General features: G+C 36.1%; 2 protein-coding genes and 1 pseudogene across 2 annotated transcripts in view; all 3 read left to right on the top strand.

Moving 5' to 3' along the window:
* The window catches only part of LOC113261876 (olfactory receptor 2AK2-like), a 921-nt gene extending 714 nt beyond the window's left edge, over positions 1-207 (top strand). The window contains exon 1 of the mRNA XM_026508192.1: positions 1-207. This exon is cut by the window's left edge and continues 714 nt beyond it. Within this exon, the coding sequence (XP_026363977.1) occupies positions 1-207 (207 nt within the window).
* A 36,939-nt stretch (positions 208-37,146) lies between these two features.
* On the top strand, positions 37,147-38,088 carry LOC113261875 (olfactory receptor 2T33-like). The gene has a single exon (XM_026508191.2). The coding sequence runs from the start codon at positions 37,147-37,149 to the stop codon at positions 38,086-38,088; it is 942 nt and encodes a 313-aa protein (XP_026363976.1).
* Positions 38,089-49,948: 11,860 nt separating this feature from the next.
* On the top strand, positions 49,949-50,898 carry LOC113261874 (olfactory receptor 2AK2-like; annotated as a pseudogene).
* The last annotated feature ends 21,191 nt before the right edge of the window (positions 50,899-72,089 follow it).

Genomic DNA, 72,089 nt, shown 5'->3' with positions numbered 1-72,089 from the left:
TCCACTTGCTCCTCTCACCTGATTGTGGCAAGCCTATTCTATGTGACTGGTCTCTCCACCTACACAAGGCCACACTCCTTGCATTCTCTAGAGCAAGATAAGGCAGTGGCAGTGTTTTACACCATCATCACACCTCTTCTGAACCCATTTATCTACAGCCTGAGGAATAAGGAGGTTATGGGGGCCTTGAGAAGACTGTTAGCATAATGGATATTTGTTTATGAAATGTCATTTTGGGAACCCCTTATTGATTGAGATTGAATGACATAGATCACTTTGCTTAGAATACTGTTCTGGAACATGTAAACCCTGAGAAATATTTACAAAATAATAAATTGATAAATATGTTGATTCCTGCTAGCTTCAGAATGGCTTAATCATATGTATTGAAACTGGATGGATTTCCAATCTGAAAACTGGAAAAATGATCTTATTGTTAACATTGTCTATTTTCTGAAAACATAGATTTCATCCTTGTCAACGCAACGTTTGCATCTCAGAGAAAATATTTTGCAATGTCCTCCATAATATCTGAAATGCAATGAAAAGTAAATACAACCTATTCAAACATATACATTAAAATGATCTTTGCAAAAAGAAAAAAAATTATATATATATATATATATATATATAAAATCTTCTGTAGATCAGAGTACTTAATTCACTCATTCATGTGTACACAGAACAACTGATTTATTGCCCTAACTATGTGTGCGTAACTGTTACAGGAATTGGTAGTATGGAAGTAAAGAAAGTAAGAACCAACAGAAATCTTTGAACTCATCAAGTTTGCATTTCAATACAGAAAAATATATAAAATTAATACAATATACATGAATAATTTAGATTATGTCAAATATAGTAATTAATAGAAAAAATGCTGGGTATGGGAAAGGTTAAACCAGAGAGTTTTGTAATTTTAAATAAAATATTCCAATAGGGGCAACTATGAGAGTGATACTTGGTAAAAATTTAACTGAGATAAAAAAATAATTCAAATGGATATGTCAGAAAGAATGTTCTTGACATAGGAAAGAGTAAATGAAAAACTTTTGAAGAGGAAACATGACTGACAAGACAAAGAAAATAAAGGACGGAATTGGTGGGCTCTAGGAAATGAGTAGTAATAGAGCGTACATTTTAAATGTGAGGTTGACCATTGTAAGGCGTTTGGTTTTTAATCCAAGAAAACTGGCAATCATTGCTATGCTTGCAAAGACAATTGAAATGTGCAATTAGGAGACCATTGCAGTAGTGCAGTTTTTACAAGATACTGCCTTGGAGAAAAGTGCTAATGGTAGAGAAGAAAGAAGTGTTCAATCTCTGGAGATTAATTGAAAGCATACATTTATTTGAGGCTTGTGGACAGATATGATGGGAAATGTGAGGTAATCAAAAAAGAAGGAATCAGACTAAGATCTTGCAGTAAAAACTGGAAGTAAGAAATCATCATTGTTACTTTTGAGGAAAATCATAGAATGAGCATTCCGTCATCCAATTCCTTTGTGCCCCTTCACTATTTGTACCTCCTCTCTACAACAGTCATTATTCTGACTCCCATCAACATTGAGTGGAAACTCATATTAACAGAATCCAACAAACAATCCTGTTGTGCATCTGGCTTCTTTTTCTCAATGTTTATGAGTTTCAACCTTAATAATGCAAGCAATAATGCTATTGTTTTTATTGCTGACTAGCATTCCACTGTATAATGAAATTAATATTCCATTGGATTGTTTGATATTTTCAGCTATTGTGAATAAAAATGCTATAACCTTCCCTATACAAAAGTTTTCTTGTGGGCATATGCACTCATTATTTTTTTCAGTATACACTAAGGAAAATATGGTTTAGTCATAGATAAGGTGCATACTTAACTTTAATAAAGCAATTAAGTTTGGGTATTAATATCAAATATTCCAAAGAGGGATACTTAAAAACCTAATGTTTGTGTAAATACCTCACAGTGCAATGGCTGGCTAATGGGGAAGTTCTATGTTTAACTTTTTGAGGAACCACCATACTGTTCTCGAGTGGTTGCACCAGTTTTCATTCCCACCAACAGTGTAAAAGTGTTCCCCTTTCTCTATGTCCTCACCAACACCTATCGTTTCTTGTGTTGGCAATTTTAGCCATTTTGACTGGTGTGAGGTGATTGTAGCAATTTGAAAATAGAAGTTTCAATAACTTCTTGTTAACTCATTGATTTGTATTGCTCTGATAATGAGTGATGTTCAGTATATTTTCATGTGTCTGTTAGCCCTTTGTATGTCTTCTTTGGAAACATGTCTAGTAATATCTTCTGCCCCATTTTTAACTGGATTATTCATATTCCATGTGTTGGTTTTTATATGCTATGTGTGTAGTTTGAATATTAACCCATTATTGGGTGTGTCATTTGAAACTATCTTCTCCCATTGTGTAGTTTGCCTTTTAATATTGTTCATTGTTTCCTTCACTTAAAAAAGCTGTTCATTTTCATGAAATCCCCATGGTTTATTTTGCTTTCACTTCCCTTGCCTCTAGAGATAAATCTAGCAAGAAGTTGCTTTGACCAATGTCAAAGAAGTTACTGCCTGTGTTCTTCTCTAGGACTTTTATGGTTTCTTGTCTCACATTTAGGTCTCATCTATTTTAAATTTATTTTTATGTATTGTATAAGAGGTGGTCCCTTTTCATTCTTGTGCATGTTGCTGTCCATTTCTCCTGACATCATTTTTGAAGAGACTGTATTTTTTCCATTAGATATTCTTCCCGCTTTGTCGAAGATCAGTTCACCAAATACTTGTGGCTCCATTTCTGGGATTTCTATTCTGTACCATTCATCTATGTGTCTGTTTTTGCCAGTACCCTACTGCCTTGATGATTACAGCTTTATAATATAACTTGAAGTCTGGAACCGTTATGCCTCCAGCTTTGCTTTTCTTCCTCAATGTTGCTTTGCCTATTCAAGGTCTTTGTGGTTCCATACCAATTTCAGGATTGTGTGTTCTAGTTCTGTGAAAAATGCTGGTGATATTTTGATGGGGACTGCATTACATATGTAGATTGTTTTAAGTAGTATATACATGTTAACCATATTTTTTATTCCAATCCATGGAAGCATGAAATATTTTGAGTCATCTTCAGTTACTTTCATCAGTGTTTTATAATTTTCAGAGTGCTGATCTTTTACTTCTTCGGTGATGTTTATTCCTAGGTGTCTTATGGTATTTGGTGACATTGTAAATGGGATTTATTCCTAGATCTATCTCTCTCTCTCAACTACTTCATTGTTGGTGTATCGGAATACACTGATTTTGTAACCTGAAACTTTACTGAACCTGTTTATCAGTTCTAGAATTTTTTTGGTGGAGCCTTTTGGATTTTCCACATAGTGTCATGTCATTTGCAAATACTGAACATTAGATTTCTTCCTTACCAATTTGGATGTATTTTATTTGTTTTTGTTGTGTGATTGCTGAGGCCAGGCCTTCCAGTACTATGTTAAATAACAGTGTTGATGGTGGACATCCATGTCTTGCTCCTGATCAGAGAGGAAAACCTCTCAGTTTTTCCCCATTGAAGATGATATCAGCTGTGGGCTTTTCATATATAGCCTTTATTATGTTGAAGTACGATCCTTGGAGACCTGCTTTGTTGAGGGTTTTTATCATGAATGAATATTGCACTTTTTCAAATGCTTCTTCTGCATCTATTGGGATGATCATATGATTCTTATCTTTTTTTTAAAATTAATGTGGTGTATCTCATTGACTGAATTGTGAATATTGAATCACCCTGTGACAAACAAACTAATCCCACATGATCAGGATAAACAATTCTTTAATGTACTGTCAGATTCAATTTGCTAGAATTTTCTGAGAATTTTTGCATCCATATTTGTCAAGGATGTTGGCCTGTAGTTCTCTTTGGTGGAATCGTCCTCTGATTTTGGAATCATAGTAATTCTGGCCTTGAAGAAAGAGCTTGGAATTTTTTCCTTCCATTTCTATTTTTTGGAAAAGTGTGAGAATAATATATATTATCTCTTCTTAAAATGTTTGGTAGAATTTCCCTGGGAAGGCATCTCACCATGGAGTTTTGTTTGCAGGGAATTTTTTTTTTTTATTACTGATTCAATTTCATTGCATTACAGACCAAATACATTTCTAGGAATTTATCCATTTGTTCCATTTATCTACGTATGTTGGCATAATCTTTTTTACAATATTCTCCTATAATTGTTTGTATTTCTATGGTGTTCGTTGTTATTTCTTGCGTCTCATTTGTGATTTTATGTATTTGGGTCTTTCTCTTTTTGACAAGTCAGGTGGGGATTTATTCATTTTCTTAATTTTTTCAAAGAACAACCTCCTGGTTTCATTTATCTGTTCTATTGTGTTTGTTTTTGTTTTGTTTTTTAGTTTCTATACCATTATTTTTTTTATTATGCTATATTAGTCGCCATACAGTACATCATTATTTTTCGATGTAGTGTTCCATGATTCATTGTTTGCGTATAACACCCAGTGCTCCATGCAACATGTGCCCTCCTTAATACCCATCACCGGCCTATCCAATCCCCTACCCCCCTCCCCTCTGAAGCCCTCAGTTTGTTTCCCAGAGTCCATAGTATACCATTCTTTTTTTGTTCTAGTCATTAGTATTTCCCTTTTTATGCTGGCTTTAGGCTTCGTTTGTTGTTCTTTTCTAGTTTCTTTAGATGCAAGGTTAGGTTATTTGAGATCTTTCTTGCTTCCTGGGGTAGAGTTGTATTGTTATATACTTCCCTCTTTGGACCACTTTTGATACATTCCAATGGTTTTTGACTATCATTTTTTCATTTTTATTTTTTCCATGTGCTTTTTAGTTTCTTTTTTAATTTCCTGGTTGACCCATTCATTTTTAGTAAGATGTTCATTAACCCCTATGTATTGTGGCCTTTCTATTTTTTCCTTGTGTATGACTTCAAATTTCATAGAGTTGTGGTAAATATATATACATGGTATGATCACAATCTCTTTGTACCTGTTAAGACCTGATTTGTGACCTAGTATGTGATCTTTTCTGGAGAATGTCCCATGTGCACTTGAAAAGAATGTGTATTCTGCTGTTGTGGAATGAAAGTTTCTGAATATATCTGTTACATCTATCTGGCCTAGTTTGTCATCCAAAGCCATTATTTCCTTGTTGATTTTCTGCTTAGATCTATCCATTGATATTAGTGGGGTAAGCAAGTCCCATACTATTATTTTATTAATGTCAATGATTTCCTTTATGTCTGTTAATTGTTTTATATATTTGTGTGCTCCCAAGCTGAGGGCATAAATATTTATAATTGTAGGATCTTGTTAGATAGTCTGCTTTATTATGATATAGTGCCCTTCTTCAGCTCTTGTTACAGTCTTTGTTTTAATATCTAGTTTGTCTGATGTAAGTATTGATATTCAGTCTTTTTTTTTTTTAATGTCCATTTGCATGACAGTTCTCTCCCCTGCCATACTTCCATTCCGAAGTTGATTTTAGGTCCAAAATGAGTCCCTTGTAGGCTAAATATAGGTGCATCTCATTTTGTTGTTGTTGTTGTTGTTGTTGTTGTGTTGTGTTTTTGTTTTTTGTTTTTTTTTTAATCCATTCTGAAATCCTGTGTGTTTTGATTGGAGTGCTTAGTCATTTTAAATTCAGAGTAATTTTTGATAGATATATATTTCATATTATTTTACTACTTGTTTTGTTTTTGTTTCTGGAGATTTTCTCTGTTACTTTCTAGTCTTTGCCACTTTTGGTCTTTCCTTCCCACTCAAAGTTTCTTCCCCTTTAGTATTTCTTGCAGGGCTGGTTTAGTGGTCACAAACTCTTAGTTTTTGGTCCTCAGGGAATCTCTATCTCTCCTATTCTGACTGATAGCTTTAGTGGCGAGAATATTCCTGGCTGCAGATTTTTTTCTCATACAGCACATTAAATGGATTAAGCCAGTCTCTTCTGGCCTGTTAAGTTTCTGTAGAAAAATCTGCAACTATCCTGATTGGTGTTCCCTTGTAAGTTAGGAACTTCTGTCTTCTTTCTTTTAGGATTTTTTCTTTAAATCTATATTTTTCAAATTTAACTACAATGTGTCTTAATGTTGGCCTGCTTTTACTGATTTTGTTGGGAGTTCTCTGTGCTCCTGGATTTGGGTGTATCTTTCCTTCACCAGATTAAGGAAGTTTTCAACTATTAGTTCCTCAAGTACTCCTGCCCTCTTTTCTCTTCCTCTGGGATGCCTATGATACAAATGTTGTTATGCTTTATGGAATCACTGAGTTCCCTCAGTCTACCCTCATGATTCTTCATTCTCTTTCATTCATTTTCATTATTTTCCATAATCCTATCTACTTTTTTTTATTATATTATGTTAGTCACCATGCAGTACATCCCTAGTTTTTTATGTAAAGTTCCATGATTCATTACTTGCGTATAACACCCAGTGCACCTTGCATAACGTGCCCTCCTTAATACCCATCACCAGCCTATCCCATCACCCCCCCAAAGCCCTCAGTTTGTTTCCCAGAGTACATAGTTTCTCGTGGTTCATTCCCCCTTCCGTTTACCCCTCCCTTTATTCTTCCCTTTCTTCTCCTACCAATCTTCCTACTTCTTCTGTTCCATAAATGAGTAAAACCATATGATAATTCTGTTTCTCTGTTTGACATATTTCACTTAGCATTATCTCCTCCAGTTCCGTCCATGTTGCAGCAAGTGTTGAGAAATCATTCTTTTGATAGATGTGTAATATTCTATTATATATATGGACCACATCTTCTTAATCCAGTCATCTGTTGAAGGGCATCTTGGTTCCTTCCACCATTTAGCTATTGTGGACAATGCTGCTATGAACATTGGGGTGCATAAGGCCTTTCTCTTCACTACGTCTGTATCTTTGAGGTAAATACCCAGTACTGCAGTTGCTGGATCACAGAGTAGCTCAAATTTTAACTTTTTAAGGGACCTCCACACTGTTTTCCAAAGTGGCTATACCAACTTGCATTCCCAAGAACAATGTAAGAGGGATCCCCTTTCTCCACATCCTCTCCTAAAATTGTTGTTTCTTTCCTTGTCAATTTTTGCCATTATAACTGGCATAATGTGGTATCTCAGTGTGGTTTTGATTTGAATTTCCCTGATGACTAATGATTTTGAACATTTTTTCATGTGTCTGTTAGCCATTTGTATGTCTTCATTGGAAAAGTGTCTGTTCATATCTTCTGCCCATTTTTTGATTTGTTTATTTGTTTCTCGTGTATTGAGTTTGAGAAGTTCTTTGTAGATCTTGGATACCATTCTTTTTTCTGTAGTATCATTTGCAAATATATTCTCCAATTCCATGGGCTGCCTCTTAGTTTTTTTGACTGTTTCCTTGGCTGTGCAGAAGCTTTTATTTTGATGAACTCCCACAAGTTTATTTTTTCTTTTGTATCTCTTGCCTTTGGATATGTGTCACATCGAGGTCTTTCATCCATAGAGTTTATCTTTGTGAGTGGTGTGAGAGAGTGATCAAGTTTCATTCTTTTGCATGTAGCTGTCCAATTTCCCCGGCCCCATTTATTGAAGAGACTGTCTTTTCCACTAGTTGTTTTTTCCTGTTTTGCGAAAGATTAGTTGCCCAAAGAGCCGAAGGTCCATTTCTGGGTTCTCTATTCTGTTTCATTGGTCTAAGTGTCTGTTTCTGTGCCAGTACCATGCTGTCTTTGTGATCACAGCTTTGTAGTATAGCTTGAAATCTGGCAACGTGATGCCCACAGCTTTGTTTTTCCTTTTCAACAATTCCTTGGCAATTCAGGGCCTTTTCTAGTTCCACTCAAATTGAAGGGCTGTTTGTTCCAGTTCTTTAAAAAATCTCATTGATATTTTGCTCGGGAATGCATTGAAAGTGTAGATTCCTCTGGGTAGCATGGACATTTTAACTATGGTAATTCTTCCAATCGATGAACATGGAATATTTTTCCATCTTTTTGTGTCTTCTTCAATGTCTTTCAAGAGTGATTTCTGGTTTCTAGAATATAAATCCTTTACATTTCTGGTTAAGTTAATTCCAAGGTAATGTATGATTTTTGCTGCTATTGTAAATGGAATGGGTTCCCTGATTTCTCTTTCTTCAGTCTCTTTGTTCATGTATAGAAATGCAACTGATTTCTTAGCATTGATTTTGTATCCCGCCACATTACTGAATTGCTCTATAACCTCTAGTAGTTTGGGGGTGGATTCTTTTGGATTTTCCATATAGAGTATCATGTCATCTGCGAAGAGAGATAGTTTGACTTCTTCTTTGCCGATTTGGATACATTTTATCCCTTTTTGTTGTCTGATTGCTGTTGCAAGGACTTCTAGTACTATGTTGAATAATAATGGCAAGAGTGGGCATCCTTGTCGTGTTCCTGATCTTAAGGGAAAGGCTTTCAGCCTTTCCCCATTGAGAATGATATTCACTACAAGCTTTTCATAGATGGTTTTTATGAAATTGAGGAATGTGCCCTCTATCACTATACTCTGAAGTGTTTTAGTCAGGACAGGATACTGTATTGTGTCAAATGCTTTCTCTGCATCAGTTGAGATGAATATATGGTTCTTGACTCTTTTCTTGTTGATATGATGTATCATACTGATCGATTTGCAAATGTTGAACCACTCTTTCATCGGAGGGATGAATCCCACTTGGTCAAGATGGATAATCCTTTTAATGTACTGTTGGATCCTATTAGCTAGGTTTTTGTTGAGAATTTTGGCATCCATATTCATCAGGGAAAGGGGTCTGTAATTCTCCTTTTTGATGGGGTCTTTGCCTGGTTTAGTGGTCAAGGTAATAGTGGCCTCATAGAATGAGTTTGTTAGTTTCCTTCTGTGTCTATTTTTTTAAAGAGCTTCAGGAGAATAGGTATTATTTTTTCTTTGAATGTTTGGTAGAATTTCCGAGGGAATCCATTAGGCCCTGGAATCTTGTTTTTCAGGAGGATTTTGATCACTACTTCAATCTCTTCATAATTAATCAGTCTGTTTAAAAATCAATTTCTTCCTGTTTCAGTCTTGGTAGTTTATAGGTTTCCAGGAAGACATCTATTACTTCCAGGTTGTTTAATTTATTGGCATAAAGCTGTTGATAAAAGTTTCTAATGATCCTTCCTATTTCATTATTGTTGGTTGTGACCTCTACCTTTTCATTCATAATTTTCTTAATTTGGGTCGTTTCTCTCTTCTTTTGAATTAGGCTTGCCAGTGGCTTATCAATCTTATTTATTCTTTTAATGAGCCAGCTTCTAGTTCTGTTGATCTGCTCTACTGTGCTCCTGGTTTCTAATTCATTGATCTCTGCTTTAATCTTGATCAATTGCTTTCTCATGCATGTATTAGGCTTATTCTTCTGTTTCTGTCCCATCTTCTTGAGGTGAGAATATAAAAACTGCATCTTAGATTTTTCTATTCTTTTGAGTGAGGCTTGGATGGCTATGTATTTTCCCCTTAGGACTGCCTTTGCAGTGTCCCATAGGTTTTGGATGATTGTGTTTTCATTCTCATTGGTCTCCACAAATTGTTTTAATTGATTTTTGATTTCCTGGTTTATTGAATCTTTCTTGAGAAGGATGGTTCTTAGTCTCCAAGTGTTCGAGTTTCTTCCAAATTTTTCCTTGTGATTGAGATCCAATTTAAAAGCATTGTGGTCTGAGAATATGCAGGGAATAATTTCAATGTTTGGTATCAGTTCAGACCTGTTTTGTGACCCAGCATATAGTCTATTCTGGAGAACATTCCATGTGCATTCGAAAATAATGAGTATTCTGTTGTTCGGGGGTGTAGTGTTCTATAGCGTTCTTTTGAGGTCCATTGGCATAAAAAATGGTTTTCCATCCCTTCACTTTCAGTTTGGATGTATCTTTACATTCAGAATGAGTCTCTTTTAGACAGCAAATGGATGGGTCATGTCTTTTTATACAATCTGCAAACCTGTGGTGTTTTATGGGAGCATTTAGGCCATTCCCATTGAGAGTGATTATTGAGAGATATGATTTTAATGATGTCATGTTACCTGTAAAGTCTTTGTTTCTATAGATTGTAACTTTCTGTTCTGTAACACTCTTGGGGCCTTTTGACTTTTATAGAACCCCCCTTAATATTTCCTGTAGGGCTGGTTTCATGGTTATGAAATTGGTTAGTGACTGGCGATTCTGGAAGGTCCTTATCTCTCCATCAATTCAGAATGACAGCCTTGCTGGATAAAGGATTCTTGGATGCATGTTGTTCTCTGAAAGAGCTTTAAAAATGCCCCCCAACCCTTTCTCTCATTCCAGGTCTGTGTAGACAGGTCTGACGTAATCCTGATAATTTTGCCTTGGTATGGGAGAAATTTTTTTGCCCTGGCCGCTTTCAATACTGTATCCTTGGATCTAATATTTGCGAATTGCACTATGACGTGACATGGCGTAGGTTTGTCATGGTGAATTTAGGAGGGGTCCTCTCTGCCTCTTGGACACGGATGCTTGTTTCCTTTACTAGATTAGGGAAGTTTTCAGCTACACTTTGTTCAAATATCTCCTCTAGACGTCTTTCTTTCTCCACCCCCTCGGGGATGCCAATGATTCTGACAGTAGAATATTTCATTCAGTCATTAATCTCCCGTAACCTACATTCTTGAGATTGGATTTTTTTTTTTTGAGCCAATTTTCGGTTTTAGCTTTCTTGTTTACCATCCCATCCTCCAATTTGCTGATTCGTTCTTTTGCCTCATTTACCCTGGCCGTCAGAGCATCTTATTTTGACTGCATTTGATTCATAGCATTTTTAATCTGTGCCAGATTCACTCTCATTTCTGCCCTTAGAGATTCTATATTCTTGTTAATATTTTCGTTAATATTTTTCAAGTCTACACATCATCTTGACCATTGTTACTCTGAACTCCATTTCTGATAATTTGGTTATATCCATATCCATCAGTTCTGTGGCAGAGGCCACAGACTCATTGTCTTTTCTTTGCTGGGGGGGGGGATTTCTCCTTCTCGTCATTCTGATGAAGAGAGTTTGCGGGGTTGTTCAGAGCCCAAATTATTGACCAGGACCCAGGCAGTGTGCTCTTGATTTATAGGGACTTTAGGGATGTGGGCTTCTTGATTTTTCAGCCTGCCTTCTGGGGGAGGGGCCTGCCACGCTGATACTCAGGCCACACTGTTTTGGTAGAGTCTCCCTGTCCCCTGCGAGGGAGGATGATATTGGCACAATGTGAGGAGGTGTGTCTGGGCTTTTGTTCTCTGGCGGCTTTCCCTGGTGGTTTGCTGTGTCTCTTCTGAGATTCTGAGCAGCAGTGGCCAAATCCTAGCCTCTGTCTCAGAACAGAGAGATTGCAGTCTGCTCTCCACTGAGCTCTCTTGGCCACTTTAACTCTGTTTCTGTCAGTGCTGCTAAAAACCCTTCAGCATCCTGGGATGTGTGACTCACAGCCAGTGTCCCAGCCCTCACTTCCAGGGCTGGCACGTCTCTGTCCTTTGTGCTTCTAACACCGCCAGCCACCCCCAGTTCTCTTGCATGCTCCCGAGTTTGTTGTTTCAGTATAGTTCGCCTTCGTTCTGGAGGGCTGCGCGCTCCGGACCTCACGGTTTCAGTCTAGTTTGAGTGAGCGCTCCAGAGCTTGGGTTTTCAGTCTGGACACATGCGCGTTCCCGGGCTCACAGTCTCAGTCTGCTTGCTCTCTTGCAGGTGCTGGTCTGCGAGTCTGGTGTGCTTCCCAGTGCAAGTGGCCACCGCTTCCCAGTGCAAGTGGCCACCACCTCCCTGCGCCTGTGTGTTGGCTCCCTCCCCCTTCCGTTTATCTTCCAATACCTGTGCGCGGATTCACGGCTCCCCATTTCATACCTCAATATTCAGCACTGGAGATGTTTTTTTTTTTGTAGAGATCCAGATGTATCTTCCTATGTCTCAGGCTGATTCCGTGGATTTTCAGGATGGTCTGGTAGATATCCAGCTTGACTCAGGACCAGCTGAGAAAGAGTCTCCTACTCCTCCGCCATCCTTTCTCCTCCTTGCAGAAAGTGGTCGCTTTTCTGTTCATAGAGTTTCTTTTACTCTTTTCTTCATTCTCCAGTTGTGTTCATAGGTATTCAGAATGGTTTGGTAGATCTCTAGCAGAATTCCTGGGACCAGATGAACTTTAGGTCTCCTGCTCCTCTGCCATCTTGGCACGCCCTCCAAATACATATCATTAAAAGGACATATGTAACTATATACTGTAATGTGGACCAGAATACATAATTCACTCACACATGCATTTATTCAACAACAGATTTGATATTTTAACTATGTGTGATACTGCTACATGCTTTGGAGATATAAGGGCAAATAATGATAAGGATTAAAAGAAATCTCTGAACATATTACATTTGCATTTCAATGTGGGGAGATATAAAATTAATAAAATAAATATTATAAAACAATATTTAAATAGGAATAATTAATGGGAAAATAGTTGGAGTTTGGGATAGGGAAGCCAGACAATTTTGTAATTTTACATAAAACGTTCCATGAAGGGACAACTGTGAGAGGAATATTTGGTCAAAAATTTAACTGAGATCAGTAAATAATTCAAATGGATGTCATAAACAATGTTCTGGGCATAGGAAGAAGTAAATGTAACTTTCTTGAAAATGGAATATAGCAGGTCAAAGAAAATCGAGGAGTAAACTGGTGGATTGTAGGTAATGAGTGGAGTTAATGGAGCCAGAATTTGAAATGTAAGGTTCACTGTTGTAACAAGGTTTGTTTTTAATCCAAGAAAACTAGTAACCATTGCTGTGCTCGCAGAGAGGATTGAAATGGACAATTAGGAGAGCATTGCATTGGTGCAGTTGTTACAAGTTACCACCTTGGAGAAAAGTAGTAATGGTGGAGAATCATGAAGTGACCAGTATCCAGAGATTTGTGGAGAGCACATTTTTGTAGCTGCTGTTTTGATATGGTATAAAATGTGAGGAAATCATGAAAAACAGAGAATTGATTTAAGATCTTGGGAAAAAAGCTTCAAGTAAGAATCATCATTATTACTGTTGAGGAAAACCATAGAGCATTATTTCTATTATTCAATTTCTTTGTGCCCCTTTATTATTAGCACTCAACTCTATTATGGTCATCATTCTGACTTCCATCACCACTGAGAGGAAGCTCTTACTAATAGAATAAAAAAGTTCTTTTTGTGTATCTGATTAATTTTGCTTAATGTTTATAGATGCAACCTCAATAATACAAGCAATGATATTATTATTTTTATAGATGCCTAGCATTGCATTGTATGCATATATCACTATTGCTTTCATTGGACGTTTTCATACTTTCAGCTATTAAAAATAAAAATGCTATAACCTTCTCTATATAAAACTTTTCTTATGGGCATATGCACTGAATTCTCTTAGTATATAACTAAGAATACAATTGTTTGGTCATACATAAAGTACATGCTTAACTTTAATAAGACAATTAAATTATGGTATTGTTATCAAACATTCCAATCAGGAATGTATTAAAACATCCTAGTGTTTATCCGTTGGTGTATTTAATGTAATGGATTGGTGCTACATTTAAAATCTATTTGTGATGACCACTGTGTGTTGCATGGAAGTGTTTAATCACTACATTGTACACCTGAAATTAATATTACACTGTATGTTATCTGACTGGATTTTTTAAAAAAGATTTTATTTATTTATTTGAAAGAAAGAGAGAGCAGGAGTTGGAAGAGGGGGATGAGGGAGAGGGAGAAGCAGACTTCCAGCTTTTCAGGGAGCCTGATGCTGGGCTCCATTCCAAGACCCTGAGATCATGACCTGAGCTGAAGGCAGACATTTAACCAACTGAGCCACCCAGGTGCCCCACCTAACTGGAATTTAAATACAAACTTAAGAAAATATACAAAAGGAAATATACCAAAATATATATTTTTTCATATATGTTATAGACCTACTGATATTGATGTGTCCATTTCCCATGATTTTCATAACAATTTTTTTTTTGTCTTAGGGGCACTCATTCTTAATTCAAAATAAGTTTCATTATTTGGTCCATGTGTATCTTTCTTTATTTAGCTTACTTGTTTTTAATATTTAGTGCATCTGTAAGCCTACCAACAAACCAAGAATTAAAACAGTAGAATTGTTAGAGCTCTTCAGAGCTTCTATCCTTTTCTCATGCCTCCTCAATTGTTCTGAATTTCTAGACTATCATTGCCTTGCTATATTATTGCATTGCCAAAATATATTTGTGGAAAATAATATAATGCTATATAAAATTATAGAACCAACAATATTTTGAATATTAAAAAAATGTCCTATGCTATAGGTCATTTGTTTTAGAACGTTTATTCTCTTGACATTATTTCACTATGTTATTATAGCTGAATGTAACTTTTGGACATATATTTTACTGTTAGATAAAATTCTCTTTTGTAAACTTTTTCAAATACCTGTTTCTATTTTTTTGATGGATGATAAGCAATTTTCAATTTTATGTATTATTTATGTTTCCTTTATTAATATTAATGTATATGTCCCTGTTTCCCATGGTCAAAACCTTTTATTAGGTATGTATATATGACAGGAATTGCTGGATAATGGGATATGAAAATGGTTGTTGTTTTGGAATTATGTCAAGTGGTTTCTAAAATTGTAGAAATAAATTACATTTGTAAGAGAAATGTAAATTATCCTGATAATCAACATCTCAACCATTCTGATTGATTGATTAAGACATTTTAATTTTCAACAGTTGAATGAATCTAAATACTAATTTTGAATGGTTTCCTTGTTTGAAATTGTAAACATGTGAACTATGTGTGTATTATATAAAATGGTTATTGACATTACTTGCACATCTAAATTACACTCAGTGTAAAGCAGAAAAAATAAATAAATTTGTGTAGGGGAAGATAAATATATTCTTTCACTCTTCTAAATTATCAGCTGAGGTCCGTGTAACAAAAAACAGATTGACAAAAGAAAACATATACAAATATTTGATAAACATTTTACAGAGCACAGGAGCTGTCATAAAAAATGAAGAAGTATAGATGCAGTTAAACATCAATGATTTTATATTAGGAGTGGTGAAGTGTGAAGACTCATGGGAAATGTGATATAAGACAAAAACGTGTATGAACTTCATTTAGAAAACTGGGGGGAGGGGGGCACCTGGGTGGCGCAGCCGTTAAGCATCTGCCTTCGGCTCAGGGCGTGATCTCAGCGTTATGGGATCGAGCCCCACATCAGGCTCTTCTGCTGGGAGCCTGCTTCTTCCTCTCCCACTCCCCCTGCTTGTGTTCCCTTTCTCGCTGGCTGTCTCTCTCTGTCAAATAAATAAATAAAATCTTAAAAAAAAAAAAAAAAAAGAAAAAAAAAGAAAACTGGGGGGAAACCAGCAGGTTTAGATTGCTCTCAATGTCCTTCAGTCTTGAGTATCTTTTGATCATTGCTTTAAATTCCCTATTAAGCTGGAGAATAGACACATGAAAAGGTGCTCAATCACTCATCTTCAGGGAAATACAAATCAGAACTACAATGACATATTACCTCGCACCAGTCAGAATGGTTAAAATCAACAACACAGGAAATAGCAGATGTTGGTTTGGATGCAGAAAGAAGGAACCCTCTTACACTGTTGGTTGGAATGCAAACTGGTGCAATCACTCTAGAAAACAGTATTTAGGTTCCTCAAAAATTAAAAAAAATAGAATTAACCTACAATCCAGCAATACTATGTATTTATAATATGCCAATGTCAATTCAAATTTCCTGTGGAATTTTACCTAAATCAGGGCACTGACTATGGATATTGGAGGAAGAGGAGGAGGATGGTTGGTAGGGAATTTCTTAACTTTTTGGAGAAACAAGATTGAAGATGTCTTTTGAGTGGTTCTAAAATAAACACTCACTTTTGCACTTTTCCTTCATCTATCAAGTAAAATAATGTTATTTATGTACTTAAAATGCATCATAGGTGACATAGTCTAAAATGAGTACTTTAACTTTATGGAAAAGTTTAAACAGCATTTAATGTAAGTGATACTTACATTACAATAGCAGAGTATTATCTTTTGGAATCAGAGGAAAGAGAAAAACTGATTAGATAGCTTTGTATATGTTAAACAAAAGTCCTAAGAATTATGTCTTTACTGAAAAGAAAAATATATATTACTTATACATGTAATAACATTTATTTGTATTTATATAATAAATATGTATAAATTTATATAAATACATATGTATACGTTATATATACATATACATATATATTTATACATACACTAATATTCTACATTATATACTACATATATAGTATATGCTATTTTGATGGAAATTTAAACTATATTTAATACTGCAGGATTTCATGGGCAATCAAGTGTGGGTGATATGTCTGATGATCAAAGACAAGTGAGAGCTAAAGGAAGGCAAATGGCTCGATAACCACACTCTCCCTGAAAGTTGTATTGTATGTATAGGTTCAGATTATCCCCAGAACATCCATATACCAGTCTCTGAAATAATAAAAGAACTATATTTAGAGAAGTTTTTATCATTAAATTTTGAAGAGAATAAGGGTGAGGTATAGTCTAGATCTTTTACTTGTCTGAGGGAGATGGTATGGGGGCATATGCTGATTCAGAAATTTAGTGAGACAGTCAGTATACTGAAAGCCAAGTAAGATATACAACCACAACTGCTGATATGTTTCCATTTTAGATTATGTCATTTTTGTCAATTAAGCATACAACATTTTTGAATGGGTTATGATCAATAGGCAATAATATTGTGTATGAGTATTTGTGAGTCTGTTATGTGTATAAAATCTATAAATGTCTAGCTTTCATAACTCCTTTTTGGGTACATTCATGTATATGTATATATCAATAATTACTTTGAATATAAATGGACTAACTGCTCCAATCAAAATATATAATATGTCAGAATGGATAAAAAACAAAAGCCATTTATATGCTGCCTATAAGAAACTCATTTTAACCCTAAAGATACATATAGATTGAAAAGGAGGGAATGCAGAAACATCTACCATGCAAATGGATGTCAAAAAGAAAGCTGTAGTAGCAATACTTATACTGGACAAAATTGGTTTTAAAACAAAGATTGTAACAAGATACAAAAAGGACACAATATAATAATAAAGGTGATAATCCAACAATGAAATATAATAATTGTAAATATTTATGCACCCAAAGCGACAGCACCCGAATACATAAAACAGTTAATAACAAACATTAAGGAACTAATCATGGTAATACAATGATAGTAGAGGACTTTTAAATTCCAATTACATCAGTGGACAGATCATCCAAAGAGAAAATCAACAAGGTGGGGCTACTGGGTGGCCCAGTCAGTTAAGTGTCATACTCTTGATTTAAGTGCAGGTCATGATCTCAGGGTTCTGAGATGGAACCTCATGCCAGTCTCTGCACTGGGCATGGAGCCTGATTAAGTTTCCTTCTCTCCCTCTTCCTCTGCCTCTCACCCCACTATAAAAAAAATACACAAATAAATAACAATGGCTTTAAATGAACCCCGGGCCAGATGATTTTAACAGAATTATTCAGAACAGTGCCAAAACAGCAGAATATGAATATTTTCTGACCCCATGCTGTGAAACTAGAAATCAACCACAAGGGGGAAAAAAAGAAAAAGCTCTGGAGAGATAAAAAATATATTTTAGTTAAATAGCATGGTACTAAACAATGAATGGTTCAACCAATAATAAAAGAAAAAATTAAAAAGTACATGGAAACGAAGGAATATGAAGACAATACAGTCCAAAATCTCTAGGATACATCAGCAAAAGCTGTTCTAAGAGGGCAGGTTTTAGCAATACAGGCCTAACTCAATAGGGAAGAAAAATCTAAAACAATGTAACCTTGCACCTAAAAGAGCTAGGAAAATAATTCAAACAATCCCAAAACTACAAGAAGGATGAAAATAATAAAGATGAAAGCAGAAATAAATGATATAGAAAATGAATAAACAGTAGAAAAGATCAATGAAACCAGGAGCTGGTTCTTTAAAAAGATCAAGTAAATTAATAAAGCTCTATGGGTGCTTGGGTGTCTCAGTCAGTTAAGCATCTGGATCTTGATTTTGGCTCATGTCATCATCCTGGGGTCGTGAGATTGAGCCTTGTGTGGGGCTTCCCACTCAGTGGGGAGTCTGCTTGAGATTCTCTTTCTTCCTTTCCCTTTGCCCCTTCCCCCACTCTCTTGGTCAGGCGATCTCTCTCTCAGATAAATAAATAAAATCTTTAACAACAGGTTAATGGATAAAGAAGATGTGGTTCACGGGGCGCCTGGGTGGCACAGCGGTTAAGCGTCTGCCTTCGGCTCAGGGCGTGATCCCGGCGTTATGGGATCGAGCCCCACATCAGGCTCTTCTGCTATGAGCTTGCTTCTTCCTCTCCCACTCCCCCTGCTTGTGTTCCCTCTCTCGCTGGCTGTCTCAATCTCTGTCGAATAAATAAATAAAATCTTTTTTAAAAAGAGAAGATGTGGTTCATATATAAAATAGAATATTACGCAGCCATTGGAAAGTATGGATACCTACCATTTACATCAACATGGATGGAATAGGAGGGGATTATGTTAAGTGAAATAAGTCAAGAATAGAAAGACAATTATCATATGGTTTCACTCACATGTGGAATGAAGGAATAGCACAGAAGACCTCGGGGAAGGAAGTGAAAACTGAATGCAAAGAAATCAGATAGGGAAAAAATATATGTGAGGAACTATGGACTCCAGGAAACAAACTGAAGGTTACACAAGGCAGGGGTGGGGGGCTGGATGGGGAAATAAGGTGATAGGTATTAAAGAGGGCACATGAAGTGATGAGCAATAAGTGTTATATGCAACTAATGAATCATAGAACACTACATCAAAAACTAATGATGTACTATATGTTGGCTAATTGAACATAATAAAAAAATGATAAAACTCTAGCCAGATTCATCCAAAAAAAAATGAGGGGACACAAATAAACAAAATTACATGAGAGAGGGGAAATAACATCCAAGATCACAGAACTACAAACAATAACAAGAAAATATGGTAGGATGCAAGATGGCAGAAGAGTGGGGATCATGTTTCATCTGTTCACTTGAATTTAGCTAGATAACTATCAAATCATTCTGAACACCCTTAAATTCAACCTGAGATGTAAGAAAAGAATATCTGGAACTCTATAAATGGAAAATGACAACTTTTTGCAAGGTAGAACATGTGGAGATGTGAATCTGAGGGGAGATATCAAAAGATAAACAGTAGGGGTAGGGAGCCTCAGTAAAGCAGTTACCAGAAAGTGATGTAGGCCAAGAGGGAAAAATCCAAACCCTTAGAAATCCTCTCCAGTGAGAGACATCCCTGCCTGAGAGGAACTCAGGGCATGAAAAGGGACAAAATTCTAGGTGGGACAGTGTGGTCTAAGGATGCCTGGAGTCACAGAAATGATGGGTGTGCCTGAGCCATAGAGTTCCTAAACTTTGGAATGGGGAAACTGGTTATAATCAGCAAGCCTGGGAGAGGCTTTCAGCGTGGATCACCGTAAACTGAGAGCCAGGACTCGACCGGGTGACAGTTCTCTGCATGCGGACCATGCAAAGGACAGGAACATGGGGCCCCCGGCCTTCCCCTCTGCCTTCCACACAGAGTGGGTGAGCCAACAGTATGGCACCTGCTTTCTGATCCAGGGCCCTATAAGGTGCATTAACACAGGACCCTCCTACTTCCCCCAGGAGATTGGTGCAGATGTGCACTGCAGGAGTCTTCAGAGTTTGGCACACAAAAGAATGAAGACTGTTTATCGCTGAGGGTTTACTGAAGAGAGTGGACCCAGATCTTTCATTTCTGAGACTGGAGATCAGTCATGGCCATTTTTTTATAACAATGTTTTATTATGTTATGTTGGTCACCATACAGTACATCCCTAGTTTTTGATGTAAAGTTCCATGATTCATTACTTGCATATAACACCCAGTGCACCATGCAATACATGCCCCCCTTAATACCCATCACTGGCCTATCCCAATCCCCCACCCCCTCCCCTCTTAACCTCTCAGTTTGTTTCCCAGAGTCCATAGTCTCCCATGCTTCATTCCCCCTTCTGTTTACCGCCCCCTTTCTTCTTCCCTTTCTTCTCCTACCAATCTTCCTCCTTCTTATGTTCCATAAATGAGTGAAACCATATGATAATTGTCTTTCTCTGCTTGACTTATTTCAATTAGTATTATCTCCTCCAGTCCTGTCCATGTTGCTGCAAATGTGAAATCATTCTTTTTGATGGCTGAGTAATATTCCATTGTATATATGGACCACATCTTCTTAATCCAGTCATCCATTGAAGGGCATCTCAGCTCCTTCCACAATTTAGCTATTGCAGACAATGGTGCTATGAACATTGGGGTGCATATGGCCCTTCTCTTCCCTACGTCTGTATCATTGGGGTAAATACCCAGTAGTGCAATTGCTGGATCATAGGGTGGCTCAATTTTTAACTTTTTAAGGGACCTCCATACTGTTTTCCAAAATGGCTGCAGCAACTTGCATTCCCACCAACAGTGTAAGGGGGATCCCCTTTCTCCACATCCTTTCCAACATTTCTCTTTCCTGCCTTGTAAATTTTTGCCATTCTAACTGGCGTTAGGTGGTATCTCAATGTGACCATTTTTATTTTGATTCTCTAAAGAGGTACAAAAAGCCTTCAGAGAACAAAAGCCACACAGAGGACCAGCTTACACTGAGCCTGCTCCCCTGGCACGGGGTGGTGCAACAATGCCCAAGCAAGGACACCTGAGTAGGAGTGCAGCAGGCCCCTCTCCCAGTAGACCAGGTGTAAAAACAGGTGATTAGCAGTTATGGACCACACAAGATTCGAAAACTCTAGCACAAGGAAAATAGTATGTAAAATTGGAGGTTTTGTCTCATGACTCATTATCTTACTGTTTAAAATTTTTTATTTTTTTCTTCTTTTTTCACTTTTTTCACTTTCAACTATTTTCTTATTTTATCAACAGTTCATTTATAAGTCTTTTCTTAACTTTCATTTTTTACATTTATACTTTATAGCTATATATTTTTTTCATTTTTGGCTTCCTTTCACTCTATTCAGTTTTAGTTTGGTGTATATATGTTTGGTTTTCTTTACAATTTTGGGACATAGATTCCTCTAACGCACAGACCAAAATTCAGTCAGGACCAAGAGGGCCATTCTGCTTTGTCCACCCTATGAGAGTATGCTCCCCCCCCTTATTTCTTCTTTGCCTTTGTCTTTTGTTTTTTTCTATTGTTTTTTTTTTTTTTGTTTGTTTGTTTGTTTGTTTGTTTTCTGACCTCTTTGGATTTCTCTAGTGTGGATTTTTCTTAGGTCATGGTTGACATTTTTTATTCTGACCACCTGTTTATCCATTCTTCTCTGAGCAAAATGAATAGAAGGAGGAATTCACAACAAAACAAAGAACCAGAGGTAATACTCCCTGCCATAGATCTACTCAATACGGATATAAATAAACTCTCAGAGCTGGAATTCAGGATAATAATTATGAAGTTACTAGTTGGACTTGAAAAAAAAAAGCATAAAAGACACTAGAGAATCTCTTATTGCAGAAAGGAGATCTAATCAGGTTGAAATTAACAATGCTTTAAATGAGATGCAGTCTAAATTGGATGTTCTAGTAGTTAGGGTAAATGAGGATGAAAAGAGGTAAGTGACACAGAAGACAAGTTAATGGAAAGGAAGGAAGTTGAGGTAAAGAGAGAAAAACAACTAATAGGCCAAGAGGAGAGGCTTTGCAAAATCAGTGGTGCTACAAATGTACCAACATCAGAATTTGTGGGGTGCCTGAGGGTGGAGAGAGAGAGGGCCAGAAGGTGTACTTGAACAAACCACAGCTGAGAACTTCCATAATCTGGACAAGAAAACAGGCATTCATGTGCAAGAGATAGAGAGGACCCCTCCCAAAATAAATTTAAAAAAATAGATCAAAACCCCTACATATAATAGTGAAGCTTATAAAATTCAGAGATAAACAGAAAATCCTGAAAAAAAGCTCAAGATAAGAGTTTCCTAACCTACAGAGGTAAGAACATCAGACTTACATCAGACTTATCCACAGAGACCTGACAGGACAGACAATGCTGGCATGATATATTCAGGGTACTAAAGGAGAAGAACATGCAGTCAAGAATACTTTATCCAGTAAGGCTGTCATTGATAATGGAAGGAGACATAGAAAGCTTCCAGAACAAACAGAAGCTGAAAGAACATGTGACCAAGGGGGATCCTGTAAGCAAAGAGAGTGCCCAGTAAAAGTCACAAGATATAAAATTAATGTGCAGAAATCCATTGAATTTCTACATACTAATAATGAAGCAACAGAAAGAGAATTTAAGAAAACAATCCCATTTACAGTTGCACTAAAAACAATAAAACCTAGGAATAAACCTAACTAAAGAGGTGGAAGAACTGTACTGTGAAAACTATAAAAAAACTGAAGAAAGAAATTGAAGACAAAGCAAAGAACTGAAAAGACATCCCATACTAATTGTTGAAAGAACAAACATTCTTAAATTGTCGATATTATCCAAAGCAATTTACATATGTAATGCAATTCTATCAAAACACCAATAGTATTTTTCACACGACTGGAACAAAAGAATATATTAAAATTTATATGGAATCAGAAAAGACCCTAAGTAGCCAAAACAGTTTTGAAAAAGAAAATGAAAGCTGGAATATCACAATTTTAGATTTCAAATTATATTGCATAGCTGTTATAATCAAAGTATAACAGTGTAATCAATGGTACTGGTGTAAAAATAGACACATAGATCAACAGAACAGAATAGAAAAACCACAAACAAACACAACTTTATGGTCTGTTAGTCTTCAACAAAGAGGAAAGAATGTCCAGTGGGAAAAAAAACATTTCTTCAACAAATGGTGCTGGGAGAACTGGTCAGCTATATGGGAAAGAATTTACCTGGACCACTTTCTTATACCATACATAAAAATAAATTCAAAATGAATTATAGACCTAAATGCAAGACCCGAAACCATAAAAGTCCTAGAAGAGAGGACAGGCAGTGATGTCTCTGACATTAAGTGCAGCAACATTTTTCTGGATAGCTATCCTGAGGCAAGGGAAATAAAAGCAAATATAAACTATTGGGAGTACATTAAAACAAAAACTTCTGTACAAAAAAGGAAACAATCAACAAAACTAAAAGAAAACCTCCTGAATCAGAAAAGATATTTGCAAAGGACATATCCAATAAAGGGTTAGTTTCTAAAATGTATAAGGAACTTAGCAGCTCAGCTCCCAATAAACAAATAATCCAATTAAAAATGGGCAGAATATATGAACAAACATTTTTCCAAAGAAGACATGATAATAACAAACAGACACCTGAAAAGATGCTCAACATGACTCATCATCAGGGAGATTCAAATCAAACTACAATGAAATACCACCTCATACCTGTCAGAATGGCTAATATCAACAACAACAATAACAACAAGTGTTTGTGCAGATATGAAAAAGAAACCCTTTGCACTATTTATGGGAATACGAACTATTCTAGCCACCATGTAAAAGTGTATGGAGGTTCCTGAGAGAGTTAAAATCAGAACTACTGTAAGTTCCAGTAACCACACTACTGGGTATTTACCCAAAGAATGCAAGAAAAACAATTGAAAGGGATATATACAACCCTATGATTACAGCAGCATTATTTATAATTGTCAAATTCTGGAAGATGGAATATTCTTCAATCATAAGAAATAATGAGATCTTGGCCATTTGCAACAACGTGGTTGGAGCTAGAGTGTATTATGCTAAGTGAAATAAGCCAGTCAAAGGAAAATGGATTCCATAAGATCTGTATGTTAACTATAGTAGAATTGAAAAAGTAATAATTGAAAACTTTAAAAATTAAGCTGGGGAAAGAAAGAGAAGAGATGGTTTCCTTTATTTTTAATTTTATTTGAGTATAGTTGACATGTAATGTTACATTATTTTGGTGCACAACATAGAGATTCCACAAGTTTAAATATTATGTTGCTATGTCACCACAAGTGCAGACACCACCTGTCACCACCCAGCAGTATTATAATATCAGTGACTTATGCTGTGCCTATTAATCCAAAAAGGATTATTTATTATTGTACTGTGGGGAGAACCCATTTAGTGGAATCACAGGACATTTCAGGAAGAAAATTATAGTAAGAATATATAATATTTAGGTTTGTGTTAGGTGATTGTGCAAGGGTTTTAGGAAGTGGGGTTTGCTTTGGATTGCTGCTGTCAGCAAGCATGAGTAATTCTATGACAGGCTGTTTTAATAACTCTTACACACAGGTGAAATGTATCAGATGAATTCTAATGCAGTCATTGGTAACAAAGGCAGTCATTCATTCATAGGGAAGGGAAATGCTCAGTAGTTTTTGTAACTTGAGTTATGTTCATGTTGTCTGTGTTCAGACAGGATTGGGCATGGTCTTGTTTTTGCCTTGGTCCATCATGGTCACAGAGTTGCTTTGTTTAATGTTGTGGTATTAGTTTCCTATTGCTGATATAACACATTGCTATATCCTTATTAGCTTAAATAACAGCAATTTAATTTCCTAACACTTCATGTGGTCAGAAGCCTGAAATGTTTGGTCTCACTGGCCTAACAGCTAATCATTGTCAGGCTGCATTTCCTCTGGAAAATCTAGAAGAGATTACTTTCCTTGCCTTTTCACTTTCTAGATGTCTCCTGTGCTCCATGGCAGGTGCCCTCCTTCACTAACTTTTGAAGTCAGGAACGTTGAGCTGAAACCTCACACTGCCATTTCTCTGATTCCTTCAGTTTCCTGCTCCCACATTTAAAGACACTCATGATTAGTTTGTGTTCATATTGATATCCCACATAATCTATTTTAAAGTCAAGTGATTAGCAACCTTAATTCCATCTGTAACCTGGGCTTTGCTTTGCCATATAACCCAACATATCTGCAGTGTACAGTGAATAGAGCACAGACATCTTTTTGCCCCATTTTTCCATTTTTATGGTCACCATAGAGCTTTTTGTGAACTTGTGTATATTTAATAGGAGAACACCAAGGCCAGCTCCAAGCAAAACCAATGCCTTCCTATAATGCCTCATCAACTATGAATATCAGGGACTGTTTATTTCAGGTGAACAATATTTTATTTATTTACCTAGACTATTTTTAATAATATTTTTATTATAATGTTAGTCACCATACAGTACATCCCTGGTTTTTGAGGTAAAGTTCCATGATTCATTCTTTGCATATCACACCCAGTGCACCATGCAATACATGCCCTTCTTAATACCCATCACCGGCCTATCCCATTCCCCCACCCCCCTCACCTCTGAATCCCTCAGTTTGTTTCCCAGAGTCCAGAGTCTCTCATGGAACCTAGACTATTTTTATAACATTTGGTTGGTGGATTTTTTGGGGTTTATCTATCTTACTGTACTACTATAAATTTTCCATGTTGCTGTATCCATTTGTACACTTCAGTTAAAAATGTTACCACTTCAATAAAAATTTAAAATGTATTACAACTAATTAATTAAAGAAGTGCAAGTTTACAATGATTGCAGTGAAGTATATGGTGCTGTTTGGTTATGTAATAGAGGGTTTTTCTTAGTCCTATATATGTAGAATCATGAAAATACACCTCTAAGCACAATGTATATTACCCAGTAAATCCTCAATAAAAATAATTCCTTTGATAATTGTTAGTGCTTTTTAAAATATCATTATTATGCAATTTTTTTTCTTATTTAACTAAATTATCCAGAATCACCAGCCTTTGTTCTCTATATATATTTTCCTCTCATGCCTCATTTCATTGACTGCATCTATTGGTAAATACCTGTATAAAGACAAAATTTTAAAAACCATTTATATATTGGTTTGGGGAATTATACTAAAATTAATGAATTTAATTTAATTAACTTAAGGTAATACTGAATACTTATGTTTTGGTCATTAGTAAACCATTGTAATGATCTCCAAGTTTTAGGAATGTATTTGTTGTCAGTTTGTTTGTCTGTTTGTTTAATTTCTTTCCGGCAATACTATCTATCAATCAGAAAGAAAAAAAAAATGACTTGAGCAAAAGAAAAAAAAAGAAGAAAGCAAACGTGTATTTGGTATATCTAGTGCTTCTTATTCACTGTATAAATTAAATTCAATAAATAACTATGGGGGAGACATTATTACCTCCCTTTTATAGGGGATTAAAATGAAGCTTAGATTGAATATGTAACTTACCCCAAATCATATATCTAGAAAGTTTCAAGAATATAAAGGTTGCATTTTTTAGAAGATTTTTTTTTGGGGGGGGATACATTTCACTCTGTCCAATATGTAATTACCAGATTTTCTTGACACATTGGTTATTACTGAAATATAGGCTAGCAGGATTGAAAGCACTCCTGGATAGTTTACATATGTTACCCCATTTAACACTATTATGTGGCAGATGCCACTTTCAAATTCATCATATCCTGATTTTAGCATTATGTGAGTCAAACAGGACATATCTTCAGGGATCAACTATCCTGAGATTTTAAAATCATCCACATGGGAATGATAAATGGAAAAGGTGTTTGGTCATCTGTATTCTTTTAAATGCCTTCCTACTGGCATTTCCAGAGCCTGGAACTCAGAACTCCTTAAGCTTTAGCCAGGTGACATGCACTTTATATTAGAACAGAAGCATTTTCTGAATTCCAAATAGTGATTTGGGCGTCAGAGCCATGGATCATTAGGCATCTATTTATGGTGGCTTCCCCTGAAGCAGGTGAGTTCCAGGACTCTGAGACTGGGTGCATAAAATGTAAGGTCTTGTTCTCTAGTGCTTTTGGTTGTCTATTTAATTCTATAATTTTAAGGACTCATCATCCATGGAAAGGCATCCATAGAAAAACAGAGAAATTAAAATATGAGGATTTCACTCAACAACAGTCTAACTATTCTCTTTTACTCTGCCAAAAACATTTTATTAATTTTCAAAACATGGATTTGCCTCTCTCTCAATTAATAGAATATATAATACCATTTTGGATTTTGTATTGTATTGCATAGTGGTAATTTTAATACTTTCATAATATAACTTCTTATTACACTTTGTAAAGGATTGTGAAAAATCGTTTGTGCATATAGGGTATTTTTCACATTCTTTTGGGTTGTATTTTAGAATGATATCTGGAAGAACATATATCAGTGATTCCAAGGGATAAGGGTAGTCTTACAGTTTTCACTTAACATTTTCAAACTGAAATATAAATACACTTTTCATTTTTATCCTACAGTTAATTTTTGCTATGTTCTAACTGGTAATACATGTTAGAAAGTAAAACTTAAATCCAGTATTAAAGATATTAAAACAATTCTTTTGTTTAATCTGTGTCTCTTTAATTTCCTCTGAGGAAGTACATTTTCTATGCTTATGTAAATGTGTCTTTATCAAATATTAATTATGCATAGTATATTGATTTCAGGAAACCTGAAATTTGGTCCCTGCTCAACCCCCAAGTTAGATGAATGTATCTGGTTTCATTATATACTTCCTCTATTCATCAGTTTCCCCTAGGAAAATTGTGATTTTTTAGTACATGAAAACAGTAGTAACTGCTATTTATTGATACTTGCCAATTCTGTGATTAATTAACTACTCTCTGTATACTATCTTATTTTATTATTGCAGCAACCATGTAATGTAATCAAGGATTCACTTTATGTACTTTTATTCACTTTTTAAGGACTCACTTTTAAACCACAAAATTGAGACCCATAGGATGTAAGAATGTGCTTTACTTCACAGAACTTGCAATTGTTGGAATACATCCTAAAGTGTGCTCTGACTGAGGCACAAGGCCATGTACTTAACCTTCTCATTTCTCCCTGCTTGAATTGTGCATGACCTGGAGCCTAACAAGGGGGTCCTTTATGTAGCTTGAACTGTAGAGAGGATAAGAGTTCATGTGTTCCTTCGGTTTAATCAACATTCCTACAGTTATTTTACAAACATTTTAAAGCACTCATAAAATTATTTTTAAAATATTTATTTTGAATTTCCTGTTTGTAATGAGATTCGTTTTGTAGGAAAAATGAGCCTGGGAATGCATCCATTCAGAAAGTATAAAAAACAGTTCACTTTTTAAAATCCATTTTTCAATTACATGAAAGATAACCATTTAGTGTAGCCTAAGATACTGAGTCCATTACTTATTTCATTCGTTAACGTGTCAATATTCTTTTTTTTCTTTTTTTTTTAAAGATTTTATTTATTTATTTGACAGAGAGAGAGAGAGACAGCGAGAGAAGGAACACAAGCAGGGAGAGTAGGAGAGGAAGAAGCCAGCTCCCAGCAGAGGAGCCTGATGTGGGGCTCGATCCCAGGACTCTGGGATCAGGCCCTGAGCCAAAGGCAGATGCTTAATGACTGAGCCACCCAGGCACCCCGTGTCAATATTCTTATCAAGATAATAGTTGGAATAAAAACCTGAGAGAACTAACGTGAACTTCAAACCTAACTTCCAGAAATTTGGTTTTGGATTGATGGTACTTCATTGGTACCTGGTTTCTCCCCCTTGACTTTCCAGATACAAATCATCTTCTCACATCTCAGCTACTTCACATGCTATTACAAAATAATACTAGTGTCTGCTTCTTCTAGTTCTTGTTATATTGGATGAGACATTATGTATTAAGGGCTTCTCATAGTCCCTGAATACTATTTTCTACAATTTTTTGTCATCTTAGTGATGTCTGAGTTGTTAAATCTGTAGCAAGTACATGAGAATCAGGGTCATTCAGTTTTTTGTTTGTTTGTTTGTTTTTGTTTGTTTGTTTTTAAAGTACAAAGAACTTTATTGTCTGCAAATTTTGTCATATCTAACAGCCTTATTATGTTGCCAGGTAGTCAGTGAACAAACATTTTTTGCACACTTACTAGGTTAAAAATACTTTAACTATTAAAGAAAAGACCATAATAAAATACAGAAACTCGGTGTATGCTTCAAATAACAAATCTCATGGGGGAGAACAAACAAATATTTAAAAGTATTGAGAGCTTTGACAAAGTAAGATAGATATGGTCATATGTATTTTATATTACTTTTATTATCTTTCTACAATTGAACCTATCCATGAATAATAAAGATTATTTTTAAATTATACAATAATCATGGAGAGATGTAACAGTTTTTGAGCACTTACTCTGATTCAAGAAAGTGTACTAAAACAATGAAATCTTATTTAATTCCAAAATATTACTGTTACATGAGAGAGAGAGAAACTGAGGCAGAGGGAAGTTCAGAAGCTTGTACAAGCTCATTCAATAGTACAGAGTGAAGCCAGTACAACCCTCCTCCCTAAGTATATGTGAAACAAGCCCTCACTTGTCCCAGTCTTCAGATTACAGATAAATAATTGAGATTAAAAAGATCAACTAACTTGCCAAGGTCATACAAAATCAAGTAGCAGTGTCAGAGACATTCGCTGTTCACTAAATACCCATGTGTGCTTGTAATTTTTAGGCCCCTTCTCTTGAGGTTAAGTGAGGTTATGGGACTAGTGCTGGCAAAAGGGAGCTGATAGAAAGTCACGTGTTGTTCCCAGAGAGAAGATCCATAAGACCTGGAATGCATCTTTTAAAATTGTAGTATCACAAAATATAAGAAGTTTGGATTGTTAACAGACCCAAGGTTTTCTTGTATGTATGTATGTATGTATGTATGTATGTATGTATGCATGTATGTATTATGTCCAATTAACCAGATTATAATACATCATTAGTTTTTGAATATTTAGGATCTAATTGAAAAAAAGAAGGACCACATTAGGACCAGCCCAAAATATTGGTCAATGAGGTATTTAAAATAGACCATACAGTTGATCGGTAGGGGAAGAAAGGGATAAAGAAAGGGGGGCAATCAGAAGGGGGAAGGAAGCATGAGAGACTGTGGACTCTGAGAAACAAACTGAGGGCTTCAGAGGGGAAGGGGGTGGGGGAATGGGATAGGCTGGTGATGGGTAGTAAGGAGGGCACGTATTGCATGGTGCACTGGGTGTTATACGCATCTAATGAATCATCGAACTTTACATCAATAACCAGGGATGTATTGTGTGGTGACTAACATAATATAATAAAAAAAATTAAAAAAAAGATGTTGGATTCTGTGTAATCATAGGTTTTATACAAACAAAAATATGAGATTGCGATTTTTTATCCTGATTCTTTTTTATTAGTTTCAGTGATAGAATTTAGTGATTCATCAGTTGCGTACAATAGCCAGTGTTCATTACATCAAGTGCCCTGCTTAATGCCCATCGAGTGAATCCCAGTTCCCCAACCACCCTGATTCTATTTTTAATGTGCAATAAAACAACACAGATGATTAGATATACTCTTGACTTGTAAATCTACCTTGTATTTTAAACCTGTAGACTTAAACAGAATTGAATCAAATTGTTGACAGGAAATACCAAAGAATAAGTTTGTACCTTCTAGTCTTTGTGTTTACATGTAAAAAAATGGAAGACATTATTTTATGCATCATAAATTCTGTGTCATAGTACAATTAGTAAAATATATGTTATATTAAAACACAAGAAGCTATTTCAAAAGTTATAATCAAAGTACCTGTTGCCTTAGAATTATTAAAATTACCATAGTCATATGTGTTTTTCTATGTTTTAAAAAATTGATAAATGGTGGATTGAATGCAATGTCCAGTCCCGACTTATTGTAAATATTATGTCACTTAAACTATTCCTAGATTTAAAAAAAAATGTATGATTAAATTAAAGTTAGTTTTCAAATAAATATTCTTTTTACTTCAAAATGCTTAGGTTGGAAATATCTCTATATAGCTAATATATACAATAGTAAGAAAATTATTAAGCCTAATCTTTATAGAGATATTATGTTTTATCTTGTGCTCTACATTTATATGTATTATCTCAATTCTAAAAGAGAAAGATACTATATTTCATTCCATTTTGCACATAATAAAGCTAAGATTTAAACAGATTTAAATTTAAATTATCTATATTTATCCAACTTCTACTCAATAGAATAGGTATTTAAGCTTAGGAAGTCTAGTCCTTAAATCTGTACTTCTATACTCATAAAATTAAAGACAATTATTGTATTGAGTGAAAGAGCAGGGGAAACAATAGTGCTACCAGTTCTCTAATTTTTTAAAATGTGCATTATTAAATAAGTCACATAACTTTCTGAACTTTAATTTCCTGCTGGATAAATGTTTCTTGTAAAGATATCTAACATGACTTTCATTTGGAAATATAAGATAGAATGAATGATATGTCTGATGTTATCACAATTTTTATTTTAAAATGCTGCTAGTTTAAAGTAATTTCTTCTTCAATCATAAAGCCACATAGGACCTTCAAAATCATAACTAAAGTAACTTACCATCTGAAAAAATAGATTTAAATATAGTTGTAAGCATGGACATGAGCAGTTTCCAATACAAGGATAGAGCACAAAGTAAACCACAACAGAAAGAAATGAAGCCAGTGCTAGAAAACCATCTAGCAAACTATGAATTACCTGAATTTAGAAACAAGGAGACTGACTTAAGAGTGATGATAACATGTCCAAATCTTACTAGTGTCTACCAGTAAGTTAGGAGACGACTTTAGTATTTTATCTCCCTATCCTTGTTATTGAAGTGATCTGTAATTCATGTCTCTATCCGCAGTATGTCCTGACTCTGGGGTGAATACATTCAAGAATGTTTATATCATTTTCCTGTGATTCAGCAAATAAAGACACAGATGTTGCATAGCACAAAATAAAGAGGTGAACTCTATAGAATGCATATTGTAGGGTTAATATATTGGATGACCATTGATGAAAGATTATTTAAAAATAATACCAATCCTACCATGGTCACAGATTCAAACAATTTATATATCAAAACTAGTAGTTTTATCCAAATAATATAAAGAGGGCTTATCATGAGAAAAATCAGTCAGTGTAATCCAGCTCATTAACATGAAATGAATAATAATTTATAAGTATCCCAAATATATGGAATATAAAACGTAAACCTCAAGACAAAATGACATAACAGAATTTTTGGTGTGTGTGTGTGTGTGTGTGTGTGTGTGTGTGTGTGTGTTAAAAATGCTGGGGAAGGGGGCGCCCGGGTGGCTCAGTCCTTAAGCATCTGCCTTCAGCTCAGGGTGTGATCCCAGCATTACAGGATCGAGCCCCACATCAGGCTCCTTCACAGGAAGCCTGTTTCTTCTTCTCCCACTCCCCCTGCTTCTGTTCCCTCTCTTGTTGGCTGTCTCTATCTCTGTCAAATAAATAAATAAAATCTTAAAAAAAGGCTGGGGAAGATATTTGCAACGTATATAAACAAAAATCAGGACAATGTACATAAATAACAAAATGCATAAAATTACTTAAACCTATTAGAAAAATTAAAACAATCCAATAAAATATGAATATAAGACATTTTTAAAATTTAAATTAAATTATCCAAGATACTGTACATCTTTAGTTTCAGATGTAGAGATCAGTAATTCATCAGTTGCATATCACATGCCCTCCTGAATGCCCATCACCCAATTACCCCATTCCCCCACCCACCTCTCCTCCAGCAACCATCAGGTTCTCATCCATAGTTAAAGTCTCTCATTGTTTGTCTCCCTCTCTTATTTCTTCCCATTCTGTTTTTCACTCCCTTCCCCTACAATCTTCTGTACTGTTTCTTATATTCCTCAAATGAGTGAAACCATATAATTGTCTTTCTCTGATTGACTTAATTCACTCAGCATAACACCCTCCAGTTCAATATATGTCATTGTAACTGTTAAGATTGCATTCTTTCTGATGGCTGATTATTATATACACACCATATCTTCTTTATCCATTCATCCATCAATGGATATCTTAGCTCTTTCCATAGATTGGCTATTGTGGACATTGCTGCTAAGAACATTGGAGTCCAGGTGTCCCTTCTTTTCACTACATCTCTACCTTTGGGGTAAATACCTATTAATGCAATTGCTGGGTCATAGGGTAGCTCTATTTTAACTTCTTGAGGAACCTCCATACTGTTTTCAACAGAGTTGTAACACTCTTTCCCAGCATTCCCACCAACAGTGTAAGAGAGTTCCCCTTTCTCTGCACCCTTGCCGACATTTGTTGTTTCTGCTCTTGTTAATTTTAGCCATGCTTACTGGTGTAAGGTGGTATTCCATTATGGTTTTGATTTGTATTTCCCTGATGACAAGTGATGTGGAGCATTTTTTCATGTGTCTGTTGGCCATTTGTATGTCTTCTTTGAAGAAATGTCTGTCTATGTCTTCTACTTGTTTATTTGAAGAAGCTTTTTATCTTAATGAAGTCCCAACAGTTCATTTATGCTTTTGTTTCCTTTGCCTTTGGAGACATGTTTAGTAACAGTTGCTAACAAGTTGCTGCAGCTGAGGTCAAAGAGGATGCTGCCTGTGTTCGCCTTCCAGATTTGATGGATTCCTGTCTCACATTTAGGTCTCTCATGCATTTTGAGTTTATCTTTGTGTATGGTATAAGAAAATGGTCCAGTTTCATTCTTCTACATAGGGCTAATTTTCCCAGCACCACTTGTTGAAGAGACTGTTTTCTTTTTCCCCCATTGGATATTGTTTCTTGTTTTGTCTACTATTAACTGACGATAGAGTTGAGTGTCCATTTTTGGGTTCTCTATGATGTTCCATTGATCTATGAGTCAGTTTTTGTGCCAGAACAATATTTTAGTGTTAATTATAGTTTTGTAATAGAGCTTGAAGTCCAACACTGTGATGCCACCAGCTTGGGATTTCTTTTTCAACAGTCTTCTGAGTATTTGGGGTCTTTTCTGGTTCCAAACAAATTTTAGGATTATTTGTTCCAGCTCTGTGAATAACGTCGATGGTATTTTGATAGGGATTGCATTGAATGTGGAGATTGCTCTGGGTAGCATCAGCATTTTAATAATATTTATCCAGGAGCATGGAATGTTTTTTCCATTTCTTTGTGTCTTCCTCAACTTCTTTCATAAGTGTTCTTATCCTTTACTTCTTTGGTTGGGTTTATTCCTAGGTATCTTGTGGGTTTTATTGCAATTTTAAATGGGATAAATTCCTTAATTTCTCTTACCTCTGTCTCATTGTCAGTGTATAGAAATGCAACGGATTGTTGTGCATTGATTTTATATCCTGCCACATTGCTGAATTCCTTTATGAGTTCTAGAATTTTGGTGTGGAGTCTTTTGGGTTTTCCACATAAAATATCATTCCATCTGCGAAGAGTGAGAGTTTGACTTCTTCTTTGGCAATCTGAATGCCTTTTATTTCTTTTTGTTGTCTGATTGCTGAGGCAAGGACTTCTAGTACTATGTTGAACAACAGTGATGAGAGTGGACATCGCTGTCCTGTTCCTGACTGTAGGGGTAAAGGTCTATCATTGAGAATGATATTTGCTGTGGGCTTTTCATAGATGACTTCTTTGCTATTGAGGTATTTTCCCTCTATTGCCATACTGTGGAGGGTTTTAATCAAGAAAAGAGGATTTATTTTGACAAATACTTTTTTTTTTTTGCATTGATTGAGAGGGCAGTATGGTTTGTCCTTTCTTTAGTTAATGTGATGTATGACATTGGTTGATTTGCAAATGTTGAACCATGCTTGCAGCCCAGGAATAAATTCCACTTGCTTGTGGTGAATAATCATTTTAATGTACTGTTGCATCCTATTGGCTAATATCTTGGTGAGAATTTTGTCATCCAGGGTCATCAGAGCTACGGTCTTTAATTCTCTTTTTTGATGGAGTCTCTGTCTCATTTTGGGATCAAGATAATGTGATCTCATATATCGAGTTTGGAACTTTTTCTTCTGTTTCTGTTTTTTGAATCTTCTTCAGAAGAATAGGTATAAGTTCTTTAAATATTTGGTAGAATTCCCCTGGAAAGCCTCCAGCGCTACACTCTTGTTTGTTTGGAGATTTTTAAATTATTGCTTCAGTTTCTTTGCTGCTTTTGGGTCTGTTCAAGTTTTCTATTTCTTTCTTAGTTTTGGTAGTTTATTTGTTTCTGGGAATGCATACATTTCTTCCCAATTGCCTAATTTGTTGGCATATAGTTTCATAATATCTTCTTATAATTTTTTGTATTTCCTTGGTATTGGTCATGATCTCTCTGAACATAAGATGTTCACAGTGATTTTGCAGAAGTAACCCAAAAGTTTAAGAATATAAGATTTTCTGCTCAGTATCATTAATAAACTTGAAGTTTAAGTGAAATCAATTTTTACTTTTCTGTCTTTAGCTGTAATTATTTCCCCTAAAAATAACTAATTGTCTCACATTGAAGAACTGAAGTAAGATTTCACAGTTGTTGAGAATGAAAAATTTAAGGATTCAGTTATCCAAGACCCAAAAAGTACTACATTTATATTGTTTACTGGAGAAACTCTTGCCGTGTGCATGAGGCCATAAATAATACTAATAGAAAATTTTAAAAAATCCTTAATATTCCTAAATATGCTATGCCATATGTAAATTTTGTAATAAAATAAAGCAGTTAATAAATAATTTACTAAACAAGAATGATAAGCTCATTATTATGTCTTATTTATAGGTGTTTTGGTGTACAGAACATCTATATCATTTAATGATACAATGGATAGTGGTCCTATATGGTAAACACTTAAAACATGCTAATATTTACAAAAGATATTGTGGATTTAAAAATTTTGGCCTATTTACCAATTAACTTACATAGAAACTAAATAAGTATTTACTATCCTATAGAATAGAAATAAATTCCATAGCTAATCATCTTGGTAATCATTAATCTATTGCCATCTTTGAAAGAGTGAATTTGTAAGGAAAAAACAAATGTCGCATAAATATAGAAGAGAAATTCATTAGCATATACATCTATGTCTACTACCATAGATCCTTAAAGACAAGAAAAATTAATGTTTGAGGCTTTAGGAAAAAGATAATTAATCCCAAAATTAAAGAAGATGTTTTATATTTTATTCACAGATGATGCTGTACTTCAAAGTTATTTGGGCATAAATTTATTTGAGCACACATTAATTAACCAGTTAGATAATTAACAACTATCTAGTTAATTAAAACATAATCAGTTTTCTAAATAATAATTTATCAGTTAATAAATCAATGTATCTCCTATCTTTAAGGATGTATGATTACTGGTAACAAAGTGTTTAAGGCTGCAAGTTAAAACTTTTTTTTTATATTCCTTAGGGTTATATTCATTTATGAAATTGACTTTTTATAATGCACACATTTAATTAAGCCCAGCATTTTGTGAGTACATAGTAGACCAAAATTTAACTGTTGTGAGGTCTCTAAACTGAGACAAATTCCCTGTCATCACAAGTACACACCATGATGATATGGCCAGTACGGTGGTAGGTGCTCTGAAGCACTATCTGTGGTAGCTAGGACACCAGTATATTGAAACCATGTGCTAAATACACATGTAAAACAGAGAAATATGGCCATTTTGTGTCCCTCACCTGTAATCTGAGTTATAGTATTTTACATTTAGTTTTGTGTATTTTTTATATTGAAAGAATTCCTCATGACGTTGAAGGAGAAATCTTGAGAAACAAATTTAAGCATATGAGAAACACAAAGTTTGTAATTAAAGGATATATCACATCAATATTGACTAAAATGCAGGACTATGAGGCTGTTTCAACACAGAAGCACACAAACTTTAGAAAACTGCAATTTCACATTTCCTAACACCATGACTAAATTATTTGTGGCATACTAACAAGATATATGGAAAGAATAGAAATGTAATGTGTACTGCAATATATGCTTGTTGGTAATTTTCTTTGGATTAAAAAATACTGTGTAGTAACAGCAGAGATGTATGATAGGATGGTAAGGCAAACATCTTGTCACAAAGTGAAATACGTAATTATATCTCCAAGTCTCATTTTTTTAAATGTCATTTGACCACCTCTTCTTAAGTAAATGCCTAACCTTCCTTTCAAGTAACTATAATTCCTTACCATCCCTTGTCTTCCAGGCATGACTGGAACCATGGAAGATGCAAATGACACCACAGAGATAAACTTCATTCTTGTAGGACTCTTTAACCACACTCCGACCCATGTGTTCCTCTTTTCCATGGTGCTCATGATCTTCCTCGTCTCCCTGATGGGCAATGCCCTCATGATCCTGCTCATCCATGAGGACCCCCAGCTGCATACACCCATGTACTTCTTGCTTAGCCAGCTCTCCCTCATGGACATGATGCTGAGCTCCAGCATAGTCCCCAAAATGGCAACCAACTACCTGATGGGCACCAAGTCCATCTCTCCTGCTGGCTGTGGAACTCAGATCTTCCTGTTTCTCACTCTGGGAGGTGGTGAATGCTTCCTCTTAGCGGCAATGGCCTATGACCGTTACGTGGCCATATGTCACCCCCTGCGCTACCCTATCCTCATGAATCAGAAGCTCTGTTTGCATATGACTGCAGGCTCCTGGCTTCTGGGAGGGGTGGATGGACTGATACAGGCTGGTGCCACTCTGAGCTTCCCTTACTGCCATTCTCGAGAAATCAACCACTTCTTCTGTGAGGCACCCTCTCTCATGCGCCTTGCCTGTGCTGAAAATATATTTTTTGAGTTTTTCATGTATGTGTGCTGCATCCTGATGCTCTTGATCCCTCTGTCTCTCATTTTGGCTTCCTACAGTCTCATCTTGGCTGCTGTGCTTCGCATGAAGTCCACAGCAGCTCAGAAGAAAGCCTTTGCCACTTGCTCTTCTCACCTGACTGTGGTGGGGCTCTTCTATGGCACTCTCATATTCACCTACATGTGGCCCAAATCCTACCGTTCAGTGGCCCATGACAAGGTGGTCTCTGCTTTTTACACCATCTTCACACCTGTGTTGAACCCCCTTATCTACAGTGTGAGGAATAAAGACGTCAAGGGGGCTTTGAGAAAGTGGTTAGAGAAACATTTTCTGCAACATCTATAGTGAGAGTAATTTGATGAATTGGCAGCATCCAAAATGGATCTATTATGAAATTTATGTTATATCAATATATTTTGCTCTCACTTGGCCAGTTTACTGTTAAAAAATCTATTTCTTTTATATTTAGTAAATTAAATTTACATTTGTCCTGCTTTCATACATCATTATAATATTTTTGTTCTCGACTTCAGACCTCAGCAATAATAGTAAATGATGGAGCCACTGTAAGATTTTTTAAAATTTATTTATTTGAGATGTAGAGAGTGAGTGAGAGGGAGAGCACAAGGTGGAGGAGGGGCAGAGGGAGAGGGAGAAACAGACTTCCTGCTGAGCAGAGAGCCCAATGTGGGGCTTGATCCCAGGACCCTGGGATCATGACAAGCTGAAGACAGTCGTTTAACCGACTGAACCACCCAGGTGCCTGTGATTGAGGCAATGTAAGCAAAAGATATGCTAGACATTGATAAAATAAAGGAGATTTTCAACTTTTATGTGCCTGGGCCCTGCTTATGGGCTCTCAAGGGAGCCAAACTTTAACCATTACCAGAGTCAGCAAACTCAATTTCTGACCTGGGCACAGATTGTACATCTGACTCATTTATAAATAACCTAAAAGGGAGCATTCCAACATAAAGCTAAGGGAGTCAAACCTCCCTGGTTCCCATAGGACTGAAGTTATACAGTCCTCCAGATAAACTAAGTCCTTAGGTTATAATCCTAAGATAAGATAAGGTCTATAACTTTCTGAAATGTCTTTCATCCAATGATTTGTAACATTTCATGTTTTATGGTTTTATGTCCTTAGTGAAGATTGTATCCCAGATAGTTGTCCTAATCTGGGCTGGGAAAACAGAAACAAAAACAAAAATGCAACAACAACTACAACTATAACAATAACAACAACAACAACAACAACAAAACCCTTTCTTTTAGAGATTCTAAAAGCTGTGTTCATTTTGTGTCAACAACACCAACTCTGTGTGTAATTTTGAGGAAGAATTATTTAAAGAATGAATAATTAATTTGAAGAAATGAATGTATATCTTAGTTTCATATAATTTTGATAAAAGAAATTTCAAATAAATAGTTAAAGGAATATTAAAAACATAAAAACTACATAAATACATATATACAAAATACATAAAAATATTTTCAAAATTTTTGCTAGAAAGATGTTCTGAGGGTATATGTGAATTAAAAAATCATAGGTACAAGGTAAGCAGATAGATCTGTACACATTTAAATATGTAGTGATCACTGGCGGGCTCAGTCATTAAGACATATGACTCTTGATCTCCAGGTCATGAGTTCAGGACCCATGCTGTACATACAGCTTACTTAAAAAAAATACACAGTAATCATGAAGAGTAGACGTGAACATCTCTACCTGAAAAAAGTAACACTAATTAAAAAATAATTCACACAAGACAGAATTAACCACATAAATCAACACAGACAATAGATTTATTCATAATAGTAATTAAAAGAAAAAATCCATTTTTCCACAGGTTAAAATAAATATTTCTATATATAGATAAGAAATCATCTTTGCTCCCAAGAAAAGCCCTAAGGCTGAAGGTTTCATCTTCTTTGTGTTTCAATAAAGGACACAAATCTAATGGGTTAGAAGAAGTATTATAATCTTTCTGCGACTTTTGAGTTGTTAGTTTTAGGATAATTAATTTTCCAAAAAAATAAATAAGAAGGACTCTGCCCTACATGTCTTGATTCTAAGGAAATGTCACATTAAAAATGATTATCAAATTAATGGTCTATTGCCAAAATTCTTAAAATCTGAATTTTAATATCAGCATGAACTACTGAGTCTCTTTTATGTAATTATCTCACATCATTTCAAACAAAAGAACGTACATATATATATTCAAGGATTATCAAAAAATGCTGTTCCATAGTTTTGATAAGTATAAGATTTTTGTTCCCAATACAAAGCCAAGTCCTCGAAGCTGAAATGTTAGAATAAAATTTAATGTTCCATCATCATTCTCTCAATTAAATTTAATGAACTAAATTACTGGACAATGATATGCCAACTATATCATCAAACATCAGTCTCAAACATAATTAATTCTAAATGTTTACAGTGTGAAAATCGATACTATACCCTGGCTATGTAAAATTATATGGTTGAGGCTGAAATCATTTGAAACTTATTTATGGTAGTATAGTTGTGACTCACATACTAGACTATATGAGTTTGTGAAACACTTTATGCTGATAAGTGGTTATATATATATGTATATATATGTATATATATGTATGTATACATATATATACATATATATACATATATATACACATATATATATGTATATATATATATATATATATATATAAAATTCATCTTGGAGATGAATCTCCAAATTCCACTTGAGATGTCCCAAATGACAAAATAAAATAAAATAAAATAAAATAAAAATGGTCTATCAAACTTTGCCTAAACAAGTTTTATGAGGAAAATAATTTAGTATTGTTATTTTAAACCACTAACATTTGCATTGGCTTGCCATACAACAATATTAACAATAACATATTCTGATTCCTGGAAGACACATGGACCCAAAACTAATACTAAAATCATGTCATTTTTTTTCCATAGGATCAGTTTGCAGTGAGAATTCAAAAATAAACCAATAAACCAAAAGCAAAAGAAAACCAAACTCAAAGAAACTGTTAGCAGAAAATTAAGGGCCTTGATAAAACAATTGCTGAAATAATATAATGCTAAATGTTCTTTGAATTTGAACTTAAAAAAAATGAATAAAAACACTCATCATCACGGAAATGCTAAACAAAACTAAGAGATATTACCTCACACCTGTCAGAATGGCTAAAATGAATAACACAAGAAGTAACAATTGTTGGCAAGGTTGTGGAGAAAAAGGGATCCCTCATGCAGTATTGATGGGAATGCAAACTGGTGCAGTTACTCTGGAAAATAATTTAGAGTATCCTCACAGATTTAAAAAGAGAAGTACTCTATGATCCAGCAATTGCACTATTAGGTAATTACCCAAAGGATACAAAAACACTAATTTAAAGGAATACATGCACCCCTATGTTTGCAATATCATTTTTTATAATTGCCAAGTTATGAAAGCAGCCCATATATCATGCATAAAGAAGTGGTATATATATGCAATAGAATATTATTCAGCTATAAAAAAGAATGTCAAAAATATAAAGATAGTGATTCAAAGTGGCACATGCATCCCAATGTTTATAGCAGCAATGTCCACAAGAGCCAAAATAAGGAAAGAGTCCAGGTGTCCATCAGCATCAACAGATGAATGGATAAAGAAGATATGGCATATATATAATGGACTATTACCCATCCATCAAAAAGAATTGTCTTTCCATTTGCTATGACTGGAAGAACTAGAGGGCATTATGCTGAGTGAAATAAGTCAGCCAGAGAAAGACAAATATATGATTTCACTCATATGTGGAATTTAAGAAACAAGACAGATGGACATAGGGGAAGGGAGGTAAAAATAAAATAAGACCAAATCAGAGAGGGAGAGAAACCATTAGAGACTCTTAACTCTAGGAAACAAACTGAGGGTTGCTGGAGGGAAGATGGTTGGGGGGATGGGGTAACTGGTGATGAGCATTAAGGACGGTGCTTGATGGAATCAGCACTGGATACTATATGTAACTGATGAATCACTAAACTCCACCTCTGAAACATAGTACACCATATGTTAATTAATTGATTTTAAATAAAATTTTAAAAAGAGTGAAATCTTGCTATTTGCTACAAATGGATGGACCTAAAGAGTATAATACTAAGCCAAATGAGTCAATCAGAGAAAGACAAATATCATACAATTGCACTTATACGTGGAATTTAAGATAAAAAATGCAGAAAAGGAAAAAAATTGGAGAGAGAACAAGAAACAGACTTAATTATAGAAAACGAATTGATGGTTAACAGAGGGCAGGTGGGTGGGTGAATGGGTGAAATGGGCAAAGGGAATTTAGAGTACATTTACCTTGATGAGCACTAAGCAATATATATAATTGTTTTTGTTTTGTTTTGTTTTTTAGAACTGTTTCATTACTGTATTGTACACTGGAAACTAATAAAACATTAAAATATAAATGATAAAAAAAGAAGCTTTATAGGATATAAATCAGCATATGTGTTTTTTCATTACCTCCCAGTCTCTATTCATTGGGGTTCCTGGAAGTGGCTGAGATTTTCTGTTTCCAGTTCCTATGAGACAACTACTCTTTCTATGGTTCTATATATTGCCTGCCAGTCCCCATCTTGCTTTCATATCTTACACAAAGATCCCATTCATGAGCTCCATGAAGGCATGTTGTCCAGGTGTCTCCATATCTCAAAGTGATGGAAACTTCCTGTGGTTGCTTATTTCTTTTCTCTACTTAGCTCTTTGGTGTTCCCATCTCCTATGAAATTGATTTTCTGAATCACTTTATCTGTTTGAAAACACATAAAGTGGTTGCCATTTTTATTTTTTTTATTTTTAAATTTATTTTTAAATTTTTTTATTATATTATGTTAGTCACCATACAGTACATCCCTAGTTTTTGATGTAAAGTTCGATGATTCATTAGTTGCATATAACACCCAGTGCACCATGCAATACATGCCCTCCTTACTACCCATCACCAGTCTATCCCATTCCCTCACCCTCTCCCCTCTGAAGCCCTCAGTTTGTTTCTCAGAGTCCATAGTCTCTCATGCTTCATCCCCCCCTTCTGATTTCTGATTAAATGTTATGGTTTAAAGAAGAAAGAAGTAAACATGTTCATTATCTCAACCCAAACCCAAGAATGTCCCGGGTCATGCTCTCTTAGATAAGAGATAAACACTGTTGTCAAACTCCTCCTATCTCACTATGACAAGATGACCGCCATCCCTTTTGTCTTTTAAACTTAGGATGAATTGCATTCAATGTAAGACCAAACAAATTTCAAATGCTTACCTCTACATTCTTTTTTTTTTTTTAGATGGTAATGGAGTTTATTTATTTTTTAAATAATTTTTTGTATTATATTATGTTAGTCACCATACAGTGCGTCCCTAGTTTTTGATGTAAAGTTCCATGATTCATTATTGTGTATACTTGCATCTACATTCTTTTCATATAATTCATTTAAATAATATGTTGATAACATAACCAACTCAGAAATAGTCCCATTGAAAATATGAACATGTCAGATGCATAATAAAGTTCATTCTTCATTATCATCAAAAGGAAATGCATTTCTTTAAATAGTTTGTCTGAGACTAACTGCATGATTTAGTTTTCAATACACGTCCTAGTAAACTCATCAAGGCACACCAAATTCTTTTCACTAACTTCAGAGGAAATTCAGCAGATTAAACACTTGTTTGCCAGTTGAGTGATTGAAACTGTGAAGATTTTTTTCCTCTACCAAACAATGTCTTTGAAACTAAAGAAAAAGATATGTCCTTATTCTTTTCTTCTAGAGGAGCAGGCATACAAATTTCCTTTACTTTGTAAAATAATCTAAAAATCACTTCCTTTGAAGTATATGACCTCTTATATAAAGCTGTATCTCATTCTTCTTGAATTTTGTTCTTAAAATAAAACATTAAAAAAAGAATGAAAGTTGTTTCTGCAAAAGTGTATCTAAGAAAGATTCCCAATGCCTACATGAGGGTAGCATTAATAAAGTTACAGCAATTTCATAAAATTTTAATAAAAATATAGTATTTGTTGATTATATATATATATAAAGAGTTACACAGGCCAACACACATATATTCTGAAAAAATCAACATGGAATATCTGAAGAAAAGGAAAAAAAATATTACAATAGAAACACAAAAATGTTTAAATCTCTAATTTGAAACTCATTTTAGGAACTGTTGATGTACTCTGAATCTATGTTATTGGTGATGTTTTTTGCCTTAGAAAATAAGTCTTCCATTATTTAGAATGGTAAAATCAGTAGAAAAAAATTATTTTAAACATACACAGCAATTTTCTTCCCCTTATGTAAGATTTTTAACCTCTCAAGGCAAATGGACTAATCGCCTAATCATGGTGGAAACTCATATTTTAGTTCCAACAACCACTTTGTGAAAATTTGTTCTTCCACAATTAAGCACATTGTATACATTGCATATGATACTTCACTAGAGCTGGTGTCAGTGCTCCAAAAGAGAAAAAAAAAAGGTTCTTGGAAATGCTCTTGTATATTCATTAAAATGAGAAACAATCACATCACCACATTTATCTGATAGGGTTTCAAAAATATTATTTAATTGTATTTTATCTTTAAAATATACATATGGATTTGGACTCTGCATAATTAATAACCAAGTAGTATAGTTTGACTTTTTTGTTGTACAAAATAGGTAAGAATTTCTGAGGATTTCTGAGGAGTTACATTATGTGGAGATATTCTATTTAAATAGTACATTGTCTTTGATGAAATAATCTTAAAAATATTGGCATCATTATGGAATATAATTGAAGTTTCTAAAATTCCAAAATTGGCAAATTGTGCCCAAGTTCAGAGAGAGTAATTTAAATAATAGCATGGTGCTCCCTTGATCTTTTTCTACAGCAACAAAATTAATCAGATTAATAGAAAATAAGGTAAGGTTAGATTTTAACCAATAAGTTAAAAAATCAGTTAATTAATTTTATGTGATGATATATGAGAATTCCTATACACAGATTTGAAAACAAACAAACAAACAAACAAACAAAAAGGAAAAGAAAAGAGAATTGCAATAAACCAAAAGACAAGGTGACAAAATTTAGAGTTCAGAGGGAATAGGCAGAGATCTACTTTACACTTCCTCTAGTTTGAATATAAGACATGTCATTAAGTTTTTATTTAAATGAATACATATATCCTATCTTAATTTCTACAATTATTTTACATGTACAATTTAGTTTACTTTTCTATAAAATATGTTGGTTGTGTAAAGACTTTCTCCACAAATGATATTCCAGCAATCAATCATTGAATGCATCTACAGAGGGGAAAAAAAAAAGAAATATGTAATTCAGATCTCAGACTTTGAGTCCTATAAGTAGCCAACACTCACCTCAAGGTTAGTCACTGATGGAAATAATTTTAGCCTACCATGGGAGATACCTACAATTTTAGTAGTCTGATATGTACACTCTTGGGTGTTTACCTTCAGAAATAATGTGACTCACAATTAAGATACGGGATTTGAAGGACCTGTGAAAGGGAGTGGCTCTAAAGCAGACTTCTTTACCTTTAGCCTCAAGATAAATCAGCCTCTGAATTTAGGTCTAGTACTCATGATAATGGTTACTATTATTATTTTTTTTTTATTTTCACTTGACATTGTGTGAGAAAAAAATATTTTGAGTGAATTATGAGCCAACAAAAGTAAACTACTTAAGACAGTTACAAAAAAATAGTAATCCCACATATACACACACAAAATGATTATAGTATAAAAGTGAGGATTTCCTTCAATTTCCCAACATTGAGCAAAAGAGTAAAAGTGCAATGTACTAATGGAATGGAGCTAGGGGAATTTGGCTTACTCTGAATAAATAAGATAATCAGAATTATTTAATTTAAATTCAAGTTAGTTAACATATAGTATATTATTAGTTTTAGTGATAGAATTTAGTGATTCATCAGTTACAAATATCACCTAGTGCTCATTACATCAAGTGCCCTCCTTAATGCCATGACCAATTACCCCATTCCCCCCAGGACCCTGAGATCATGACCTGAGCAAAAGTTAGTAGTCAGATGCTAACTGACTGAGCCACCCAGGCACCCTTCCTCCTATTTTTCTATTATGAATGGTGATTGTACATAGAACTGAGGGTGATTTTGTATAATTAGTAAATACAGGCAAGCAATTCACAATATTGCCTGGCAGACAAGAAACACACCATACATACTAGTGTTTGTTTTGACTGCTGTTTTTTGCTCTTAATTTTTTAATTAACATTTTACATAAACTAAGATGAATTCAGAACAGAAGCATGTCATTCATTCCTTTGCTCATAATGTGTGCAAACCCCTTCAATACCTGTCCCAATGTGACCTAGTGCTATTAAAGACTCAGAAATAAACAGAGAACAAATTATCCAGATGGGGTGATTTAAAAAACAAATATCATTCTCAATGGGGAAAAGCTGGAAGCCTTTCCCTTATGATCAGGAACACGACAAGGATGCCCGCTCTCACCACTATTATTCAACATAGTACTAGAAGTCCTTGCAACAGTAATCAAACAACAAAAAGGGATAAAATGTATCCAAATCGGCAAAGAAGAAGTCAAAAGGTCTCTCTTTGCAGATGACATGATACTCTATATGGAAAACCCAAAAGAATCCACTCCCCAACTATTAGAAGTTATAGAGCAATTCAGTAATGTGGCTGGATACAAAATCAATGCTCAGAAATAAGTTATATTTCTATACATGAATAACGAGACCAAAGAAAGAGAAATTAGGGAATCCATCCCATTTACAATAGCACCAAAAACCATACGTTACCTTGGAATTAACTTAACCAGGGACATAAAGAATCTATATTCTAGATACTATAAATCGCTCTTGAAAGATATTGAGGAAGACACAAAAAGATGGAAAAATATTCCATGCTCATGGATCGGAAGAATTAACATAGTTAAAATGTCTGTGCTACCCAGAGCAATCTATGCTTTCAATGCTATCCCGATCAAAATACCGATGACATTTTACAAAGAACTGGAACAAATAGTCCTTAAATTAGTATGGAACCAGAAAAGGCCCTGAATTGCCAATGAACTGTTGAAAAGGAAAAACAAAGCTGGAGGTATCATGTTGTCAGATTTCAAGCTGTACTACAAAGCTGTGATCACAAAGACAGCATGGTACTGGCACAAACACAGACACATAGAAATATGGAACAGACTAGAGAACCTAGAAATGGACCCTCGGCTCTTTGGGCAACTAATCTTTGATAAGGCAGGAAAAAACATAGGTGGAAAAAAGACAGTCTCTTCAATAAATGGCCCTGGGAAAATTGGACAGCTATATGCAAAAGAATGAAACTTGATCACTCTCTCACACCATACACAAAGATAAACTCCAAATGGATGAAAGACCTCGATGTGAGACAGGAATCCATCAAAATCCTAGAGGAGAACATAGGCAGCAACCTCTATGATATTGGCCAAAGCAACCTTTTTCATGACACATCTCCAAAGGCAAGAGAAACAAAAGATAAAATGAACTTGTGGGACTTCATCAAGATAAAAAGCTTCTGCACAGCCAAAAAAAGAGTCAAAAAAAACTAAGAGGCAGCCCACAGAATGGGAGAAGATATTTGCAAATGAGACTAGAGATAAAAGACTTTTATCCAAGATCTACAAAGAACCTCTCAAACTCAATACGCGAGAAACAAATAAATCATAAAATGGGCAGAAGATGTGAACAGACACTTTTCCAATGATGACATGGAAATGGCTAACAGACACATGAAAAAAGTGTTCAAAATCATTAGCCATCAGGGAAATTCAAATCAAAACCACGCTGACATACCACCTTACGCCAGTTAGAATGGCAAAAATTGACAAGGCAAGAAACAATAATTGCTGGAGAGGATGTGGAGAAAGGGGATCACGCCTACATTGTTGGTGGGAATGCAAGTTGGTACAGCCACTCTGGAAAACAGTGTGGTGGTCCCTTAAAAAGTTAAAAATTGAGCTACCCTATGACCCAGCCATTGCACTATTGGGTATTTACCCCAAAGATACAGATGTAGTGAAGAGAAGGGGCATATGCACCCCAATGTTCATAGCAGCATTGTCCACAATAGCCAAACTGTGGAAGGAGTCGAGATTCCCTTCAACAGACAAATGATTAAAGAAGATGTGGTCCATATATACAATGGAATATTACTCAGCCATCAGAAAGAACAATTGCCCAACAGTTCCAGCAGCATGGATGGGACTGGAGGAGATTATGCTAAGTGAAACAAGTCAAGCAGAGAAATACAATTATTATATGGTTTCACTCATTTGTGGAACATAAGGAATAGCAGCGACATCCGTAGGAGAAGGAAGGAAATAATGAAGGGGGGGGTAAACAGAGGGGGGAATGAACCAAGAGAGACAATGGACTCTGGGAAACAAACTGAGAGTTTCATGGGGAAGGGGGGTGAGGGGAAGTGATAGTCTGGTGATGGGTATTAAGGAGGGCATGCATGCAGGGAAAACTGGGTGTTATATGGAAACAATGAATCATGGAGCACTACATCAAAATTTAATAATGTAGTGTAGCAGTTCAATAAAGTCTCAACGGATTTTTTAAAAAAGTTTGAGAATTATAATTTTTATTTTTATTTACTGATTTTTTATTATGATAAGTTAGTCACCATACAGTACATCATTAGCTTTTGGTGTAGTGTTCCATGATTCATTATTTGTGTATAACACACAGTGCACCATGCAATATGTGCCCTCCTTAATATCTATCACCGGCCTATCCTAATCCCCCAGCCCCTCCCCTCTGAAGCCCTCAGTTTGGTTCCCAGAGTCCACAGTCTCTCTTGGTTCAACTCCCCCTCTGTTTACCCCCCTTCATTATCCCTTCTTATATTGGTGAACACGATATAAAAATTATGTCAGACCTCAATGTATTTTTTTATGTTAATGTGAATTGAACTCACATGTGGACTTTCATCTACATCTGGAAAGTGTTTTTGGATATTGGAGAAGGTGTTGTGCTGTTAGAATATTTGTTTTGTAAATGGTTTATTGAAATTTTAATTAGATAATACACACTGTACTATTCATTTCTGGGATAGAAATTAGTGATTCATCAATTGTGAATAACACCCAGTGCTCATTACATCAGGTGCCCTCCTTAATGCTCATCATCTATTTACCCCAACTCTCCACCAACCCTCAGTTTGATTCCTTTTGTTGAGAGTCTCTTATGATTTGCCTCCCTCTCTGTTTTCATCTTATTTTATTTTTCTTTCCCTTTCCCTGTGTTCATCTGTTGTTGTTGTTTTTTTAATATTCCCCAAATGAGTGAAATCATATGGTTTTGGTACAAAAGTGTATGTAAGATGAGAAGCACCTAAAAGATATCATGCATCTTTTTCCCCAAAAAGAAATTTTCTATTACTGACTTATAGAGAAATGGAGAATTTCTTTTTGGGAAAAAAGATGCATGATACATTTTAGGTGCTTCTCATCTTAACATGTACTTTTGTAGTTTTTCTTAGTCTATTTACTGATTTCTTTTTATTTATAAAACATTAAAGTAGCATTACTTAAAATTAATTCATTGAACTTTATGAAAGTATTTTTACAGCATATAATGTTTTTAATACTTGCCACAATATTACCCTTTGGAATCAGATAACTTTGGAATTAGATAACTTTGTATACATTTAAGAAAGGTCTAAGAAATCTGTACTTAAAGAAAGGGGGAAAAAGAGAGGAGGAAACATGTATTTTTCTAGCTGGACAGAAACTTGTAATAAAGCTATAAGTTAATTGGGAAATTAAATGTGATTAATACTTCTGATTATAAAAAAATATAGAACTAAGAGACACTGAGTGTTCATACAGTCTCTAAATGTTATCTTGTGTGCAAAGATTTGGATTAAGCCCTATTATGCATGGCTTACTTTTAAAAAGTTACTGTAATATGATAATATTATTGTCCATTCATTTCATGAATAAAACAACAGTAGTGTGCAGTCTGGATATTTTATTTGGCTGGGAAAATGATATGGAGATAATCCAAGGCATTTAATAATTATTATTTTATTTAATCTTAAAGGAAAATCAGTGTCATACATGGACTCTTCAAATATTATTGATATTTCAAAGTAAACTATGAAGATAGGAAATAAAAGTGTTGAAACAGATTTTAAACTTTCTGGTCTTTTCCAATATGGCCACATGGACACTTTCCTTTTTAAAGCCATTGTAATCCTCTTTGCAGTGGCTCTGAAGGGAAATATCATACTGATCCTTTTCATTCAATTGGACACCAGACTCCACACTCCAATGTACTTTCTACTCAGTCAGCTCTCCTTCATGGATATAATGAACATCACCACCACAGTGCCCAAGATGGTCGGTAACTTTCTGTCAAATAGTAAGACCATTACTTTTTTAGGCTGTGTGATTCAAACATTTGCGTTCATGGTCCTTGGTGGAACTGAAGCCCTTCTCCTTGGTTTCATGTCTTATGATTGATATGTAGCCATCTGCCATCCTTTAAACTATCCAATTCTCATGAACGAGAAGATCTGTTGGTTCATGGTCACATGTGCATGGACCAGTGGTTCTATCAATGCTTTAGTACATACATTGTATGTATTTCATCTTCCATTTTGTAGATCATGGGTCATCAACCACTTTTTCTGTGAACTTCCATCTCTATTGCCACTGGTGTGTCAGGACACTTCCCAATATGAGTACACAGTCCTTCTGAGTGGGCTTATTATTCTGCTGTTACCATTCATGGCCATTCTAGCTTCCTATGCCCGTGTACTAACTGTGGTGTTCCAGATGAGCACAGGAAAAGGACAGAGAAGAGTGTCTCCACTTGCTCCACTCACCTGATTGTGGCAAGCCTATTTTATATGACTACTCTCTCCACTTATACAAGGCCACACTCCTTGCATTCTCCGGAAGAGGATAAGGCTGTGGCAGTGTTTTACACCATCATCACACCTCTTCTGAACCCATTTATCTACAGCCTGAGAAATAAGGAGGTTATGGGGGCCATGAGAAGACAATTGGTAGAGTGTGTATTTGTACACAAAATATCACCTTAGGAGCCCATAGTAAATGAGATTGAATAACATAGAATATTTGTTTGGAATACTGTTCTAGAATATGTAAACTCTAAGAAATACCTATCAAAGAAATAAATTGATAAATATCTTGATTCCTCTTGGTTTCAGAATAACTAAATCATCATAATTTGGATTTCCATCAACACTGATAGAAGATCTTATTAATAGACTCCAACAAACAGTTCTCTTGTGCAACTGGCTTCTTTCCCTCAATGTTTATGAGGTGCAACCTTAATGATGCAAGCATTAAGCTATTGTTTTTATTGCTGACTAACATTCCACTGAGTTTTTCTTTCATTGGGTCATTTGATATTTCCAGATGTTATGAATTTAAAAAAATGCTATAACACTCCCTATACAAGAGTTTTCATTTGGGGAGAGGCGTTTCAATATGGCGGAGGAGCACAAGACCTAAAGTTCATCTGGTCCCAGAAATTCAGCTAGATAGCTACCAAACCATTCTGAAAACCTATGAACACATTGGGAGAATGACGAAAAGTGTAGCAGAAACTTTGTGAACAGAAAAGCAGCCACTTTCTGCAAGGAGGAGAAAAGATTGTGGAGGAGTAGGAGACCCTTTCTCAGCTGGTCCTGAGGCAAGCTGGATATCTACCAGACCATCCTGAAAACCCATGGAATCACCCTGACTCACAGGAAAATACATCTGAATCTCTACAAATGAACATCTCCAGCGCTGAATATTGAGGTACAAAACAGGGAGCTGTGAATCAGTGTACAGATATCAGAAGATAAACTGAAGGGGGAGATAGCTGACATGCTCGGGCAACAGGAAGCAGTAGCCACGTGTGCTGGTGAGCGGGCTGGATTCACAGACCGGCACCCATGAGAGAGCAGACTGAGACTGTGAGCCTGGGAACGCCCACAACCAGACTGAAAACCAGAGCTCCAGAGCACACACTCGAACTAGACTGAAACCTAGAGCTCGGGAGCACACACATGACTAGACTGAAATCCAGAGCTCCGAGCATCCTTGGAACCAGATAGATACCAGGAGCTCAGCAGCACACACTCAACCAGACTGAAAGCCAGAACTCCAGAGCCTACGCAAACCATACTGAAACAGGGAGCTTGGGAGAGTTCACAGGAACCAGGGGTGGTTGGCAGTGTTAGAAGCACAAAGGACAGAGATGTGTTGGTCCTGGAAGTGAGGGCTGGGACACCAGCTGTGGGGCACACATCCCAGGATGCTGCAGGGTTTTTAGCAGCACCAACTGAAACGGAGTTAATGTGGCCAAGAGAGCTCAGTGGAGAGCAGACAATGATCTCTCTGTTCTGAGACAGAGGCTAGGATACATCCACTGCTGCTCTGACTCTCAGAAGAGTCACAGAAAACCACCAGGGAAAGCCACCAGAGAAAAAAAGCCCAGAAATAAGGGCTCACATTGTGCCCATCCCATCCCCCCTGCAGGGGACAGGGCAACTCTACCGAAACAGGTCTCCTGAATATCAGCATGGCAGGTTCCTTGCCCAGAGAACAGGCTGAAAAATCAAGAAGCCATCATCCCTAAGCTCCCTATCAAACAAGTGCACACTGCCTGTGTCCTGGTAAATATTTGGGCTCTGGGCATCCCTGCAACCTCTCCTCATCAGAATGATGAGGAGGAGAAATTCCCCCCAGCAAAGACTAGATAATGAGTCTGTGGCCTCTGCCACAGAATTGATAGATATGGATATAACCAAATTGTCAGAAATGGAGTTCAGAGTAACAATGGTCAAGATAATGTGTAGGCTTGAAAAAACTATTAATGAAAATATTAACGAGAATATAGAATCTCTAAGGGCAGAAATGAGAGCAAGTCTGGCAGAAATTAAAAATGCTATGAATCAAATGCAGTCTAAACTAGGTGCTCTGACAGCCAGGGTAAATGAAGCAAAAGCTCGAATTAGTGAATTGAAGGATGGGATGGTAGAAGAGAAAATTAAAACAGAAACTTGCCTCAAAAAAAAAATCCAATCTCAAGAATGTAGATTATGGGAGATTACTGACTCAATGAAATGTTCCAATGTCAGAATCATCAGCATCCACGAGGGGGTGGAGAAAGAGAGAGGTCTAGACGAGATATTTGAACAAATTGTAGCTGAGAACTTCCCTAATCTGGCAAAGGAAACAAGTATTAGTGTCCAAGAAGCAAAGAGGACCCCTCCCAAGGTCGATGAGAACAGACCTACACCATGTCACGTCATAGTGCTATTCGCAAATATTAGATCCAAGGATACAGTATTGAAAGTGGCCAGGGGGTAGAAAATCCTTACGTACAGAGGGAAAAATATCAGAATAATGGCAGACATGTCTACAGAGATCTGGCAGGCTAGGATGGGTTGGCAGTTATTTTCGAAGCTCTATCAGAGAAGAATATGCAGCCAAGGATCTTTATCCAGCAAGGCTGTAATTCAGAATTGAAGGAGAGATAAGGGCCTTCCAGGATCAGCAGAACATGAAGGAATTCGTAACCAGCAAACCAGGCCTACATGAGATATTAAGAGTGGTTCTATAAAAATAAAAATTCCCCAAGAGTGATACAGAACAGAAATTACAATCTATAGAAACAAAGACTTCACAGGCAACAGGACATCATTAAAATCATATTTCTCCATAATCACTCTCAATGTGAATGGCGTAAATGCTCCCATAAAAAGCCACAGGTTTGCAGATTGGATAAAAAGACATGACCCATCCATTTGCTGTCTACAAGAGACCCATATTGAACCTAAAGATACATCCAGACTGAAAGTGAAGGGATGGAAAACCATGTTTCATGCCAATGGACCTCAAAAGAAAGCTGGGGTAGCAATTCTCGTATCAGACAGATTGGATTTTAAACTAAAGACTGTAGTTAGAGATACAGAAAGACACTATATTATTCTTACAGGATGTATCCAACAAGTGGATATGACAATTAAATTATCTACACCCCCAACAAGGGAGCAGCTAGATACACAAGCCAACTCTTAACCAGAATAAAGAGACATATAGATAATAATATATTAATAGTAGGGGACCTCAACACTCAGCCCTCAGCAATAGACAGATCACCTAAGCAGAAAATCAACAAAGAAACAAGAGCTTTGAATGACATACTAGACCAGATGGACCTCATAGATATGGATAGAACACCACAGCACAGAGCAACAGAATACTCATTCTTTTCGAATGCACATGGAACATTCTCCAGAATAGACCATATACTGGGTCACAAAACAGGTCTCAACTGATACCAAAAGGCTGAGATTATTCCCTGCATATTCTCAGACCACAACGCTTTGAAACTGGAACTCAATCACAAGGAAAAATTTGGAAGAAACTCAAACACTTGGAAACTAAGAACTATCCTGCTCAAGAATGATTGGGTATACCAGGAAATGAAAAATCAGTTTAAACAATTTATGGAGACCAACGAGAATGAAAACACATTGGTCCAAACATATGGGACACTGCAAAGGCGGTCCTAAGGGGAAAATACATAGCCATCCAAGCCTCACTCAAAAGAATAGAAAAATCTAAAATGCAGTTTTTATATTCTCACCTCAAGAAGCTGGAACACGAACAGAAGAATAGGCCTAAATCACACATGAGAGGGCAGGTGATCAAGATTAGAGCAGAGATCAATGAATTAGAAACCAGGAGCACAGTAGAGCAGATCAACAGAACTAGAAGCTGTTTCTTTGAAAGACTAAATATGATCAATAAGCCACTGGCCAACTTATTCAAAAGAATAGAGAAAGGACCCAAATTAATAAAATTATGAATGGAAGGGGAGAGATCACAACCAATACCAATGAAATAGGAAAGATCATTAGAAACTTTTATCAAGCTTTATGCCAATAAATTAAACAACCTGGAAGAAATGTATGACTTTCTAGAAACCTATAAATTACCAAGACTGAAACAGGAAGAAATTGAGTATTTAAACAGACCAATTAATTATGAAGAGATTGAAGCAGTGATCAAAAACCACCTCAAAAACAAGACTCCAATGCCTGACAGATTCCCCAGGGAATTCTACCAAACATTCAAAGAAGAAATAATACCTATTTTCCTGAAGCTGTTTCAAAAAATACAAACAGAAGGAAAACTACCAAACTCATTCTATGAGACCAGTATTACCTTGATCCCCATACCAGGCAAAGACACCATCAAAAAGGAGAATTACAGACCAATTTCCCTGATGAATATGGACACCAAAATTCTCAGCAAGATCCTAGCTAATAGGATCCAACAGTACATTAAAAGATTATCCATCAAGACCAAGTGGGATTCACCCCTGGGATGTAAGGGAGGTTCAACATTCACAAATCAATCACTGTGAGAAATCATATCAACAGGAAAAGAGTCAAGAACCATATGATCTTCTCAACTGATGCAGAAAATGCATTTGACAAAATACAGCATCCTTTCCTGATTAAAACCCTTGAGACTTTAGGGATAGAGGTTACATTCCTCAATCTCATAAAAACCACCTATGAAAAGCCTGCAGCAAATATTCTCAATGGGGAAATGCTGAAATCCTTTCCCTTAAGATCAGGAACACAACAAGGATGCCCACTCTCTCCATTATTATTCAACATAGTACTAGAAGTCCTTGCAACAGCAATCAGACAACAAAAAGGGATCAAAGGTATCCAAATCAGCAAAGAAGAAGTCAAACTGTCTCTCGTCACAGATGACATGATACTCTTTATAGGAAACCCAAATGACTCCACCCCCAAATTACTAGAACTTATAGAGCAATTCAGTAATGTGGTGAGATACAAAATCAATGCTTAGAAATCAGTTGCATTTCTAGACACGAACAATGAGACTGAAGAAAGAGAAGTTATGGAACCCATTCTATTTACAAATGCACCAAAAATCATACATTATCTCGGAATTAATTAACCAGAGGCGTAAAGGATCTATATTCTAGAAACTGTAAATCACTTTTGAAAGACATTGAAGAAGACACAAAAAGATGCAAAAATATTCCATGCTCATGGATCGGAAGACTAAACATAGTAAAAATGTCTATGCTACCCAGAGCAATTAACACTTTCAATGCCATCCCCATTCAAAATACCAATGACATTTTTCAAAGAACAGGAACAAACAACCCTTAAATTTGTGTGGGTCCAGTAAAGACCATGAATAGGCAAGGAATTGTTGAAATGGAAAAACAAAGCTGGGAGTATCACATTGCTGGATTTCAAGCTATACTACAAAGCTGTGATCACCAAGACAGCATGGTACTGGCACAAAAACAGACACATAGACTAGTGGAACAGAATAGAGAACCCAAAAATGGACCCTCGGCTCTTTGGGCAACTAGTCTTTGACAATGCAGGAAAAAACATCAGTGGAAAAAAGACAGTCTCTTCAATAAATGGTGCTGGGAAAATTGGACAGCTATATGCAAAAGAATGAAACTTGACCTCAGTTTGTTTCTCAGAGTCCATGTGTCAAACTGAGGGCTCCAGAGGGGAGTGGGTTGGGGAGTGGGATAGGCTGGTGATGGGTGGTGGGGAGGGCACGTATTGCATGGTGCACTGGGTGTTATGCGTAGCTAATGAATCATCGAACTTTACATCAAAAACCAGGATGTACTGGACAGTGACTAACATAATATAATAAAAAATATTAAAAAAAAGAATGAAACTTGACCACTCTCTCACACCATACACCAAGATAAACTCCAAATGGTAGAAAGACCTTGATGTGAGACAGGAATCCATCAAAATCCTAGAGGAGAACATAGGCTGCAAGCTCTTTGATGTCAGCCACAGCAACTTTTTTCATGACACATCTCCAAAGGCAAGAGAAACAAAAGATAAAAAGAACTTGTGGGACCTCATCAAGATAAAAGCTTCTGTAAAGCCAAGGAAACAGTCAAAATACTAAGAGGCATTCCACAGAATTGGAGAAGATATTTGCAAATGACACTACAGATAAAAGAGTAGCACCCAAGATCTACAAGGAACTTCTCAAGCTCAATACAAGTGAAACAAATAATTGAATCAAAAAATGGGCAGAAGATATGAACAGACACATTTCCAATGATGACATGGAAATGGCTAACAGACACATGAAAAAATGTTCAACATCATTAGCCATCAGGGAAATTCAAATCAAAACCACCTTGAGATACCACCTTATGCCACTTAGAATGGCAAAAATTAACAAGGCAGGAAACAACAAATTTTGGAGAGGATGTGGAGAAATGGGATACCTCTTACACTGCTGGTGGGAATGCAATTTGGAAAACAGTGTGGATGTCCCTTAAAAAGTAAAAAATTGAGCTACCCTATGATCCAGCAATTGCACTACAGGGTATCTACCCAAAGATACAGACATAGTGAAGAGAAGGGCCATATGCACCCCAATGTTCATAGCAGCATTGTCCACAATAGCTAAATTGTGGATGGAGCTGAGATGCCCTTCAACAGATGATTGGATTAAGAAGATGTGGTCCATATACACAATGGAATATTACTCAGCCATCAGAAAGAACAATTACACAACATTTGCAGCAACAAGGATGGGACTGGAGGATATTATGCTAAGTGAAATAAGTCAAGCAGAGAAAGACAATTATCATATGGTTTCACTCATTTATGGAACATAAGAAATAGGAAGATCGGTAGGAGAAGGAAGCTAAGAATAAAGAGGGGGTAAACAGGAGAGGGAATGAACCATGAGAGACTGTGGACTCTGGAAACAAACTGAGGGCTTCAGGGGGGAGGGGGTGGGGGATTGGGATAGTCTGGTGATGGGCATTAAGGAAGGCACATATTGAATGGTGTACTGGGTGTTATATGTAAATAATGAACTATAGAACATTGCATCAAAAACTGGGGATGTATTGTATGGTGGCTAATATAACAAAATAAAAATTTAAAAAAATATTGGAAAGACCCTGATACAGTATTCATTCGGCTCCAACATGAGAGCGCTTGAAGTCACATGATTATTTTATGTACCATTTAGAATAAAAAAGCCACTCATGAAAAAAAAAAGTTTTCTTTTGGGCATATGTACTCATTTATTTTACTATTTAACAAGGAATTATATTGTTTGTTCATAGATAAGGTGCATGCTTAACTTTAATAAGACAATTAAATTGTCATATTAATATTAAATATTCCAAAAGGAATACATAGAGACTTCTTAGTGCTTAAGTGCTGGTGTAAGTAATGCAGTGGATTGGTGCTTCACTTAAAATATTTCCTTTGAACTCTCTTAGAGACTGATTGACATCTCTGTAACCATTGTCAATGATTTTCATAACATTTTTAATTGTCTTAGAGCACTCATCCTTGCTCCAAAATAAATGATATTATTTGTTCCATGGACATCTTTCTTTATTTAGCTTATTTGTTTATAATATAATGTGCATCTCTACACCTGACATGAATCCAGTAATTAAAACAGCACAATTATTAGATCTCTTCAGAGCTCTATCCTCGCCTCATACCTTCTTCATTGTTCTGAATTTCTAGACTACCATTGTCTTGCTATAATATAGTATTACCAAATCTACATACATGGAAGATTATAAATGTTTACCATCAAGGTTTGAACCGCATATAAATATTTTATGCTGCGGGTTTTTTAAAGGACTTCTCTGCAGTTGACATTATTTTATTGTGGGTTATAATATTTTACTCTTATGTAATATCCTTTTTTAAAATATATTTAAAATATATTTTTCACTTTAAGATTGATGGAATATAGATCATTTTCAGATTGTGCTATTATGTATGGTGCATTTATATATAAATAAATAAATAAATATATATATATATGTCCCTGCTTCCCATGGACGAGAGTTTATACTGCATATAAACTTTTGACTGGAATTGCTGGTTCATAGGCCATAATAATGGTCATGGTTTTGGAATTATTCCACGTGATTTCCAAAATGGTAGCAATTTACATTTGTAGGAGATACATGCTATGTTAATGATTGGCATCTCCAAGATTCAGATTTCTCAGTTGAGACATCGTGATTCTCAGCAATTGAATGGACCTAAATACTATTTTTTTTGAAAGTTTTCATTGTTTATATATGTGAAATTTTGTGTTTTATGTAAAATGTTTCTTGGCATTCTTTGAAATCTAAATTTCCTTCAGTATGAGGAAGAAAAATAGATACATTTCTGTAGGAAAGGACACATATCTTCTTTTACTCTTGTAAATTATCAGCTGGGGTCCCTAAAACAAATAGATGCAAGGGCAAATAAAAAAAAACATACAAATATTTAAGAAGCATTTTATAGGACACAAGGGTCTTAATAAGGAAATGAAGTCCTATAGATGTGGTTAAATTCAATGTTTTGTTTTCTTAGATTTAGTGAAGAGTGGATGGTCATGGGAAAATACAAAAGGACCACATGGGGAATGAGCTAAATACACCTAACTTGGGGAAACCTAGCAAATTATATTTCTCTTGAGTATCCTGCAGTCTTGTAGATCAGGTTGTTCCTTTCTTCCATGTATAAGGAGGGCACTTCCCACACAAAGTACTTACAACTTGCTTGAAAGGAAGATGAGAATGTCCTTTCTGCACCTGCCATTTCTACATTCTTTCAGCTTGAAATATTCAATACTCCATTGTGTCACGTTTTAGGTAGTGTGTACTAAACTCTGTCATTAGGTCAGAACATCAAAAGAAATATAAAATCTTACACTATTTTAGTATTTCCATGCTGATTAAATACAAAATTTTATCTGGAAAAATAAAACTCTTCCCAATGTATGAGTTTTACATTCAGTAGCTAGTTTCCACTTAATGCAATTTATCATTATTATTATTTTTTTTAGTGAATTGACCTGAGTCTCTATACATTCTTATTAGTTTGTTTGTTTTTTACAATCTGTTCACCGGTTGATGAACATGACCTTTTTTTTTAATTCAAGTATGTTAACATACAGTGTTATGTAAGTTTTAGGTGTACAATATAATGAGTCAATAATTGTATACATTTCTAAATGTTCATCAAGATAAACATACTTTTTAAAAAATATTTTTATTTATTTATTTGACAGAGATAGAGACAGCCAGAGAGAGAGGGAACACAAGCAGGGGGAGTGGGAGAGGAAGAAGCAGGCTCACAGCTGAGGAGCCTGGTGTGGGGCTCGATCCCATAACACTGGGATCAAGCCCTGAGCTGAAGGCAGATGCTTAACCGCTGTGCCACCCAGGCGCCCCAACAAGACAAACATACTTTTAACCCTCTTTGTTTCTTTCACCCATCCTCCCACATATCTCCCCTGGCAACTACCAGTTTATTTTCTCTATTTAAGAGTCTGTTTTACCCTTGTTTATCCCTTTATCTTCTTTTTTTTGTTTGTTTGTTTTTCCTTTGTTTCCTAAATGCCATTATGAATGAAATCAAGTGTATTTGTCTTTCTCTGACTTATTTCACTTGTGAAATATTTCACTTTCTTCATAGAATGAATTTGGAATACTTTCTTCTTTTTTAGTTTTTGAATATACTAGGTATTATATATTCTTTAAGTAGTTGGTAGAATTCACCCATGAAACCTGGACTTTGTTGGTTGCTGTATTTTTGCTTACTGATTCAATTGAATCACTGTGGATTGGACTATTTCTTATTACTTCCTTTTTCAATGTTCAAAGGTTATTTGTTTATAGTAGTTTATCCATTTCTTCTGGCTTGTCCAATTTGTAGGCATATAACTTTTCAATTTCTCCTTTGATCATTTTTATTTTTGTGGTTTCAGGTGTTATTTCTCCTCATCCATTTCATTTTTTATCAAGTTTTTATTAACTTCCAGTTACTTACTGTACAGCATAATATTAGATCTGGTGTAGAATTTAATGATTTATCACTTACATACAGCACCCAGTGCTCATCACAGTGCTTTCCTTAGTACCCATCACCTATTTAACCCTACACACACTTCCTCAGCAGTACCCTCAGCTTGTTCAAGATAGTCAAGAGCCTGATTCCTGATTTGTATTTCTCCCCCCCAATGTTTTCAAATGTTTTCTTTCTTAATTACTAAATAATAGTAAAATCATATGGTATTTGTCTTTCTTTGACTGGTGTATTTCATTTAATATAATACTATGTAGTTCCATCTACATCATTGGAAATGTCAAGATATCATTATTTTTTTATGACTGAATACAATACGTAGTATGTGATCTCTTCTGGGGAATATTCCATGTGCACTAGAAATGAATGTGTATTCTGCTGCTTTTGGATGAAATGTTCAAAATATTTCTGTTAATTATATCCAGTCTATTGCATCATCAAATCCCACTGTTTCATGTTAAGATTCTGCTAGAACCATCCTGTTCAAGAATGATTGGGTATACCAGGAAATTAAAAATCAGTTTAAGCAATTTTTGGAGTCCAATGAAAATGAAAACACATTGGTCCAAAACCTATGGGACACTGCAAAGGTAGTCCTAAGGGGAAAATACATAGTCATCCAAGACTCACTCAAAAGAATAGAAAAATCTCAAATGCAGTTTTTATATTCTCAACTCAAGAGCTGGAGCTGGAACAGAAGAACAGGCCTAACGCATGCACGACAAGGCAGGTGATCAAGATTAGAGCAGACATCAATGAATTAGAAACCAAGAGCACAGTAGAACAGATCAATAGAACTAGAAGCTGGTCTTTGAAAGAATAAATCAGATCAATAAGCCACTGGCCAGACTTATTCAAAAGAATAGAGAAAGGACCCAGATTAATAAAATTATTAATGAAAGGGGAGAGATCACAACCAAAACCAATGAAACAGGAAGGATCATTAGAAACTTTTATCAACAGCTTTATGCCAATAATTTAAACAACCTGGAAGAAATGGATGCCTTCCTGGAAGCCTATAAACTATGAAGACTGAAACAGGAAGAAATTGATTATTTAAACTGACCGATTAATTATAAAGAGATTGATGCAGTGATCAAAAACCTCCCCAAATACAAGACTCCAACGCCTGACGGATTCCCCAGGGAATTCTACCAAACATTCAAAGAAGAAATAATACCTATTCTCCTGAAGATGTTTCAAAAAATAGAAACTGGGGGCGCCTGGGTGGCACAGCGGTTAAGTGTCTGCCTTCGGCTCAGGGCGTGATCCCAGCGTTATGGGATCGGGCCCCACATGAGGCTCTTCCATTATAAGCCTGCTTCTTCCTCTCCCACTCCCCCTGCTTGTGTTCCCTCTCTCTCTGGCTGTCTCTATCTCTGTCGAATAAATAAATAAAATCTTTTAAAAAATAGAAACTGAAGGAAAGCCACCAAACTCATTCTATGAGGCCGATAGTACCTCGATCACCAAACCAGGCAAAGACACCATCAAAAACGTGAATTACAGACCAATTTCCCTGATGAATAGGGACAACAAATTCTGAACAAGACCCTAGCTAATAGGATCCAAGACTACATTAAAAGGATTATCGATCAAGAACAAGTGGGATTCATCCCTGGGATGCAAGGGAGGTTCAACATTCACAAATCAATCAGTGTGATAGATCATAACAACAAGAAATAGTCAAGAATCATTTGATCCTCTCAATTGATGCAGAAAAAGCATTTGACAAAATACAGCATCCTTTCCTGATTAAAACCTTGAGAGTGTAGGTGAAGAGGGTACATTCCTCAATGTAATTAAAACCATCTATGAAAAGCCTACAGTGAATATCATTCTCAATGGGGATAAGGTGAAAGTCTTTCCCTTAAGATCAGGAACACGAAAAGGATGCCCACTCTCGCCATTATTCAACATAGTACTAGAAGTCCTTACAACAGCAATCAGACAACAAAAGGGATAAAAGGTATCCAAATTGGCAAAGAAGAATTCCAAACTGTCTCCCTTTGCAGATGACATGATACTCTATATAGGAAACCCAAAAGATTCCACCCCCAAACTATTAGAACGTATAAAGCAATTCAGTAATGTGGTGGGATCAAAAATAAATGCTCAGAAATCAGTTGCATTTCTATACAAGAACAATGAGACTGAAGAAAGATAAGTCAGGGAATCCATTCCATTTACAATAGCACCAAAAATCATACGTTATCTTGGAATTAACTTAACCAGAGAAGTAAAAGATCTATAGTCTAGAAACCAGAAATCACTCTTGAAAGAAATTGAAGACACAAAAAGATGCAAAAATATTCCATGCTCATGGATCAGAAGAATAAACAGAGTTAAAATGTCTATGTTACCCAGAGCAATCTACTCTTTCAATGCCATCCCAATCAAAATATCAATGACATTTTTCAAAAAACTGGAACAAACAACCCTTAAATTTGTGTGGACCCAGAAAAGACCCTGAATCACCAAGAAATTGTTGAAAAGGAAAAACAAAGCTGGCAGTATCATGTTGCCAGATTTCAAGCTGTACTACAAAGCTGTGATCACAATGACAGCATGGTACTGGCACAAAAACAGACACATGCACCAATGGAACAGAATAGAGAACCCAGAAATGGACCCTCAGCTCTTTGGGCAACTAATCTTTGACAAAGCAGGAAAAAACATCCAGTGGCAAAAAGACAGTCTCTTCAATAAATGGTGCTGGGAAAATTGGACAGCTACATGCAAAAGAATGAACCTTGACCACTCTCTCACACCATACACAAAGATAAACTCCAAATGGATGAAAGACCTCAATGAAATCAAATCCATCAAAATCCTAGAGGAGAACATAGGCTGCAACATCTTTGACTTCGGCCACAGCAACTTTTTTCATGACACGTCTCCAAGGGCAAGAGAAACAAAAGAAAAAATGAACTTGTGGAAGGTCATCAAGATAAAAAGCTTTGTACAACCAAGGAAACAGTAAAAAAAAACTAAGAAACAGCCCACGGAATTGGAGAAGATATTTGCAAATGAGACTGCACATAAAAGACTAGTCTCCAAGATCTACAAAAAAAATTCTCAAACTCAATACACGTGAAACAAATAATCTCATCAAAAAATGGGCAGAAATATGAACAGACACTTTTCCAATGAAGACATACAAGTGGCTAGGAGACACAGGAAAAAATGTTCAACATCATTAGTCATCAGGGAAATTCAAATCAAAACCACCTTGAGATACCAGCTTACCCCAGTTAGAATGGCATAAATTGACAAGGCAAGAAACAACAAATGTTGGAAGGGTGTGGAGAAAGGGGATCCCTGTTACACTGTTGGTGGGAGTGCAAGTAGGAAAACAGTGTGGAGGTCCCTTAAAAAGTAAAAAATTGAGCTACCCTATGATCCCGCAATTGCACTACTGGGTATTGACCCCAAAGATACAGACATAGTGAAGAGAAGGGCCATATGCACCCCAATGTTCATAGCAGCATTGTGCACAATAGCTAAATTGTGGAAGAAGCCAAGATGCCCTTCAACAGATGACTGGATTAAGAGGATGTGGTCCATATATACAATGCAATATTACTCAGCCATCAGAAAGAACGATTACCCAACTATTGCAGCAACATGGATGGGACTGGAGGAGATTATGCTAAGTGAAATAAGTCAAGCAGAGAAAGACAGTTATCATATGGTTTCACTCATTTATGGAACATAAGAAATAGGAAGATCGGTAGGAGAAGGAAGGGAAGAATGAAGGGGGGTAATCAGAAGGGGGAATGAACCATGAGAGACTATTGACTCTGGGAACAAACTGAGGGCCTCAGAGGGGAGGGGGGGTGGGGGATTGGGATAGGCCAGTAATGGGTATTAAGGAGGGCACGTATTTCATGGTGCACTGGGTGTTATATGCAAATAATGAATCATGGAACATTGCATCAAAATCTAGTGATATACTGTATGGTGACTAATGTAACAAAATAATAATCATAAAAAAAGAAAAAGGATTCTACTTAGATGATCTGTCCATTGCTGTAAGTTAGGTGTTATGTCCCCTACTATTGCTGCAGTAGTATCAATGAATTCCTTTATGATTGTACTTAATTGTTTTATATATGTCTTGTTCCAAGTTTGGTGCATAAATATTTACAATTGCTAGATATTCCTTTATATAGACCCCTTTATTATGATGTAGTGCCTTTCTTCATCTTTTGTTACAACCTTTCCTTTAAAATCTAGTGTTTGTTTTTTTCTCTGTGGTAAAAGTATTGCTTCTCAGGCTTTTTTGTTTTGTTTTGTTTTGTTTTGTTTTGTATGTCCATTTGCATTTGAAATTTTTCTCCATCCCCTTGCTTTCAATCTACAGGTATCTTTAGTGCTAAAATGAAACTTTTATAGGCCATCTATAGGTGGATCTTGTTTTTTTTTTCTTTTTTTTTCTTTTGTTTTTAATCCAATCTGATGCCATATGGCTTTTGATTGAAATTTTTAGTCCATTTTCATTCAGAGTAATTATTGATGATATGAATTTAGTGTCATTTTATTTTTGTTTTGTCATTGTTTCTGGAGATTTTTTTTTTGTTCCTTTCTAGTCTTTGTCACTTTTGGTATTTTTCTTTTCCACTGAAAGAGTACCCTTTAATATTTCCTGCAGGGCTGTCTTAGTGGTCACAAACTCCTTTAGTTTTTGTTGTCAGGGAGTCTCTTTAACTCTCCCTCTATTCTGAATGAGAGCCTTGCTGGATAGAATATTCCTGCTTGTATATTTTCCCAGTCAACGCTTTGAATATATCATGTCACTGGCTTCCAGCCTGTCAAATTTCTTTGGGGGGGATCTGCTACTAACCTTATTGTTCATACCCTGAAACTTAGGGAATTGGTATTTCTTTCTGCTTTTAGGATTTTCTTTCTTTATGACTGTATTTGGCAAAATTATTTACAATATATATTGATATGGGTCTGCTTTTGTTGATTGTCATGGGAGTTCTCTGTGCCCCTTTGGTTTGGTTGTCTATTTCCTTTCCCATATTAGTGATGTTTTCATCTATTATTTCCTCATATAAGCCTCTGGCTCCCCCTTGCTTTCTTCTTCTTCCTCTTCTTCTTCTTCTTCCTCTTCTTCTTCTTCTTCTTCTTCTTCTTCTTCTTCTTCTACTTCTACTTCTTCTTCTTCTCTTCTTCTCCTTCTCCTTCTTCTCCTCCTCTTCCTTCTCCTCCTCTTCCTCCTCCTCCACTTCCTCTTCCTCTTCCTCCTCCTGCTTTTCTTCTTCTCCTCTTCTTCTCCTTCTCCTCCTCCTCCTCCTCCTCCTCCTCCTCCTCCTTCTTCTTCTTCTTCTTCTTCTTCTTCTTCTACTTATTCTTCTTCTTCTTCTTTCTCCTCCTCCTCCTCCTCCTCCTCCTCCTCCTCCTCCTCCTCCTCCTCCTCCTTCTTCTTCTTCCGTGACTGCTATGGTATGAATGTTACTACATCTAATCGAGTCCTAAGTTCACTAAGTCTACTTCTGTGATTCAAGATTTTTCTTTCCTTCCTTTGTTCAGCTTTGCTATTTTCCATAATACTGTCTTCTCTATCATTTATTCATTCCTCTGCATCTTCCATCCTTATGCTCATTACATCCAGTCAGTTTCAAGACTTGGTTATTGTCTTATTCATTTGAGCCTGATTGGTTTTAGCTCTTTATTTCTATGGTAAGAGTATCCTTGATATCTCCCATGCCCTTCTCAAGCCCAGCTTGTATGCTTATGGTTGCTGCTTTAAATTCTTGATCAGGGATATTACTATTTCTATTAATCCCTGGAGATAAACGTTTTATTGGTTTACATTTGGAAGGCATTTTCCCTTTGGCATTGTGTATAGGTCTCTGTCTTCTTCTTTGTTTTAAGAAAAACTGTTACGTTTCCTGCTTCAGAGAGTAATGGCTTTATGAAGAAGAGTCGTATACTGTCCAGCACCTGGTGCTTCAGTGTCTCTGGTGTGTGCTGCATGTACTCTGCTGCTGTGTTTTGGCTGTTCTATCCCTCAGGTGTTGTCTGCAGAGTTTCTACTTTCCTGCAGTGGGCAGTGCTTGGGCATTTTCCAGAGTGTGGTGAGTGTTAACTAGGTGTGCTCTGGTCTGCTTGTTAAAAGAAACCTGATGTTATTTAAACTAGAACTGAAGCTTTGCAGTATGCAATGATCAGTAGTTGTGGTATGTGCTGGATTTGTGCTAACGTTCTGGGAACGGACACACTGCACTTGTTCTTAGGTACACTTGTCCAAGAAAAGGAGTACAAGCAAAGGGCAAAGGAGAGGGGTTTATGGTAAGCAGATAAGGCAGCCAGTGTTGCCCTGTACTCTTTATTGAAGGTGGTTTATACTGAAGGTCAGGGGAGGGAAATGGTGCCAGCCAGGTATGCCCTCCCAGAAGACCAAATAATTCCCCCTCATGTGTGCTAGGCATTTTTTTTTTATTGCTATTTTCACCTTGTATGTAGCTGGGTTGCTTGCTTACTAATAGAAGCACAGTGTACATTTAACTATATCCCAACCAGGCCAAGTTGAATTTTCGAACTTCAAACATCAAGGAATTGGTGTGTCAGTAACCTGCACTGATCTTCTGAGGGAGTGTAGCAGCACTGAGACTGATGCAGGTTTGAAGGAGAAGGGTATTTGCACCAGAACACACAGGCTTAGGACTTGGAGCAAAGCAGCCTAAAGAAGAGTGTCCAGGTCAGCTACCCTCAGGAAGTGACTCTTTACTTATGCTGAGGGACGTGGGAGTGAAATCATGCCTACTAGCTCTTTTGTCCCTGGAGAGGCAATGCCACCTCTCACAGATTCACTCCAAGAAGAGGGAACAGTCTCCCCAATATGTCTTAGGTGATCTTCTGGTCATGCTGTCTGCCTCTGGGTGACCTATCTGTCTACGCTTCAGGAGTAATGCCGTGCCCCTGGGTCCCCATCCCAGCTGATCCATAGTCCAAAAAATACTCCAGTTTTTGAGATCCCCTCATTGCAAATTCTCATGAAAATCAGCACTTATCATTTTCCCAGTAATGGCTTTGGGGAAATATTCTCCTTCTCCTATCCACTCTCTCTCCCTTGCTTTTCTATCTGACAAGGGATCCCTCCCTTCTACAACTACAGTGATCTATTTCTCCCCCAAACCAGATCTCCTCAATTCCTCCTGCTATGTGGCCCCTTCATCCCCACCTCCTAGTTGTATAGTTTGTTCTCTCAGTCTTCAGGTCAATTTCTTGGGTGTTCAGAATGATTTGATATTTATCTAGCTGTGTTCAAAGGACTAGACTAGCCTGGGATCATCCTACTACTCTGCAATCTTAGCTTCTTATACTTAAGGGATTACCTTCTTAATAACCATCCTAAGTAGTTTACTTCTGTTGGTTCACATTTCACTTAAAATACTTTTTTTTCACACTGTGCATTAAGTACAAATAACTAAAGCAACAAAGTTCAATATTTTTAAAAGGAATAGGACCTAAATTTAGAGGTTGATTTATCCTGAAGAGAAATAAGGCAGCATTAGTGCCTCTCACTTGCACAGGCCATCCAAAGGCCATATCTTAATTGTGTATTGTATTTTTTCTTCTTTAGGTAAGAACCCAAGACAGTACATATCAGGCTACTAAAATTATAGCTTTGTCCCATGAAAGTTTAAAATTATTTCCACCAGTGTCTAACCTTGAGGTAAGTGTTGACTACTTTCACAACCCAAACTTTACTCAAAATCGGACATCTGGATTCCATAATTCCTTTTCTTTTTTTTCTGAAGAGTGACATTCAATGACTAATTTCTAGAACACTCTGCCTGGGCTAAGTCTTTTCACAACAAAAGGTTGTATTTTATTTATTTTTTAAATATATATTAATTCCTGTATAGTTGACATATGCTGTCATATTGATTTCAGGTAACCAATATATTAATTTTAGGTGGTAATTCAGCAATTGCATACATCAACCAGGTCCCATGCTGACAAGTTAAATGAAGGTATTTTAAGGAACATTGAGAGGGAAGATGAAAGATGGCAGAGGATTAGGGGATCCCATTTCAACTGCTCCCCTGAATTTATCTGGATATGTATGAAACCATTTGAACACACACAAAATCAGCCAGAGAGTAAGAATATATATCTGGATCCCTACAAGCAGAAAAGCAGCAGCTTTTTTGCAGGGTAGGATATGTGGAGTTGTGAATCTGTGGGGAGATATAGGAAGATAAACAGAAGGGGGAGGGAGCCTCCATAAACTGACTCCTGGAAAGTGATATAACACTAGAATGCAAAATTGGAACCCTTAGAAATCTGCTCTATTGAGAGACATCCCTCTCTGCAAGGGGCTCTTTAAGTGAAAAAGCAGAATTCTAAGTACAGCATTGTGCTTTTGGGATACGAGGAACTGCAGAGCAAAAGGGGATGCCAGATATGGTAGAGTGCCCTCGCAGTGGTGCCAGGAAGCAGGTTATTGTCAGCAAGCCCCAAAAGGGACTCTTAGCATGATTTGCCATAAACCCTGAGACAGGCCAGTGGATAATCACTCTTTTCTTGAGCAGTCTGAAAAAATCTGGAACTCATATCTGTAACTGGGTAAAAACTTGCAGGGTGGTAGTAACCCAAAAAGGACCTTAGAGCAGAACCCGGACATGATTCAAGAGATTCAGGTGCATGCATGAGCCTGCTGCCACTTGTAGTTTAGAGTCATGAAGAGCAGTGGCACTCCTGGGCCCTTGGGGCTACCTCTGAAAGACTTGTTATGCCCCCCCCCCCGATGGGAGGTTGCAGTTTGGGGCAGTGCATACATAAATGGAGACTGTTTGCCCTGGAGGGCTTATTAAAGAGGGCAGATGGCGAATTTTCTTCTCTGAGGCAGGGTTTTTGGTGTGGTCATTTTTGCTCTGATCCTGTGAAGAGGCATGGAAAGCCTCCTGGGAACAAAAGCCACACAGAGGACAGGCATCCACTGAGCCAATCCCACTGACAGGGGGTGGGGCAATTCTGCACAGACAGGGTTACCTGAGAAACAGTGCAGCAGGGCCATCTCCAGAAGACAAGCTGGAGGAACAGGTGAACAACAATCCTATGGATCCCATAAGACTAAAATCCCAAAGCCAGGGGTAAATAGTGTAGTGAGCTATAGGTGTGGCTCATGGTTTGCTTATTTTTCAAATAAAATTCCTGTTTTTTTCTTTTTCTTATCCTTTTTCTCTGTTTTGTTTTTCTTTGTACTTTCTCCTCATTTCAATTAGATGTTTATTATATGAACTTTTATTTCAGTCACTTTTTAACATCTATTTTTTCACAAGTATATTTTAGAGATATATGCTTTACTTTAGTCCTTTTTCTCACTCTGTTCAATTTTACCTTTATATATGTGTGTGTATATTATATATATATATATATATGCAAGTCTTATTTTCCTTGTAATTTTGGTACATAGTTTCCTCTAACACAGAGACTTTAAAAAATAGTTGACAAAATAAGAAACTATTTAAATAGGAAAAAAAAAAGGTTATTTCAAACTGAAGGACTAAAGAATCACAAGAAGAAAGGTCAAATTCTATATAGTATTTTCTCCTAGAGCAAGAGTTTTTCAGTCTTGAGTGGTCTATAAACTTGGTGTTCACCTGGTGATCCTGGTGGTCTTCTGGGGGACAGACCTGTTCCACTGATTCTCAGGTGTCTTTGTTAGATGGAGTTGCACAACCCTTACCAGGAGGTCAGGCTCAGTGTAAGTGGCTCTGTGTTGTTCTATGTGGCTTTTGTTTCCTGAAGTCTTTCAGCACTGTTTTAGAGGATGAAAATAAAAATAGCACTGCCCTGATCTCCAGGCCTGAAGCTGAAGGATCACAGCCCCACTCTTCAGTGTACCCTCAAGAAAAAACAGTCAGTTACTTTTGTTTCCCTGGTTTCTCTCCTCACTCTTTGCTCAGCCAGCCTGTGACCAAGCATTTGTATCCTAGGCCCACAACCCCAATTCAAGTCTCCAAACTCTGCAGACTCCTGAGGCACACACCTGTGCCTTCTTCTTGGGGAATGAGGAGGTTCTCACTGTGGTTCTGCCCCTTGCTGGGCCCCTGCTTGGAGAGTGGTCAACCAATCCTACCCTGATTCATGGTTTATGGCAATGCTTAGCTGAAAGCCCACTCCTGGCCTCACTGGTTGCAACCAGGTTCCCGGGTCCAATGCTTGGGAACCCTGCCACACTCAGGCACCCCATTCCTTCTTTGACCCCAGGGATCCAGAGATCACATTGTTCCACCTAGGATTCTGCCCCACGTTGCCACCTGAGAACCTTTCAGACAGGGCCATCCCTCAACAGAGCAGACTTCTAAAAGTTCCAATTTTGTACTCCTCAGCTATATCTCTTTCCAGTAGTCACCTTATATAGGCTTGTTCCCCCCAAGGTTTATCCTCCAATATATCCTCTCAGGTTCACTTTTCTGTACTTCCTACCTTGCAAAAAGTGGTTGCTTTTGTATTTGTAGAATTACAGCAATTCTTTTCTTAGATCTCAGGTTGAATTCACAGATGTTTAAAATGATTTGATAACTCTCTAGCTGAATTCTAGGGACAAGATGAAATGAGGAACCCCTACTCTTCTGCCATTTTCATGTGATTCTCTTTTCTATTATTTTTTTCTCTTTCTAATATGTGCAAAGGTGTTGCCATATATTATCCCATAAAATTAGTTAAGGAGGTTGACTGGTTAAAATCCAACCTCATTTTAATTTCTACCAAGTAACTATTATTGGTATAGGAAAAAAAAATTAAGTGAATATCTTGCAATTTTTTCAATTTTTGTCTCTGTACTTGGGCACAATTTGCACACCAAGGAATTTTGAAACCTAGTCCTCCTTCCATAAGCAAGCCAGTATTCTTCAGATTACTACATCAGAAAAATGCACTAGTTAACAGGTAACATCTCTTATGTCATGTAATTCCCCAGAAATTCTTACCTATTTTTACACACAAAAAAACCAACTATATGTCAGTTGGTTATTAATAATGCAGAGCTCAAATACATATTCATATACTAAAGGCAAAATTCAATTAATTAGTACTTCTTAAAACCCTATCAGATAGGACTGGCTATTGGATTGTTTTCAGTTTTACAAATATATGACGGCATTTGGCCTGAACTCATCTACTTTTCTTTTCCTTCTTTTGGAGCACTGATACCAGTTCTAATGAAGCAATATATGCAATGTATAATATGTGCTGAATTGTGGAGTAGAGACTAAGTTTTCCCAATAGGCTGTTGAAACCAAAATATGAGTTTTCACCATCATTAGGCAATCAGTCCATTTGCCTTAAGAGATTAAAAATCTTATATAAAG

The sequence above is a fragment of the Ursus arctos genome, unplaced genomic scaffold (genome assembly GCF_023065955.2).
Source record: "Ursus arctos isolate Adak ecotype North America unplaced genomic scaffold, UrsArc2.0 scaffold_5, whole genome shotgun sequence".
NCBI classification, from domain to species: Eukaryota; Metazoa; Chordata; class Mammalia; order Carnivora; family Ursidae; genus Ursus; species Ursus arctos.
The sequence above is the reverse complement of the archived record's forward strand: the minus strand, read 5'-3'. Positions and strand labels throughout refer to the sequence as shown.

What these genes read in the sequence shown, in the direction of transcription:
- LOC113261875 (XM_026508191.2), top strand. Translation starts at nt 37,147, where the DNA reads ATGGAAGATGCAAATGACACCACAGAGATAAACTTCATTCTTGTAGGA.